This window comes from Panthera leo, chromosome B1, assembly GCF_018350215.1.
Source record: "Panthera leo isolate Ple1 chromosome B1, P.leo_Ple1_pat1.1, whole genome shotgun sequence".
Taxonomy (NCBI): domain Eukaryota; kingdom Metazoa; phylum Chordata; class Mammalia; order Carnivora; family Felidae; genus Panthera; species Panthera leo.
The window spans coordinates 88,194,767-88,266,855 of NC_056682.1; the positions used below are offsets into that span (position 1 = coordinate 88,194,767).

A 72,089-nucleotide genomic window follows, 5' to 3' on the forward strand; every position below is an offset into this window, starting at 1 on the left:
TACTATCCTGGGAGTTGTATATAGCCCTTTGCAGAGAAGCGTTTTTAATCCTTTCACACCTGCGAAGTACCATTAGAATTTTAAGTCCACTTTGTATTCAGAGTTCTAATTGGTGATGATGAGATTCACAGGGAACACCGACACTGTTTGCACTTTATTGTCTTACTTTCCTATTCTTTTAGTTCCCATTGCCTACAATCAGAAGTTAGTAATGGCTCAAAGCCTCCTTTGAAACCCTGAAACAGTGTGCAAAATGTCGCCTGAACGGGCACGTGCATGTGAGAAGCAAAAGTTTGCAGAGGCTCTGTAAAGGAGTTTGCAACCGATATTAAGCACATGCCTTTTAACTGGACGTTTATTTAGAAGGTTTTAAGACCTTCCATATTTTCTCTTTGGCCTGAATTGCCAATTTTATCTTCCATGAAAGGCACCTTCCCTGAAAGGTGTCCCCCATCTGAATATTCCTGGGCTCATGCTGATTCCCTTCTGTTCCATCTTCAACTACACATAGTCGGCACAATCCTCCTGGCCCAGTTTGGGTACCATCACATCCATTCATCGGTGACATTTCATGGAAAAATTAAACCTCTATGCTCCTATAGCCTCACTTCCCAACTATGGCCCACTTCAGCATTTATGGTTTGTGTTTCTCTCTTATGCACGTCTCATCCCAGTTTGCTATACCAAATGCTTATGGAGCCTCGTTTATATGTATCTTCAAAAGTCTGGTCCTGAGCCTTGCACAGAGTGAGTCACACATATTGAGAAAAATCAAGTTGTGTTCCCAGTGTATTTCAAACCATCTACTTTCCATGCATTCCATGATGAAAAGGAGGAAAGGAATAAAATAATCATTTAACCAGGACAATCCTTGTTTACCACACTTTCTTGGGGTTTGGTTTTTGTTATTTGTTTGTTTTCTTCATCCAGGAGTTCCTTTTTTTTTTTTTTTTTTTCCTTCTCCCACTTTCTTCTTTTGATGATGGTATTGGAGAACAAATTTTGTTGAATTCCACTACTTTCTCCTATCTTCTAGTATCTTGTATGGAACAACACAATATTTTTTTTCATAGAAACAGCATTTGGCAATATTTTTTTATTCCTTGAATTCAAATATATAACTACAATAGCATACCATAGCATAGCTTTGTTGATTTTATTTCAGAATCTCAGTAGATGTGAGCATGCAAAAAAAAAAAAAAGTACAGAGGTTCTCACCCGTGTGTTACTTTCCTGTCACTTTCATGACCACTGCTGACCACTGCTGGAAGTTGTGCTCTCTGTGACCCTCTTTATTCTAGCCCTTTCCCATATCACAGGGAAATATTTCATTGGATGATCCCTGAATTTTGGCATAACTAATACTGACTTTTTCCTTAAAATTGTTGATTCTTTTATAAATACCTTAAGTCAAGAATCATAATTTTCCTGTCAGAGGTAACATTTGATTAGGAGGTTATCTCAATATTCTCTCAGATCCTACTGAGATTTACCACTAATGTCCCTCTTTTGATTTTTTAAATTGTTTTTTTATTTATTTGAGGCAGGGGAAGAGGAGGAGGAGGAGGACGAGGAAGAAAGAGAGAGAGAGAGAGAGAGAGAGAGAGAGAGAGAGAGAGAGAGAGAGAGAATCCCAAGCAGGGTCCATGCTGTCAGTGCAGAATCCTATGAGGGGCTCAATCCCACAAACTATGAGATCATGACCTGAGCCGAAATCAAGAGTCAGACACTTAATTGAGCCACCCAGGCGCCCCCATCTCCCTCTTTTGAGAAACTCTTCTTTGAAGTTTACTTCATTTGATTATATTACAAATTATATTCTTGTCTCTCTTCTTTGTTTCTATCTACACATACTCCAATCACTGCCTATCATTCACTGAAAGCTTTGGTACACTGTACTTTGGATTCTTTTGTAACAAAACTCTTTCTACTACTACATTTCAAAATTTTTGTCTATATGGAGTTCCTCTCAGTACCAACTTCAAAGTTCCTTGACTTTCATTAATAACTATTGCATTAATAACCAGACCCCTATAATTCTAAGATAGTTATAATTCTTAGAACCCGACAAGCTATCATAAAATATCAGTAAAATCTTGGCCATTTTGCTAAGGCTTAGCATTTATTAAATGGGAATATGGATACTTGCTCTTCCCAACTTTTAGTACTTTAGGGATAAGGAGAACACATAACATGTGGACATACCTTGTACGCATGAAATCTTCATGATTATAAAGTAATATGACTTCGAAAACTATCCTTTATTCCAATATTCACCATCGGGGAACTACATGATTTTAGGTGGTCTGTGGGGAACTGTCATTTTTATATCAATGATTATGTGATTTGTGTGTTGAATATACAACCTAGACCCTTTATGTCAAAATTAGACGTCTGATCTGAAAATAATGGTGCATTACTAGTACTGAAAGGGCTGGCATTGCCTGGGAGAATTTGGCAGACTTGAGAACTCTGAAAATCAAAATACTGAATAATACAATCATCTTGATTATCCTTGTCTTCCCTGAGAAAGCAAACAAGCCTTTCTCTGGAGAAAATATTGCAATATCTCAAAAGCCATATCTAATTGTCATTTGCCTGGTTATCAAATCCAAACTCAATATGGTTAGGAGTGAGGAAAACAACAGAGTAAGAGAAGTAAAGGGAGTAGTTATTTTAAAATATATAAATTATATTTTACAAGTTGTGTTAAATATATGTATATATACAATTTTGTTTCTTTATGTTTTTAAAAATATGATAGAAATGCATTTATTTAATACATAAAAAAATACACGTATTTATTTAATACATGTGGGCTGGGCATGATACCACTTGCTAGAGACAAAATGGAATGCAAAGCCATTCGTAATCACAGACCTCTTAAAATTTAGAAGGTAATGGGAGAGAGATTAGTCAAATAGTCATAAAAACAAATAAAAAAATCACTACTTTGACAAGAACTAAAATAGAATGAGAATCTGTAATAGGGTAATTTGACTTGATCAGAGAGGTCAGAAATGACTTTGAAAGAGCAAGGCTCCAACTAAAGTATAAAGAACAAATCATCATTAACTAGATATAGAGAAGAGGAGAGGATATCCAGGTAGAGGTAATGATAAATGCAAAGGCCCTGTGATGAGAAATCATAATATGACTACAACAGATTGAATGACATTTAGTGTCCTTCAAAAGCAAGTGAAGGAAAGCAATCATATGAGAAGCTGGAAGGGTGACTAAGGTATGAAACTATACAAGGCCTTATAAAAGTCCACAATGAAGGGACATTGATTTAATCATCTTTTATTTTGGATTATTGGGGCACTTGTGTGGCTCAGTGGTTAAGCGTCTGACTTTGGCTCAGCTCATGATCTCACGGTTCAGGTTCACGCATCAGTATCTGTGCTGACAGCTCAGAGCCCGGAACCTGCTTTGGATTCTGTGTCTCCCTCTCTCTCTCTGCTCGATTCTGCTGTGCTCTCTCGCTCTCTCTCTCTCTCGCTCTCAAAAAATGAATAAACAATAAAATAAAATAAAATAAAATAAAATAAAATAAGATAATGAAATATTTTCATTGGTTATACTTTTTTTCATGTGGCAAATAATTGGGTTTTCCATTTCTTTCTTCCACCACTGTTTTTAGTAATAATATAAAATTTCCTTTTTAAAATTGTTAAGTGGAAGTATTAAGTCAGTTTGAACAAAACGCTATTTTGTAAAAATAATACAGGTAGTGCTCATATGATAAAATGTATAGGTATTGCAAGACTACAATTTATGAAACATTGCTGTAGTCTAAATAAAACATGTTTTGTTTTGTTTTTTTTAAGGAAAGATTAAGCTTTTCAGAGACTGTTTATCATCATGCTTGGTATTTTCATTATGATGAATCAAATTTGTTGAAAGAAACTAAAACAAATAATGACAGGGGCACCTGGGTGGCTCAGTCTTTTAAGCGACCTACTTCAGCTCAGGTCATAATCTTGTGGTTTGTGAGTTCGAGCCCTGCATCAGGCTCTGTGCTGACAGCTCAGAGCTTGGAGCCCGTTTCGGATTCTGTGTCTCTCTCTTCCTCTTCCCGCTCATGCTCTGTCTCTCTTTCCTTCAAAAGTAAATAAACATTAAAACAAATAATGACAATAACGCTGACACTGTTTTAAAATATTTTTAAATCATTTGTAAACAGAATGTTTATAGTTCCAGAAATTGTGTATATCTTATGACATATGAAATATAGGACCAGGTATTGATCTTTGTGTTCTCAGATGCACTTTGTTGCATAGCAGGTATATTCCTATAGAAATATTTGAGGGAGTTCTAATCTGAGGGTCCTGGTTTATGACAAACCTAGAGTAAATTTCATTATGAAGTACTACTGTTAGTTGGGGGTGGGGAGCGTGCTCACAGATTTCTAGACTCTTTTTTCAGGACTAGTGGTTTGAAAGAGAATTTTCCAGGCTCAATAAAGATAATCTAAGCAGAGAAAGTAACAATATTGAGAAGAATCTCTTCTGAACTTAACCCTCTCCTTCATGCATTTAGTCTCTTTCTATATTGTGATCCCTAATAATTTATTTAAAATATTTTTAATGTTTATTTATTTTTGAGACAGAGAGAGACAGAGCATGAGTGGGGGAGGGGTAGAGAGAGAGGGAGACACAGAATCCTAATCAGGCTCCAGGCTCTGAGATGTCAGCACAGAGCCTGACGCGGGGCTCAAACTCATGAGCAGCGAAATTGTGACCTGAGCCAAAGTTGGACGCCTATTTGACTGAGCCACCCAGGTGCCCCCATTTATTAAAAAAAAAATTGGGATGTAAATAACTCATCCTAATTTACCTAGTTCATCACTTGCTGAGTGCCAACTAGGTGCCAGGAACTGTGCTAAATTCTATAAATTCATAATCTTACTTAATCCTTACTGTAAAAGTATGAGGTTGGGATTTTAGTACCCCTTTCTTAAGATAGATCACTGAGAATCAGTGAATATCAGTAAATGGCCTAGTCTACATGACTAATTGAGTGCCAAAGCCAGAACTGGGATTGAAACCCGGGAAAATCTAAGAGTATTTGTCTTCCTTACCATTGTGAGATGTCTCTCCTCTCTCTCTGTCACACACACACACACACACACACACACACACACACACACGTCTTCAAACCCATGTACACACATATATATTTAAATATGTGTAAATATATTTGTTTAGGCATTCATAAAAATGTAAATATCTGGAAATAACAGAAACAGATGTCTTATAAACTCATTACCTTGGGTGATCAGATGAAAGACATAGAGGAGCTTAATTGATAATGAATATGCTTCAGCTATCATTTACCATTCTACTCTCATGTATTATGGTTTCTCTGGGATCTACTTCCCACCTTTTAACTACACAATATCTAAGCTTTCACTTCTACCGACCAAAACACGAATATGGGTACCAACAGCCAAAAAAAAATTGGTTGTTGGCATATAAGTCAATAAGAGATTATAAATTCCTAGTACTTTCAGATTGTGTGTCAGCTTCAGGAAGGACAGTTGCCAGAAAACCACACTGCTTGGAACAAATTCTGAATTACTGGCACTGCATATTGCCATATTGATTTATTGATTAAAACAACAACAATAATCTACAAGCTTAAGTGGCATCTGAAAGAAGCAAACGAATTTTTTGTGCTCCTCATTGTGCAAGTAGGTAGTTTTTTTTGTAACTATTACCAGATACTTAATTAACTTTGTAGAAATTATCTTTTAGGGTGCTTATCAAAAAAGACTCTAAGGGTTGAAGTGATGCTTTTTTACTGAATTGATTTTGTGTCCATGTGAGGATTCTTAATCAAACCTAGCCATAATACTACCATCACATATTAAACAAATAATTCCTTAATATGATAAAAATTTCCCAACAGTTTTTTTTTCTTTTTTTAAAAGTTTACTCTGTTTCTCTGAAATGTGAATAAAAAGAAGGGCCATGTTTTATGGTTAATTGAAATATCTTTTAATATGAAGTTCACCACTTCCTCTCAATAATTTTACCAAAAGTTTTCATGGAGGATCCAGGTTATCTTTCCCCCAGTTTCTCACATGCTGGGATTTGTTGATTGTATCCCAACAGTGTCTTCAGGAGTGCCATTCCCTCTATTTCCTGTATTTTGGTAATCCAGAGAATGATCAGATTCCTTTTAGGTGGTTTTGGCAAGTCTACTTTTTTTTTTTTTTAATTTTTTTTTTTAACGTTTATTTATTTTTGAGACAGAGAGAGACAGAGCATGAACGGGGGAGGGTCAGAGAGAGGGAGACACAGAACCTGAAACAGGCTGCAGGCTCTGAGCTGTCAGCACAGAGCCCCACGCGGGGCTTGAACTCACGGACCGCGAGATCATGACCTGAGCCAAAGTCAGCCGCTTAACCGACTGAGCCACCCAGGCGCCCCGGCAAGTCTACTTTCTAAGCAGTGGTGGTTAGTCCCATCAGGAGGCATATAATGTCTCTGGTTGTCTTTTTGTACATTGTGTCAGTCATTGATGATGATTACGTACATCCCTTATTTCATTATGGATGAAATGACGATATTCTAATTTTAACATATATCTTCTTTTATCAGATAGAATACCTCCTTAAAACAGTCTCCATATCAACTCTGATGAACAAGAATCAGAGGTTATTTAGAAAAAGCGGGACAAATCTCAATTGTTTCCCTTTTGGTACAAGACATTTGGTTCTTTAGCATGTTTAAAGGTGATCAATAAAGTTTTTTTATTGTCATTATGAATTTATGGATTTAAATATTTTTAACGTATTTCAAAACATCAAATGTATTATTCCTAGCAATGCTCCAATGATTCCAGTTTTGGCTACTGAGGGTCTATTCAAGTTTGCTCCTGAGTTGTAAAGACATTATCCCTCAAGGCTTTGCTGACACTTTTTCTTTCCATTATGACAATATGGTCCAGGGTCATCTTACACACTTCCTACCTCAGACCTAGAAGTAACCATCTGTCCAAGGAACCCTAGGTTGTTTCAATAGAAAACACTATTGAAAGACCACAATTAGGGCATCAAAGGAATTCATCCTTATTGGGTTGATCATTGATTCTAGGTCTTTTCAGTAACCCAAATAGGAAATATATGTATAAATGAGTGTGTGTGATTTCAAAAATTTTATATACATATTTATGTCATTTGTTTCATGTTATTTGTATTTTAAAATATTTTAAAATTGTACTTCTGTTTAATAATGATAAAGTATATTTACATGATTTCAAAGTTGAACATATGCATAGGATGAAGGCAAAGAAATTCAGCTTATATCCTTCTCACTCACCTTCACCCTATTCTCTTCTCCATCAATAAGCTTTCTGAAACTTTGTGGATTATACCTCACAAATGACCTGCAGTGTAGTCTATCTAATTTTCTCCATATCCTGATGGTCACTTCGTGGAATGACTACTCATCCAGCTATGTAGTCTTACACAGGATGGGTTTTTTTTCCCCCCGCAGTTTACTCAAACAGTACACAATTGGCAAGTATTTGTGGTTTTTTTCTACTTTACATTGAGTGTGTGTGTGTGTGTGTGTGTGTGTGTGTGATTATAATAGTGCTGCAATAAGTGGCCTTTTCGAAATAATTTATTTTGTATTATTGTCATTTAGTGACTTGCTTTTTATAAAAATCATTTTAAGGTAGGTAATTACTTCATTCGATAAAGAGAACTATTGGCTAGAAAATGAAGTGCTAAGAATATAATTTTAATTGACCAACTTATAGACTCATTGGTCTAGTCAAATAATTGTAATGCAAACCGGTGAAAGAAATTAGGGCAGAAAGAGAGTAACATCTCTTTACATGTGAACATCTCTTCACATTTAATTGGTCTGAAGCTCAAATCTCAAACCAGTGGCAAAGCCTGTGGTGACTCAGACCACCCCTCAGCATGGCGTCTACCGAAAGTCTTCCCTCAGACTCTTATCTCTAGTTTTCTCATATCATGCCTCTACTTTCATTGTGTTCCTCTATTTTTTTTTCTTTCTTTTTAACACTCACCTTTTCTCTTTTCTGTCAATCGTTGTCCATAATACATCATTTAAGAGGAAAATGAATGTTTAATAATTTTAGTCCTTGAGCTATAGAGTGAAGTATCAATTTCACATTACTCAAGTAACTTGGCACACATCAAAGGTATTAAAGAGTCTTTCAGGCGCTCCCCCATAGTGATAGGAAAAAAGAAATTTCTTTAACCCTTTAAAACTCTACCCTCTGCCACCCCTGTTCACCTGGCCTGGTTAGATATTTCATCTCCCTCACACAGACTGCGTAATTCAGTTTCCTCAGAAAAGAACTGCACTTAAATACATATTTTTGATAGGGACATGTGGCTTCCCATTTTGTCTCAGAGAATCTTTACTTGTCCCCACTTCGTAACATTTTAAATTATTTAAAGCATAACATTTGTATTGTAACACATCTATCACTGTTTCTCTTCAGGATTGTCTCTGAATTGGAAGTTCCTTTTTCAGGAAGAGTGAAGGTGACTTTTAAGCCAGATTCACTGGTCTGATTTTCATACTGCTAGAACGCTTGCATGGAAATGTGTCACATCAGTTATGAACCTGTGAGTCCTGACTTCTTGGTCAAAAAGCTACTCATTTTTAGAGAATCACTAAAGCCAGGGTCTTTTTCCAATTTTTTTTTTTTTTTTTTTTTTTAAGACAGGCCAGGAAATACCTATCATTTAATGCTGGCATTTTGTTGTTTTTCTCCTTCCAATATACCATCATTTATACATAATTTGTACTCTTATGTGAATCATAAGAAGACAGTGGATTGTAAAGTAGAAAAAGGTTGAGAGAAAGTCACCTCCCCATATCTTTGTCTCCCCTGCATTACATACCTGCTCACTCTCTCTTCTAGCTCCTGAAGATGCTCACACCCCTTCCCCTTCTATTTCCAAATTAGGCCCAGCATCCCTTGTGTGGTTCCTCCATGGCTATCCTCGAATCTGCAGGCAGACAAGTAACACAAATTTTGCCACCAAATCAGAAATCAGTTTAATTGCTTCAATATTTCATGCAAGATACAGAAATAATCTTTAGAGTCAAATTCTTGTTATTAGAAAAAGTCAAATAATTCTCAACTTTCACTGCATATTACAGCTACCTGGGGAATTTTTCAAAATAGCCAGGAAACAAGGCAAATCAATTAAGTCAGAATCTCTGAGGGTGAAATCTAGGCACCAGTAGTTTCAGATGATTCTAATGTCTAACCAAGGAGAGAATGCCTGACCAAGTACCTCTCCAAAGCTCATACACTCTCAGATGAGACGCCAAGGTAATAAGGTAGGTTGTCATGACCCTGAGCAGAAGAAGGGTTTTTGAATCAATGTCATTCATTCTATAAAACAATCTTTCATCAAAAACCTCATTGACCTGGGGCGCCTGGGTGGCTCAGTCGGTTAAGCGGCCAACTTCGGCTCAGGTCATGATCTCACAGTTTGCGGGTTCGAGCCCCGCGTCGGTCTCTGTGCTGACGGCTCAGAGCCTGGAGCCTGCTTCGGATTCTGTGTCTCCCTCTCCCTCTGCCCCTCCCCTGCTCATGCTCTGTCTCTCTCTGTCTCAAAAATAAATAAAACATTAAAAAAAAAACCTCATTGACCAATCTTCTCTTTATAATTTAAAAAATAGCTAAGTTAAAACACTATTTTGAAGAATGAAATGCAAAATGTCTCCATCTTGTGATTTTTTTTTTTAAATCAGTTAAATGCTACTATTTAAATTAAAAAGTGCTACTGTTTACTCTGTACATCTTCAAGATACAGAATAAAAACTTTAGGAATGATAGTCAACTTCCTTAAGGGATTTGACTGGTGCAGCATTTATAATAGTTATCCTCCAAATCCATTTATACCCCAGTATCCCATTTCATAGAGTTTTACTTTTATCCACATACAAACTTCTTTGATGGAAATTGCCCATATGCCATACAATGCATGGTTGACTTATTTTACATTTGCTTAACAGCGTTATTCCATGATTTAAGGGGACTTTTGTAAGGGCAAAACAGTCAAACAATATCTTAATAAAGTGATGGTTTTAAAAGGGCACTCAAAGGCAAAATGTGAATATAGCATTTTAATATTGATTAGTAACACAAGTATATTGTAGATATTCCACGTACAAACTATATTTAGCACATCAATTTTGTTAGAGACATCCACAGATTTTTCCTAGGTAAATGTTTATGTTTTATTTTTTATAAGGAAAGTGATATTTTTCACACATAAAGAATAAAGTAACATTTGTTTATATCTGTATGTATGGTAGAGTTTGAAAATTTGGTTACTTCCAAATCTCATCATGAAAATATTAAAATTTGTATATTTTTAATTTCTGAGAGGTGATACCAGCTGCTTCTTTATGCATTGTATCTGCTCAGAGATTTAACTCATGCGCCCGGGAGCATATGCTTTTTAGAAAACACTTGAGTAAACATTTGGATGTTGTCAAACATAACTCTGGAGAGAAAGTGCACTCTATTATTTTAATTATATTTTAGTATGTGGCTGTATGTCATTAGATTTCCTTTAAGAGTTAAATTGATAGATGACTATTACATAATTTATAAAAATATGTATGTAAACACACATATCTATGTGTGTATGTTTACACTCATATTAAAATCCTTAGAGAAAATATAGTATTTTTGCCATAACAAAGACAACCAATTCTTACTTTTTTGGCATAATTATTTAACCAATTACTGAAATTGACTTGATATACTCTTGCTTGTTTTACTTTAGTTACAATAAAACATGACACCTGAAATTCAGGAACATGATTCACAAAGATAAGACATAATGTATTACTTTTGAAAATCTAAATATGAATTGATAACATAGGTGCCTGTGTTCTATTATTTTTAACAATATTCCACACCAGAGACTTCTGCAATACCTAAACTAGAATATAAGTAGTTGGCGTGTGTCCAGTTTCTATAAAGTTCACCTTTTCTGAGGGGCGCCTGGGTGGCTCAGTCGGTTAGGCAGCCGACTTCGGCTCAGGTCATGATCTCGCGGTCCGTGAGTTCTAGCCCCACGTCGGGCTCTGTGCTAACAGCTCAGAGCCTGGAGCCTGCTTCATATTCTGTGTCTCCCTCTCTCTGACCCTCCCCCGTTCATGCTCTGTCTCTCCCTGTCTCAAAAATAAATAAACGTTAAAAAAATTTAAAAAAAAAGTTCACCTTTTCTGTAGTGCATTAGCAAACAGAAATATGACTACAATCTCATTTATGTTATGGACATAGGCAAGCATGATAAATAAGGCTTGGTTAACCACACAGCGCAAGAACATGAGGGGAGAGAATCTATAAACAAAGCGTCTTACTGGAGCGGAGCAAATTCTAGAAGGCTCATCTAGAACACAGAAGGGAAGATCCAGTGTAGTGGACAGAACACCAGTGGGTCTGGCAGCAGACCACGATCCGCCATCGGATGAGTTCTTGGCAGCATAACATGAGATCGTTAGTACTTTCATGGGTAGGTAGGTGGTGCAAACAATGAGGATTCCAGGGAATATTCCCAAAGGAATGTCAGCCTCACAGAATTTCACCAGCTGATAAAAAGGCAAAAACCAAAAAAGTCTGGAGCAGGATTGAGTAATTTGGATTTGGAACGGCAGGAGAATAAAACTAGCAAAACGAAGGAGGCTCCAAAGGTCAACTTTAGAATTGGGACAGTAAGTGCAGAGGACACATCAGGTATAAGAAAGAAGTTCAGTTAGAACCAAGGACCATGCTTAGGGTCAGAGGCAAGAGAGTATCAGTTAGCGGTAGGCACCAATATTCATACATCCCTCCTGATGCAGGACAAGACTGGCTCCAGATACACTGGGGCAGAACTCTAGAGGGTGCAAGGGCAAGATTCTAAGGTCTGGGATGGGGAAGACGAGGGATACAAAAGTTCCAAACCAAACAGCCTTTCATATGGGCACCAGCATTCAAGAAGTAAATAACATCAATTTTATTCTCATAAATGCAAGTTTTAATAGAGTCTGCAACCATGAATCTACAGAATAAAGAGTCAGGATTGGAGTCCACAGCTTACTGTGAGAGCCAATGTGGACTCTGTAAGCACCGGAGATTTATACTGGACTCTAGTGTACAGAAGGAACTCCAAGCGTTTTGTTCTAAGCTGGGAAGAAATTCTAGGTGTGTAAGGTTTCTTAGTAGAGTGTTATCACTTCTATCAAGACAGGATATGAAGAATTCAGATACTCACTTTTATTTTGTCAAGGCAGCCTGGAACAATGCTTTTTTCTGCAGATTCAACTACATATTACCTATCTTCCAAACATGAATTGAATTCTAACAAACCATAAGCGTTAGAGTACCTAATGTGAGGGTTTTGTTTTTCTCCATTCACGTGAGGGTGAGTTTGAATTATATCACATCCTAAACTTCTATTTTACTTTCTCTTGTGTTATACTTGAGAAAATGTGCATTTTGGAGGCAATATAAAATAGTATATAAAGTTAGGTAACTTAAATTTACAGTAATGAATTTACGATCTTAAAGAAAATGTCTTTATTCCTAATGCCAAATTAAATATATAATATAAATATGTATTACATATATAATATAAATATGTATTAAATATGTAATATAAGTTTATATATATATATGTATTTAAGGAGGGAGAGAGGGAGTGAGACTGTGAGGGAGGGAGGGAGAGAGGGAGATGAAATTATACGTTTTGCCTTGTGGAACTCCAAGGAGAAGCAGTATAATTAAGATCAGTAAGGTGGTTTCCCCTTACTAAGACAATAAAAAGCTCAATAAATAAAAAAAAATGTTTGATAGTGATATCACGAATATTATAATCTTCCCAATTGTCATCATTGGAATAAAGTTTTACTTATTGCAGAGAGATAGCTTTGTAAACTTTCCCTTTGGCGAGCTGATTTTTCCATAAAAGTACAAATAGGCCTCCATGGCGTTCACCACACAACACAGCTTTCCTGGCTTTTAACAGCCTAATCATTCCTTTGTTGTTTCAAACAAAGCAGCCTTACTCCATTTGAGCCAGACTGGTTTAATGCTTCTTCTTCAAAATTAAGTTTTATCTTTAAGAGAAGGTGCGGTTTTTATATCGCTTAGTAACAAGGAAGGAGGTTTTCTTTTAACCTCTTTGTAGTCTACATGTCAATAGATGACAGATTTGTGCTATTTAAGCTAGAAAAAGTCATACATTATCACCTCGATCTGGCCCAACATAAACTTGTTAATAACTGCAGTTTATGAATATTTATCATGAGACAAGTGGTTAAAGAGACAGTACATTTTTCATTTTCAGGTAGCATTCCTGATAATTATGCAATTTAACACTGATTAATCAGACTGAGTGAGGCTTTACAAATATGGGCATGCCTGATTTTGTCTTATCTTTTGTGAATCTTTCCTTCCTTGCATTTCAAAACACTCTGTATGATCTCTACTGGAAAATGCCTCAAGACCCTTTTGGAGACAGAGTTTTAGTCTTGACCAAAGCTTCTCCAGGATACAAAATTGGAGCTGGGATCAATGAGAATAGTTGAAACAACTGTTGTTAACTAATCATAGTTCCTTAACGGAAAATATTAGGAGACCAAACCTAGGCCTTTGAAATAGGATACAGTCTTGAAAGATGTGACACGCCATTATGAAGTGAACTAAAATTCCACATTCCAGAACCTCAGTTCCTCCCAGGTGTCAGTTTAGGTCCTCAGCCATTTTTCTGCTCCTTGCTCTCCATTCCTAAGGCTTTCCTGTGTGTGATCTATTTTCCTGAGAAAACTTTCCTGTGAGCTGAAAGCCTGAGAACTCTTAAGTTCAGATGAATGATAATGAGCATTGTCAAAGAGGCAGTAAAATTGAGTCCTTGGTTCTGGCTGCCGAGCCAAGAGCCACAGGAGTTAATTGTGTGAATGGTAATGAGACCAGGGAGGCAGCAGATGCTTGCGCGTGCCTTTACAATCCAAATCCCACCAACAAATTCCTCCCACAGAAACTTTGAGGGACATCTTGGCACCCTGGAGATGGAGAGAGACCCAGCCATCGCCACATGCCACCTGCTAGACCCATTGTTAAAAAAAAAAAAAAAGCCCATTACAATAACAAAGTTGTTTGCTGTCTTTTCCAATGACTTTATGGCACCGGTTTTACCATGTTTGAGGAATGGAAGGAGAAAGAACATCTGATTCTTCTTTATAGAGAAACATTTGCACCCAAACAGTTAACGACTTACGTAGAAAGACTGATGCTCAATATATGATGCATATTCTTCTGATACGCCATGACCTACCTTCTCCTCTTGTAACTCCCCACCTAGGCTGTTTATTCTAGGGCAGATTTACAAGGCCACATACTTTTGGATGACATTAAGGAAAGGAGACATTTTTGTCCCTACAGAAAAACCAAAAGAAAAAAAAAAAAAGTTAGGATGTAGAATTGTTATAAATATTCATTTCTTAATAAAAACAAAAACTCTTGATCTTTTTGAATAGCCTTAGCCAAAATGTTCTGTTTTTGTTGACTGAGTGAGAGTTGTCACTCATCAATCATTTAGTAATTTTAATTTGTTAGATATCTAGGAATAGGGAGGCCAGCGTGCCCTGGCTTAGGGAAATAAATGACCAGAATGGAGGCAAGCAAAATTGGAAGTGATTCTCACATCCTGGGCATTTTAGGGTTGTTTGGCAGTATTTTACACGTGGCAGTTTAGAATTTTCCATGAGAACAGCAGAACAGCATGAAACATTAAGAAACTCTATTATATATTAGTTACTTTCACTGTTGAGGATGTATATACCTGCTTTGAGAAAACACTGGTCTGCTATTCCTTGTAGGAAAAGCCCATTACAATAACAAAGTTGTTGGCTGTCTTTTGCAATGACTTTATGGCACTGGTTTTACCATGATAGAGGAATGGAAGGTGATTTTCAGTCGTGGGATATAGAACTTCCTTCAATGGTGGCTGCAGATGGGGTAAGATTTGTCACGTTTACACTACCGGAAGAGAGAGGCTCAATGTCTCCGTGGAGATTTAACAAAAGCTGCTTAGGTTCTCACTCTCTGCTCACTGGTTGACCCTCACTATTATAAGAGTAGTTAGTTAGGCTGGAATTTCTGAATTCACTGTGGACAACATTTGATGATCTTGCATTAACAATACAGATTTTTAGGTTGAAATATTTACATGCTCTGTGCGTTCACATCATTATTATCGGTTCCAGTTTTGGCTGTATAAACTCTATGGTGCCGGATTGTTCTGTTTGTCAAAACCCAAGATTCTATAGTAAATAAAAAAAAAAAAAACTGTGTTCTTTTCATAATAATAAAATATGTGCTTCTGACTTACCGAGAAGTCAGATATGGAAGCATGTGGGAGCAATATGTAAATGCCAAGCAAGCTGTTTATACTGGGATATGCTCCTGCATAATAATCATAATCCAATTCTAGCAGAAACCTTTTGAATTTAAAACATTGTAGAGTTACAGCAAAACAGAAAGAACCGCAGCAAATGTTGTAGTTGCTGATTATTTGTGAAAAAGCTCAAATATGTTTACTTTTTTTTTGCACATCAGGGGTTTCTAGAAGTTTAACACTGTCCAGAAAAATCACTTTCAAACAATTTCATTGTGCTTTGGTAAACTACACTGAATAAATATGGGAAGAGGTGAGATTTGCTTTTCCATATTCCTATTACTAGAAGAATCCATTAAAACAGAAATGCACAGCCATTTTGTCTATGAAAGTTTGTATGAAGAAAGTGCATATTATTTTATTATTTCCTTAAGTTAATGTTGGGAATTCAGACATTTGATGTGCAGACTTGATGTGCAGACTGTATTTGCCTCTTAAAATGTAAAGACAGATTTTTTTTATTGCTATTTATTTGGATGGTTAAATTCAGTACTTTTGGCAAAGCAACATACAGCACATTTGCTTGCCTTAAATTATGTTATTTGCTTTGCCAGGAATGTTAGTGTCTTTCATTTACCCTCACAACAGAAAGCAGAGTTTCTAGAAAAGTTTGTCAAAATAAATAATATACTCTTGAGTACTTGAGGTAAGCAGGATATCCAGGTGCACTTTTTATGCCTTCCTCCCAAATTTAGGATTCATTACTTTATACAAAAAAAATATATTTGTGGAGAGTGACTTAACACTGGGAAGGCTGAGACGTTATGAACAATGATGAAACATCAAAGAGCTGATGAGTGGGAAGTGGGTTTCTTTGATCTCAGGTCAGTATCTCTTGTACAGCATTGTGTCTGTCCCCCATTAGCTTTTGCTCAAATACTGGAATGTTCCTGATTATAACATACGTAGGAATCTGAATGTCTACTCTCCTTTTCTCAGTGTCCCAGACTTTTTATTTGCACCTTTAAATGTACAGATAATTCACTTGTGTTTCCTTCTAGATGAGCCTGATCTTAGAGGAATACCACATGGTGGATGAAGATGTCCTAAGGGATTTGAGATTTTTAGAATCGGGAAAATATCACCTCCACCTTTGCCTCCTCTGTTTTCTCCAGTCCTGCCTAAGAATCACTTCAACGAATCTTGTAGTATTGATAATCGTCAAGGATACTATCCAAAGGACAAAGCAGTGATAATATATTTTCATTGCACGGGTTGCAATACTTTTCCATTCACAATTTCCCTTGATGTGTACTGATATCTTTTCCCATAGCTTCATAGTTTTGAAAACATTAAGACATTTAAAATGGGACAGGCTTTTTTCAATTAATACTTAAAACCAATAAAAAATTATGACTATATGGGAAAATTTTGGAGGCAGTTACAGATATCAACAATTCAATATCAATTAGATATTAGCTGTGCGAAAGTTTACTTAAACCTGTGAGCCTTAGTTTCTATACCATAAAATTGTTGTAGGATTAATGTGGCAGAAAATACGTGCTTTGCTCTCCACTCAATATCCACTGTCCACTGTACTTTGTTAACCAAATCTTGGTATTTTAGCACTTTGTATGACGTGAAGGAGTTACTCCTCTAACCCAGACCTAAAACCTTATTAATCTAGACCAATCACAGCAATTCCACTCTCCTTGCTAGAGACTAAAGAAGGCTCATGTGACACAAATCTGACCAATGAGCTTTAAGTGGAAGGCTCCTAGAATATATTTGTTTTCTTATTTTTTTTTTAATTTGAGTATCGTTGACACATAATGTTACAGTAGTTTCAAGTGTATAATTTAATGATTTGACAAATTGATATGTTATGCCATGTTCGCCACAAGTGTAGCTATCATGGCTATTACAACATCATTGACTTTACTCCTTACACTGTGCCTTTATAATAAGTATTCCCATGACTTATTCATTCCATAACTGGAAGCTTGTATCTCCCTCTCCCTTTCACTCATTCCCCCCCCCCCCATCTCCCTCCCCTCTGGCAGCCATCAGTTTATTTTCTGTATTTTTGGGTCTGATTCTGCTTTTTGTTTGTTTATTCTTTTTTTTTTTTTTTAATTTCACTTATGAGTGGAATCCTATGGTATTTGCTTCTCAGTCTCACATCTCATTTAACATAATACCTTCTAGATCTATACTCTCCTCTGGGTGAAAGAAGATCCATAAAAGAAATACTGCCTTTTTGTGATTCAGTTCAGTGGAGAGATATTTCCTGGAAATATAATGACCATCTTGGGAAGGTAAAGGAACCCACACAGGAAGGCTAAGAAGGAGAAGGCAGCATACTGAAGATGAGAGAGCAGAAGTTAGGGAGAAACCTATTTTCATGAGGGCATCACTGGGCTGCTTAAATATTCCACATCAGAAATGCCCCATCTCTGTGTATTTTGTGTTTTGAGATAATAAACTCCTTATTGACACTTTGGGTTCTGTTACTGTATTGCATACATTTCTAGCAATTATAAACATTTCATTATTCAGGTTATAGTAAAAATTAAATAAGGAAATACAAACAAAGCACATGGCACATAATGGTGTTCAGCAACTATTGCCTTACTGTTAACTGTGTTCCAAGATGCTAACGCTTAATTGCTATGTGAAATGCAACTTTTTTCAATGGCATATTTTATGAGTAACTCAATCTAAATGTAAACTCTTAAATTTGCCCTCTTAATTACATTTTTGAGTAGATATTTTCTAAAATGTTTTGCTGCTTTGGGGACAGTGTTTTCTAAAATGCTTTCTTGTTTAAGTGAGAATCTTCTTAGGAAATTAAATTCCTGTAAATAGAGAATATCGATTAGTTTATTATAAATAAACTCCTCTGGATTCAAAATAGATATTAGATGATAATAAAGAGGCACCATATTGTCACAAATGGATAGTCCGCTATATGCCTTATAGGAAATTGGTATTCTTTTTTTTTTTTTAATTTTTTTAACGTTTATTTATTTTTGAGACAGAGAGAGACAGAGCATCAATGGGGGAGGGTCAGAGAGAGGGAGACACAGAATCTGAAACAGGCTCCAGGCTCTGAGCTGTCAGCACAGAGCCCGACGTGGGGCTCGAACTCACGGACCTGAGCCGTCATGACCTGAGCCGAAGTCGGCCGCTTAACCGACTGAGCCACCCAGGCGCCCCGGAAATTGGTATTGTTTTCAAAGAAGCCTTCACAACTCTCCCCAGTTTTATTCCAATTGAGACATTTTCTGTAGTATAATTAATACACATTCAGACATTTATCATGGAAAAACTGTGTGCAAACTGTTCATTTTCTTCCTAGGTTGGTAAAGGGTAGGAAGTATAGACATTTCAGAGGCCAGCCAGATAGCTAGATATGTGTCCCAAATCTATAAATCATGTGTTTCCTTGATCTTGTAAAATCTGAATTATTCTTGATAAAAGTTGCTATTTGAGAGAGTACCTTGAACCTTTTCTTTTCCTTGTAAAGGGAAGCAGCCCACAATGGGATAACATTGCTCTCTCTTACTGCATCACAAATCCTCCTCACTGAGTGTCTCACCTGGTGGATAGTAACCGTGGACTAAATAATTTCCCACAACTTCTAAGTAAATAAGTAATTGGATGATGAAGTCACAATTAACCTAGCTGAATTTACTAGTAGTACATTTTTGTGCATAACTGATGCTAATAATTCAACAGACATTTATTTAAGCTTATTATGCTATATTAAAGCCTCCTTTCAAAGGGTTGTAATCGAATCTATATGTCCAAAATAGCATTCATTTGACTTACAGCACTTAAGTGGATGCTCATCGGTCTAAGTCATATTAGTTACCCTTTATACTTCCAGAAGTGATATCTTAAGAGTAGACATCAGTCTGTATATAGTGGGATGCTCCTAGGTTGAAAAAAAGAAGTTGGATATATTAGATATTTATTGGAGACATCCAGAAGTATTGTACATGAAATGGAAGCATCGAAAAGAAACTTTTTGCCACGCTTCAATTTCTTTTCTTAATCCTTAGCTAGAAATACTTAAGGATAAATAAGCAGTATACCAAGATTTACTTTCCCACACCACTGAATGTTGAAGAAATACTGGCATGGAGAACATAAGGTAAACTGATAATTTATATATACTTGGTAGATGCAAAAACACACAACCAGGGATTCCTATGTACATACGTGTATACAAATGCACATGTATGTGGTGACATTGGAAATATTTTCGCCTTCAGGAATAACTCTTCACAAAGAATTGCATCTTTTTTTCCAAGTATTTCTCTCTCTAATGCAAAGGGTACTGCCTCAATGGTGGAGGACAGGATGATAAGTGGTATAAAACATGGGATCCAGAAGAAACTTTTATTTCCTTCTCTATGAATTTAGCCAAATCAACAAGTTTTCTTCCTTGACCTCTGTGTATATTCTTGAATAAATGGTATCCAACCTCTGGCCCTTTCTGTGGTAATCTTTACCATATGCCACCTGTTTAAATTCCCCGGAGCAGCCAAATCTCACAGCACATAGGATGTGAGTGCCATCTTGTACTTCAGGATTCCTACCACTTCAGACAATGGAGTACTCTCTGGAACAATGTGTCTCGAACTTTAATGTGCATAGGGATCGGCGGAGAATCTTATTAAGATGCAGAATCTGTGTGAGTAGGTCTGGGGTGCTGTCTGAGATTCTGCGTCTCTAACAAATGTCCAGATAATGCCCATGCTGCTGCTCTCTGGACCCTATACTTGTGTGGCAATGCTTTAAACTAAGAAGTGAGACCCAGCTCAGTTAAGGGCTTACCCCACTTCCCTGCAAAGTCCCTCACATCCCCCAAGCAGCAGATTTTGGGGAAAAAAAATTAAATACAGGCTTAGTATTCTGCCTCAGTTTTCTGCCCTGAAGAGAAGGCATTTAAGGGACTATCGGTCACACGATTAATTCTAAAATCAACGTTGCTGCCTTCTGGTTTAACTTTGTGAGCTGGTCTAGAATTTTGACTTGGCTCCCAGTATGTGGCCATCCTCAGAATACTGGCTCTTAGGTGGCTGTCTTATTCTTTCATTTTAATCTCTAATCATAACCTGTCTGGCTGGGGAGGCATGAAGTCCTAAAATAATCAGGAGCTCACCTACATGGGTCACATCCAGGCTCAGCTGATTACCTGGTGCCAGACCCTAAGTCACTTGGTAGAACTTGGCATGCTACCTTTGGCAGGACCTCCCAAGTACTGATTGCCCACTCAGACAAAACTGACCCAGCATCTGTCACTGCATTTCATGGGCTCCAACTCTTCCCGATCCTCTGTCGATGGCTCGCTCTTGGCACTTGCATAGGTCTGCCTCCAGGTGTGTGGCCCTCCTGTGGGCATTTAATCTATTCAGTTTTGGTCGGAATCTACGAAGTCCATTTCTATTCTACAAGTCTAATCTGAGTTTAGGGCCCATTTTTATTTACCAACCTTGGATCTTATGGTGATAACTTTGTTCCAATAAAGAGTTTATATTGTTCAGTGATTTTTATTATTATATTATTGAATAGATTAGTAAATGGAATACAGGGAATGACATAAAGAGATGTAATATGATTGATAGAAAGTCTAATAGTGCTTTCTAAATGAAAATCTTATTTGACAAGTTTTATCTTTCCTTGTCATTGCCAAGATATCATATCAAATTATATCCTTTTGCTTTCCCAGTATAGTGTGACATGATTCTTTTTTAAACTGTTCATTTCAAACTGTTTGAGAACAGGCAAATACTAGATGTGTGTCTTACCAAATAAAAGAGACAATTAAGCACCTGATAGACCTCTTTTAACTGTTTTATTAGATATATTTCTATAGTCAGGGTCTGAAGGCATACTTAGATATATGTGATAGAGCTTTTGGAATTTTCATCAGTGAGCCAGCAAGTTTTCAAAAACATCATAGATCAGTACTATTAGTTTTGTCGATTATGTTTCAAAGGTGACAGTCATAAATCAAAAATGGAGAGCTTCCTCTTTCCAGCATAAAATTATATAAACATCTAAACCAAAAGTTTGAAAAGCAACAAGGATGGCAAATATAATCAACTTTTTTTTTTCCTCCAATACATGTTAGGAAGAAAACAGACCCAGAATCTAAGAAAAAGAAACTAATCTTGCTTGTGTATTTACTCTTGGCCAACCTCTGTGGGAAGCTCTGATTGTTTAATTCTTCCAAGAACTCTTGATGGTGTATTATTATTACTACCAGAGGATTAGACAGACTCAGGGAAGTTAAATAATTTGTTCGGGGTCACACAGCTAACAACTGGTCTTAAACAGTTCCAAGGTATTAGAATACTTTAACTCTACCAACTTTTTTTCTGGTAAAACTTTAGCTCTTATCTAATTTCCCAAGGTACACAGTAGAGTAATTACTTAGGCTTGTTATGGACATGTGGTGTCAAGCAGGACCAGGAACTCCTCCTACAAAACATCTCAAGACAAATGCTAGGAGGAATGAGAGTAATGTTATCTTAATCTACAAAAAGATTGTGAGATTTGTATTATTCTTTTGACGATGAGGAAGATATGACATGCTCAGATGGAAGTGAATATTTATTTCTCTACCTATTCTTTTGCATTTTACATGCTCTAATAAAATGCAAATAACCAAGAATTTAAAAAACAAAAACAAAAACAAAAACAACTCCACATCTGCAGGGCACCTGGGTGGCTCAGTCTGTTAAGCATCCGACTCTTGATTTCAGCTCACGATCTCAGTTTGTGAGCCTGAGCCCTGCGGCTATGCTGACAGAACAGAGCTTGCTTGAGATTCTCTCTCTTTCTCTCTCTCTCTCTCTGTGCCACTGCCCCCTCTCAAAATAAATAAATAAAACATTTAAAAAAACCCTCCACATCGGATTATAAGAAATTTTAGGACTTTAATTTTGTGTTTCAGTACCAAAAAAGACGCTATTCATGCAATGGAGAGACGTTTGAGCTTTGTAGTTGAGTCTTACATTCCCCTGCCTCTTAGTAACAAGGGAAACATTACATATTTGAAATTGTAAAGCTTCATTTTCTTTAAAACAAAAGAAATCAAAATAAATGGCATAATAAAACTCCTATTAGAAATGACAGGATGTATTGCAAATGCCAGCTGGTATCTTTTCTCTGGTTTAGCAATTTTCAGCCAACTTGGGCTGAAGTGGTGAAAGGAACATTGGGGGCAGAACATACACAACAGGATGGAAATAACCAAGATTCTCCTCCGGGAGTTAGGAGCCCTTTGCCCTCATGCCTAACATCACTCAGAATTCCTCCAGAAGCAGAGCCATCTCTTCCCTTTGTCAACAAAGGCTACCATTTAGAAGGTGGATGGACTTCAAGGAACATTCAATGCTTCTTCTCTGGGTATCTGAGATGTCATTTTAGAGGCTCTAAACTTCTTCATGACTACTTATTCATGACCTTGTAAAATTCTAGAAGACAGAGAAAGTTCAATCAAATCATCATTAGATGACAACTAACAGACGTTTATCATTTTTCTCCCCTAATACAAACTGTTTGACAAATAGCAAATGACAGGAGAGCAGTGTCTTTTTGTTTTGTTTTGTTTTGTTTTGTTTTGTTTGTACATTCTTTTCAGGGCTACCAAATAAGGACATTTTGAACTGCTGAAGCTAATCAAAAGTGCAAGATTTCTTTCCTATTTTGTACTTTTTGCAAATGAGTTTGGAAACACAGGAGTATATCCTAAGGAGAAATCAAAAGCCCAGGGCTATCAAGTAGGTATATATAACTTCTCAGGAATGGATTGGTAAGCTGAAAATGAAATGGTGCTTGATGAGAGTGATATCACAAGTGAAAAAAAGCCATCCTCCATGAAAGAATTCCAAGACCTGATCATAGAAACACACTCTTTATGAGTACAATATATATTAATTTACAACCTATTCTAAATACTTCAGTGCGGTAATCTGAAGCTGGTTTGACAAGGATTAACTCGGTTCAAACACATTGTCAGAAAGAAAAGATAGATTTTTAAATTTATTTTTCCTTGTTAAGTGTTCGGGACAAGTATCCTCTACGTTAAGGTAATCAAGTCCATGGCCCTTAGAGATTTTGGGGATAGACTTATCAAATCCACAAAGAAAACTCTCCTAGAACTAATGGAATGAGATTACCTTTGAATTCTCACCCCAACTTTGAATAGCCACTAATTCCTTTCTTTGCTCTTTTGGTGTTTGCAAAGGGGTTCGCTAAAGCCTGCATTGATATAATTATTGGCTCAGCTTGTTAGAGATCCAGGCCAGATGGCTATGGGTTTCTAAAGTCCTAGTTGCTTGTGGTAGTCTTCCTAGTTTGCCTATAGGGTTTGGGGATCAGCAATTTGAAAGGGCTACAACCTTGTAAAACAGTATTATTCATGGGGGCAGAATGTTCATCAGCGTGACCCAGTGCTAAATACATTCATTATAGGCATTCCTATTCTGCACAATTTGCCACACAGCGCTGGTTTCTGGAGGGGGAAAAAAGACAATGGCTTATAAAATGCTTTTGAATGCCTAAAAAGAAGGAGAGTTCACGCTGGGAGTCCTCTGCTTTCTTTCTTGGAAGGAACCTTCTTAGTGACTTTAGCTGAGCTCTGCTGAGAGTAAGCAAAGTGGAAAAATCAGAAAATTACCTTTTTTATATGTTTCTGGGGGGCAAAATAGAGAGTGGGAGAAAATAAATGGAAAAAAGTGACAGTGAGATTATGCGAAACAGCAAATATGCAAGTGGATGAAGACAGCTGAGGAATAATGCAAGAGGCACACACACACACACACACACACACACACACACACAAAGAAGAAGAAGAAAGAAAGAAAAAAAGCAGCAATAGAGCCGTGATGATAAACTTAAAAGAAATTGTGGAGCAGAAAGAATATCATAAATAATCATATTTTCAAATAAGAATACCCTATCAGTTTCTGTGACCTGGATAAAGCACAAGCCTCCCATGACATTTCCCAGCATTCTGATGCACACACAATGCAATTTTCAGCTCAGGCATTTTATTCTTCAGTGTAAACAAGCTTTGGGTTCTTAAAATACATATCCGAAAAGTGCTTTCATAAATAATGCATATATTATAAAAATTTGACTTGTAAACTACAGGGTCCAGGTCCCTCCCAGTCTACATTGTGAAGGCTCACCATGTATAGAGAAAATCTTTTGGTAGAAACTGGCATGCTAAAGCATGAAATGTCTTTTACTGAAGGCAAATAGGATTTTTTGAAGTACAAGACAAAGAAATATCATAGCCAATTTTGCCCCAACTCAAAGAAAAAAGTGATAGATGGTAGAACTATATCGGTAATTAGTTTCAAATCCTAAGGTGTTCCTTTAAATCTTGCTAATTAAGAGAATTCAAGAGTGGAAAATAGCCCTTTTCTTATCTTCAAAGAATAAAGATGAAAGAAAACCAGAAAATGAAACCTCCTTACTTGTTCTGTTCTTTAAAACAGAGCCCCAAGAAAATCTGCCTGTGCTCACAGGAGAAAGACCCAAGCATTTACAGAGGGGGAGGGGAAGGGGGCGGGCTGAGAAGCATAATTAGAAGCAAGTTTTCAAATTTTATTAAATTCCTTCACCAACAAAATGCACTTAGAGGTATTTCAAGTTAAACCAGTACTTAAAGACTATGAAAAGCAAGATGATTACATGTTTGCGGAAGAAGAAAGGGCAATTAAGAAAACCAGAACAATTTAAGATGCCAACTAAATAAAGGCGACCAGAAGTTGATTTAAAGTTTTTCTTCTGTAATTTGCTCCCCTTTGTCGTGGCACGCTCAGAGAAAGTGAATGCAGTAGACTGGGAGGAGGAGGGGGGCGTGGGGAGGAGGAAGGGAGGAGCGGAGCGAAGGAGCGGCTCCCATCCTCCTCCCGCAGCCCCCAACCGGCCCTCCTCCCGGCTCTCCCAGCCGCGCCCCCCCACCCCCCGCCCGCCCCAAGCCCCTGCCTTCCTCCTCGCCGCTCGCTCTCCCTCTCCACCCTCCACTCTCGGCGACCGCCCTCGCTTTGGGGACACCATCAGCTTTTGATTTGGAAGCACGCTGATTGGCTGGAAGCGATTCAACACACGCCGGGCAAGAGAGCTTTGTCTGAGTTGGAGTGAAGTTGTACAGATTTTAGACTGGAGTCAGCAATCACGGGTGTTTAGTCTGCAGCCGCGCGGAGAAAGGGAGAGAGCATCGCTGGAGAAAGATTCACTGCAGCCTCTGCCGGCACCCTGCAATCGATGGATTTCGACAACACAAGGAGGGAAGCGCGGAGGTGACCCTCTTCTGCCTGCGGAGAGGACAAATGCAAGGCTCGGACTCCGCGCCGACAAGAGCTGCGAGTCGTGACACGGTGTGTATAAACCAAAAGTTTGCGAGCTGTTAATTGCTGTGCTGTGTTATTAAGAGACGCTTTCAAGTGGCAAGTACCAAACGTAGCTTAGCTTTAAGTTGCCAAAGGAAGTTGAGGGGAATTGCTTTGCTGTTTTAACTTGGTCTGTGTGAGGAGTCTCCCAAACTGACCGAGGTGCCAAATGAATGCTAAAATGCACTTTAGATTTGTTTTTGCACTCCTGACGGTGTCTTTCAACTGCGATGTGCTGGGCAAGAATTTGAAATACAGGATTTATGAGGAGCAGAGGGTTGGATCAGTGATTGCAAGACTATCAGAGGATGTGGCTGATGTTTTAGTTAAGCTACCTAATCCTTCCACCGTTCGTTTCCGAGCCATGCAAAGGGGGAATTCTCCTCTCCTTGTAGTAAATGAGGATAACGGAGAAATCAGCATAGGGGCTAAAATCGACCGCGAACAACTGTGCCAGAAAAACTTGAACTGCTCCATAGAGTTTGATGTGATCACTCTACCCACCGAGCATCTGCAGCTTTTCCATATTGAAGTCGAAGTGCTGGATATCAATGACAATGCTCCCCAGTTCTCAAGATCTGTCATACCTATTGAGATATCCGAGAGCGCGGCCGTGGGGACGCGCATCCCCCTGGACAGTGCATTTGATCCAGATGTTGGGGAAAATTCCCTCCACACCTACTCTCTCTCTGCCAATGATTTTTTTAGTATTGAGGTTCGCACCAGGACCGATGGAGCCAAGTATGCAGAACTCATAGTGGTCAGAGAGCTGGATCGCGAGCTGAAGTCAAGCTATGAGCTTCAGCTCACTGCCTCAGACATGGGGGTGCCTCAGAGGTCTGGCTCATCCATACTAAAAATAAGCATTTCCGACTCCAACGACAACAGCCCTGCTTTTGAGCAGCAGTCTTATGTAATACAACTCTTAGAAAACTCCCCCGTTGGCACTTTGCTCCTTGACCTGAATGCCACAGATCCAGATGAGGGCGCTAATGGGAAAATTGTATATTCCTTCAGCAGTCATGTGTCTCCCAAAATTATAGAGACTTTTAAAATTGACTCAGAAAAAGGACATTTGACTCTTTTCAAGCAAGTGGATTATGAAATCACCAAATCCTATGAGATTGATGTTCAGGCTCAAGATTTGGGCCCAAATTCAATCCCAGCTCACTGCAAAATTATAATCAAGGTTGTGGATGTTAATGACAATAAACCTGAAATCAACATAAACCTCATGTCCCCTGGAAAAGAAGAAATATCTTATATTTTTGAGGGGGATCCCATTGACACATTTGTTGCTTTGGTCAGGGTTCAGGACAAGGATTCTGGGCTGAATGGAGAAATAGTTTGTAAGCTTCACGGACATGGTCACTTTAAACTTCAGAAGACTTATGAAAACAATTATTTAATCTTGACAAATGCCACACTGGATAGAGAAAAGAGATCTGAATACAGTTTGACTGTAATCGCTGAGGACAAGGGGACACCCAGTCTTTCTTCAGTAAAACATTTTACTGTTCAGATCAATGATATAAATGACAATCCACCCCACTTCCAGAGAAGTCGATATGAATTTGCAATCTCAGAGAATAACTCGCCAGGGGCATATATCACCACCGTTACGGCCACAGATCCTGATCTTGGAGAAAATGGGCAAGTTACATATACCATTTTGGAGAGTTTTATCCTGGGCAGTTCCATAACTACCTATGTCACCATTGACCCATCTAATGGAGCCATCTATGCCCTCAGAATCTTTGATCATGAGGAAGTGAGTCAGATCACTTTCGTGGTTGAAGCAAGAGACGGAGGAAGTCCAAAGCAACTAGTAAGCAATACCACAGTTGTGCTCACCATCATTGATGAAAATGACAACGTCCCTGTGGTTATTGGGCCTGCTCTGCGCAATAATACTGCAGAAATCTCCATACCCAAAGGGGCTGAAAGTGGCTTTCATGTCACAAGAATAAGGGCAATTGACAGAGACTCTGGTGTGAATGCTGAACTCAGCTGCTCCATAATAGCAGGCAATGAGGAGAATATCTTTTTAATCGATCCACGATCATGTGACATCCATACCAACGTAAGCATGGAATCTGTTTCCTACACCGAGTGGGAGCTCTCAGTCATCATCCAGGACAAAGGCAATCCCCAGCTGCATACCAAAGTCCTTCTGAAGTGTACGATCTTTGAATATGCAGAGTCAGTGACAAGTACAGCAATGACCTCAGTCAGCCAGGCATCTTTGGATGTCTCCATGGTTATAATTATTTCCTTAGGAGCAATTTGTGCAGTGTTGTTGGTTATCATGGTGCTGTTTGCAACGAGGTGTAACCGAGAAAAGAAAGACACTAGATCCTACAACTGCAGGGTAGCAGAATCCACTTACCAGCACCACCCAAAAAGGCCATCCAGGCAGATTCACAAAGGGGACATCACATTGGTGCCTACGATGAATGGCACTCTGCCCATCAGATCTCATCACAGATCGTCTCCATCGTCATCCCCCACCTTGGAAAGAGGGCAGATGGGCAGCCGGCAGAGTCACCACAGTCACCAGTCCCTCAACAGTTTGGTGACAATCTCATCCAACCACGTGCCAGAGAATTTCTCACTAGAACTCACCCATGCCACTCCTGCCGTTGAGGTAAGATCGCACTCTGTACCAACTCACTGACACGGTCAGCTGCTAGTGTGCAGAGGTTGTGTATGTGCTAGTTCTTAAGTGTCTCCTTTAAGCAGTAAACAATACTAACAATATCCGAATTAAATGGGATACAAGGTACATCACCTGTATGTAGCAAGTATGCATAGTTTAGCATGCTGTTCTGTTTTTCTTAAAGAATGGGCTTGCATGTATGATGCATAGTATTGAAAAATAAATGTGAATCTCCCAAATGACTATCTAATTAGAATACCCTTCCTTCCCAGATTAAGATACTGGAAGCCACAAATAAAGGGACTTGTTTCATTCTCACAGTTGTGGCTTCTACTCAGAAAAAAAAAAAAAAAAAAAAAAAAAAAAAAAGCCAAAAGATAACAACAACAGCACCAGCAAAAACCCAAGGCCTCCAGAATCCCATCTGAATGCATGTTGTATTTGTTCAACTTTTGAATTTTTTCAGACCTTATTTTAACTGCATGTGCTAGATTGTTGCATCTTACAATATTTTCCATGTATTTTTATAATGGACCTCTTTAACCTGAACTAAAACATAAAGGAACTCAGTCTATTATTTATAAAGGAGTTCTCTTTCAAAAAAAAAAAAAAGCAGTGTATGAGATCATTCAAGCCTCTCCGGGATGTATTCAGTTGTGTGTGGTGCCTGGCTGCATCGTCTGCCACATTCCAGCATGTGTAAATCTTTAAAACAGAGATAACATGTTCAATTCATCAGGATGAAAAGCAGTGAGCAACTGTTTTTCCTTGCTTAAGCTCGTGAGTATTAGGGGGTTTGTTTCCAGAAATCAGTTCTGTGTGTTTGGTTTCCAGCAGGTCTCCCAGCTTCTTTCAATGCTTCACCAGGGGCAATATCAACCAAGGCCAAGTTTTCGAGGAAACAAATATTCCAGGAGTTATAGGTATGAATTATCCCCCTGTTACCTATTGAGTCTCTAATGGCGTGAATGCTAAAGAGTAAAAACCATACTTTCCCTGATTTATCTTTCTAGATATGCCCTCCAAGACATGGACAAATTTAGCTTGAAAGACAGTGGCCGTGGTGACAGTGAAGCAGGAGACAGTGATTATGATTTGGGGCGAGATTCACCAATAGACAGGCTGCTGGGTGAAGGATTCAGTGACCTGTTCCTTACAGATGGAAGAATTCCAGCAGGTAAGAGGGTGGTGATAGACGGTAAATTCTTACTTTCAGATCTGTTACACCCATGGAGTGCACAGTTTCTCCCATGCTTACATTTTTCTTTGTCCTTTGCACTGAAGTATCTGTCATCTGTACACTATTAGCATTGAACATGACCTGGAGCCCCTCAGAATTATTTTCTTAAACTTCAGACACGGCAGTTGGTGGAGGAGGGGTAAGCACGAGAGCGGAGCAGGACAAGAAGGAAGGAGTGGGGAGAGGGGGATAGAGAGCCACACTATTTCTTTCCTCTCCCTGCCCCCATCCAGTGCTGCCACAGGATACTCTTGAGCAACTCTATGAAATTACTGGGTGGTTGTTGTTATTCAAACGGCCTGTTTTGGTGCATGGTGGTGAACTGGGCTATAATTTGGAAGACACAAATTTCCTGTGATGGGAACCCACTCACAGAATCAGAGATTAAAATACACTAGGGAATGGTACATTTCAATCACCAAAAATAGGACAAAGAATGCAGCTTTGTAGGTGGGAAGCACAGAATATTTTTGCCACCGTTCATTTCCTATCCGCACGGTAGTTGAAGAGGCACACGCGTTTACAAGGGAAATGTTAAGTCTGTAGCCAGATGGAGGAGACCCTGGGAAGTTAAAAGCCACGTTTTCCATAGAGTCCCCCCTCTCTGACTGTGCAGTAGAACCTGTCTGAACCAACTGGGTAAACACTGACTACATCACTGCAGCAACCCCGTTACCAGAGACTGTAATATTCAATCGACTCTTAGGAACACATAAAAACGTCGCCCTGGCTACTTACATTCCTAAACTCCACTGAATTTGATCAGCTGAGTGTTAATCAAGTGCCTGCCATTTGATAAATTAAAGAAAGGCAGAGCAAAACTAATTGCCGTCTGAGTTCCATCCAAAAATGTATCCCAAATCAGGCAGTTTGTACATGGTAGAGGTGAGATTTGAACCAATCCCATACTCTTAAATACCAACCTATTAAGAGTAATGAAGCAACAGGTTTTTAAAAAATAAGTTTAGTAATGGATTTATTCCTATATTCTGAAGTCTAACTATCCTCTACGAAGTGATTAAATGCTGCCTATTTCATTATGTTATTACAGTCATAGATATCGTATCTGTGGCAGGATGAGTGTGTGGAAAGGACTTCTGCTGGCATTAGGGCTACAATGTACATAAGAACCAATATTTGCACAGTGGTGTCTTTGTTTCTTTGTTTCATTCAGAGACTCCCTATTTCAAGGAAGAAAATGAATCTCTGAAAATCCAGTGGGATACATACAGCCTCAGAAAACTTGCTCAAAGAGAATCAGTTTTATTATTTTTACCAATGAAAGGAAAGGGCTGGCTGGCTAAATTTCTATGGTTCCATGATGTTGATGGAACCCTAATTTTGAATATTGGTCCTCAATGTTGAATAATGTGATTTCTCAAATGAAAAGTAGTACAGTGGGCATAACATCAGTATTTCATTATGTAAGTTCTTTTTAAATTGTGTGAAACCTATTCATTTAAATTAAAAAAAATTAACTATTTATTAGAGAGAGAGAGAGACAGAGAGACAGAGAGACAGAGTGTGAGTGGGGGAGGGGCAGAGAGAGAGGGAGACACAGAATCTGAAGCAGTCTCTAGGCCCAATGTGGGGCTCGAACCCACAAACTGTGGGATAATGACCTGAGCCGAAGTCAGAAACTTACCCAACAGACCTCCCCCCCACCAGGCGCCCCTGAAATTATAATTTATTGATATAGCTAAGAGGAAAATAACTTTCCCTATTGAGATAACTTTTCTATTTGTGGGCCTAAATGATATCTAAAGTCCTTTTGAATTCTGAAATTGTATAATTATATTAGCTGACCTGTTTTAGAAAAAGGCAGGACTTCTCTTTCATTCTTTCAAAGTTACCAACACCAGACATGTTCATGGCAGGAGAATTATCTAATGCTTGCATTAAAAAATAAAATAAAAATCATGTTAATAAAGACATTGAGGAAACAATGGGTAGATATACAGTCTAGGTAACAGTGAGTCTTATTTAGTGAGTGGCTTTAGGCTCCTTCTAAGTTAACATTTCGTTCAAAGTTAGGAGTTTGGCTTTTATATTATCAACAATGATACCGCTCAATATACAGACAACCCTTTCAAAACATTCCATATTTGCACAGTCATACTTACTCTGGGCGTGTGGTGGGAGAGTTATATTGCTGGTGTATGATGTTGTTTCACTGTAGATACATTTCTTTCTTACTATCTACCTGCCTCCATGTGGGGAAAGCATTCAGGTGGCATAGAGCACCAGGATATTCCCAGTGACTTATAAAATATTTTAAGCTTTCTTCATGTCTGGCTGGTGTAGAAAGTTACATGTATACTGAGTATCTGTGCAGAGCTACTTTAATTATGACCATCCTTCTGATGATACTTCACCCATTTTCTGGTTTATTATTCTTTCTGGCAGCTCATGCTTTGTAAACTTATATTCCCAGGAAACAGGCCAAGTAGGAAAAAAAAAAAAATGTAAGTCCACATCTGAATGCCATTAACAGAAATCAGTGCAGTTTTTGAAAGCATGTGTATTTTTAGGACTTAAGTGTCTTATTCCAACTGGTTTTCTGCATTAAACTGTGATCAAATATAGATTATGTTATGTTGCATTGCCTGCCAACAAGGTCATTTCTGGTCATTCATTCTATTAATTCCCACAGAAATATCCTGCATTCTGAGCAGTAAAATCAGCAAGCATTCTTGTCCGTTAGCTCATGTTTGTCAACATGCTTTCTTCCTTACTCATTCAACTTTGCGCTACAGTGCAAAATCTTGAACTACTTGCAGAATCTCCATTTTTCCAATGTCTTAGCGGCACCAGTGTGATTTATAAAGGCCTTTTGATTTTGTTTCTTGTGAAACTCCTTTGCCAAGCTCATTCCACTTTTCATTAATCTGCCATTGGTGATTACTTTACTCCGACATTTCTCTCTAATTCCAAGTTCTGTCCATCGTCATGGCTGGTATCCGGGTCCTGGCTATTCTTCCAGGGCCCGTTTACTGGCCCAGCGTACAAGCTGAGGTTCACTCTCTAGCACCTCCTCCCTTTGTCAAATATTTCTCTTATGCAGCTTGAACAACTTTTTCAGAACATTTTAATTTAAAGTTTTTTTGGTTTAAAATCAGTTATTGACTTTTGTTGCCCAGCAACACCTAATAAAACTACTTCCCTTGGCATTCCAAGGCCAATAAAATCCACTCCTGACTTATTAACTCTCATTTTGGGCTGTTTCGTATCTTTTGCAATAGTCAGAACCATCTTTCCACGTCCATCCTTTGTTCATGTTGCCTTTCTATCTGAAAAAAACAAAAACAAAAACAAAAAACAAACTGGCTTCTCTTCACTGTGTCTATCTGAATCCTGTTCATCTCTCACAGTTTGTGTCTTTAACTACTTTAGTCTCCGCTTTGCCTCTTTTTTTTCCTTTTCTTGACATGCCTTTAGCATCATATAGGCTGGCACTTAAACTGGGCATCTGGAGCCTCATTTGTTACACTAGACTCAGAACTAGATCTGAAACCATTTGAGGACAAGAATCTATCATGGCACTCCACATATGGCAGGCTCTGACTAGATAACTGATTGGTTATTCAGTAACTCATGACTTGATGGAAGTTCGGCACCTACTTTTCGTTTCTTCTTCTTACGTCGAGTCCTACCTAAAAAGTATAGTAAGTCACAAAATTGGAAGACATATAGTGGGAAAGAAGAGTTGTCTGCTCCCTCAAGCCTTCCCCTTCCCAGGGGAAATGTAACCACCTGGCAGGTTTCAAGGAGAGACAGAAAGATTAGCCATATGCACCACTTGCCAGTAAGTTCTGACTTACTGGTTGTGGTATGAGACCTCTGTGGCTCTGAATTATATGTACACTGAGAATGTTTTTAAATAGTTGGGTCTCCAGGGAAAAGGTTGAGCATATCACTGAAACAGAAATGATCTATTCTGTGCCACTACCTTCTTATCTCTATTTTTGCCAATATTCTCTCTATTAGCCTGTCTTCTTCAATTTTTCCTATTTTCTGAATTTAAAAAAATTATGTTAATGTATTATTTAATACTCAGGGTTCCATTTATTTATTGTTTCATTAAAATGGCATTCCCTGTTTTAAAAAATTCCTGTAAACAAAATTACCTGTGGACATATACCATCATTTGAATCATCCAGATTGTATTTTTGGTTGCATGTTCATTATATTCGGGTCTCTAGAAAGTTGATCATACTCGGGATTCTTAGAAGCCTATGTAATTTTTCCGTTTTCCCCCACTGTCATTAAATATTAAAAGAAAACAAAGACAATCAAATAATCAAAAAATTAAGTCCTTCCCACAGGGTCAAAGGCCAGAAAACAAATGAAAGGTATCATCAGACCTGTTTCTGGTCCTTCCAACAGGATGTGTGTAAGACAAGAGAGACGGGTCTCCTTTCCATTTTCAGAGACCCAGGGAATTAGGGAAAAAACTTCATTACCACTTTGATAGCTATTTCACTGCTGAGAAAACCTCAGTGCTATTAAGGCATTCCAGTTACTTTCAACTCCTTTTGGTTTTGTCCACATAAATGATGAACAATAGTAATTATTTCTCAGCAGTAAAAATGCATGCCATGCCGTCAGTAAATCTAAACATGCTTTTCTTCTTAAATCATCCATCTTTATTTAAATTTAAATAGGAAATGATATGCTGAAAGAGTATGCTTTCTTCATGGCAAAATCACACAAGGATTCTGGGTGTTTGCCCTTCCTTTTACCCATAGTTAGTTCTGCTGTTTCTGCATTTTTTCTACTTTCTATGTATTTCTAGTTTTCCTACCAATCAGACCTTTTTCTCCTTCAGAACACTTGTTCTCGATTTTGTTCCACAGATTATCCCTTCTCTGTTAAGGAATGAGGTCCAGAATTGATGAGGTATAAAACCAAATTATCTCGAAGGTTTAGTGGTGAAGGGGAGGGACTTCCACCCCTTTTAACAAAGTCCTTTATTTCTCTTTTTTTCTGAGAGGAAACATTTACTCTTCGCCTTTCTTTTTCTGCATATCAATCTTTTTTAAAATTTTATTTTACTGCATCAGAACACTTAACATGAGATGTACCCTCTTAAAAATATTTAATTGTAGAATACAGCATTCTTAACTATAGGTACAATGTTGTATAGCAGATCTCTAGAACTTTTTCATTATGGTCAACCAAAACTTTATGCCCATTGTTTGGCAGTTCCCCATTTTCTCACCCCCCTGCACATGTACCTTTTAGCAAACACCATTTCACTCTTGGATTCTATATATTTGTTCATTTTAGACACCTTATATACATGGAATCATGCCATATTTGTCCTATGGCTAGTTTATTTCACTAAGTAGAATGTCCTCAGGGTTCATCCATGTTGTCACATATTGCAGAATTTCCTTCTTTTTTTAAGGCTCAATAATATTCCACTGTATGCAAATACTGTGTTTTCTTTATCCATTCATCTGCTGGTAGGCATTCGGGTTGTCTTCCCACAGTGGCTATTGTGAATAGTGCTGCGGTGAACAAGGGAGTGTTAATAGCTCTTTGAGATCCTGAATTCAATTCTTTTGGATAAGTATTCAGAAGTGGGTCTGCTGGATAATATGATAGTTATCCTTGTGATTTTTTGAAGAACTTCCATATTGTTTTCCATAGTGACTGCACCATTTTGTGTTCTTAGCAATAGTGGACAAGTATTCGAATTTCTCCACATCCTTGCCGACACTTGTTATTATTTTTTTTGTAGTAGTTATCCTGACAGATTTGAAGTGATATCTCATTGTGGTTTGGATTTGCATTTCCCTGATGATTAGAAAATACATAGTGCATTCTTATTCCATGCAGACATTTTACCTGGTGCTAGGGATACAACAATAAACACAAGACACTACTTGCTTCTCCTGATAAGGGTTTGGACATCGTTCAAGTGTCATCCTTTTTAGCAATAATTTGGGAAGAAAAGAAACCTTGCTTAAATAGCCAGATCTAAAGAATAAGCTCTGACTAGATAGCTAAGGTTGATTATCAATCCAGTTTCGTTCAAATGTAAGATAATTACTTTGCATTTTCTGCATTGTCACTTGCTCTAAAGCAAAATCATGATGCCGAAGAGACATAATTGTCACTGAAAGAGATAAGTGATTTGTGAAGTATGTTTTACATTTCTGCATCCTTCATCGTTCCTTTTATTGTAGTTTAGTTATTGCACTTGTCAATTTAGAAATTTTTCTCCTCTTTATTTTCTGCTTTTCTAATAGCATTTATTATTTGCATTCCTTCATTATTATTATTGTAGTTTAGTTATTGCCTTTGTCAAATTTAGAAATTTTTCTCCTCTTTATTTTCTGCTTTTCTAATATCATCTATTATTTTCTATGAGCATGGCCACTCAAATTCCAATCAGACATTAAAACAACTGGAAGAACTAACCAATGGATTTTTTATATTCTTTTTTACATTTTGATGACTTTTCCATCTATTTGAATTCCAAACCTTTAAAAGAAGACTTCTGAATAGAGTAACTATAGGTGTCCAGTAGTTGAGGACAGTTTGCACTGCTATTTTAAGTAACAAATCAATAAATAATCCAAAATACCTTTGAGAGAATTTACTAAGTATAATGACCTGATAGCTTGTTATATTCCCAATGCCTCCATTAAAAGTAAAGTTGGTCAGATAGACCCCAATATCCAGAAGGCTACTCATAGGCGTTGCTCAAAAATTAATCTGGTGGCATTCCAAAATCACAGATTTCACCGTACAGCTCTGAGGATTTTAGAATTTATATCCAGCAAATATCCCACCACCCATACCTTCGCTCCTTTTCAGTCATCCTCATGTGTAAGTTATAAATCCATTTTCTCATTACTTGAGTAGCAGAAATAATAATCCTGAGAAGTATGTGAGTCATAATCTTCCTTTTGTTCTTTGATAAACGGGGGGAAAAAAGAGGTCCATTTAACTGATACTCAGATTAAAGCCGTAACTGTAGTCCATTTAATGTGTAAAATAACGGGTATCATCACGGTAGTAGTTTAAAACGGTGTCCTGTTTTTTTTTAAGACTAAACTTGCATTCTTTTCTACCATTTTGAGATATGCTAAGCATGACGATGAATCCCTGTTGTCTTCCTTGGGTGTAGCTATGAGGCTTTGCACGGAGGAGTGCAGGGTCCTGGGACACTCTGACCAGTGCTGGATGCCGCCTCTGCCCTCGCCGTCCTCTGACTACAGGAGTAACATGTTCATCCCGGGGGAAGAATTCCCAGCACAACCCCAGCAGCAGCAGCACCCCCATCAGAGTCTTGAGGACGACGCCCAGCCTGCAGATTCTGGTGAGAAGAAGAAGAGTTTCTCCACCTTTGGGAAGGACTCCCCAAACGAGGAGGACTCCGGGGACACCAGCACGTCCTCTCTGCTCTCGGAAATGAGCAGCGTGTTCCAGCGCCTCCTACCCCCTTCCCTGGACACCTGCTCCGAGTGTCCCGAGGTGGATCGCTCCAACTCTCTGGAACGGCGGAAGGCGCCTTTGCCAGCCAAGACTGCGGGTTACCCGCAAGGCGTGGCAGCCTGGGCAGCTAGTACACATTTTCAGAATCCCGCCAACAACTCGGGGCCCCCACTTGGAACTCACTCCAGTGTGCAGCCTTCTTCCAAGTGGCTGCCGGCCATGGAGGAGATCCCCGAAAACTATGAAGAAGATGATTTTGATAATGTGCTCAACCATCTCAACGACGGGAAACACGAACTCATGGATGCCAGCGAGCTGGTGGCGGAGATTAACAAACTGCTTCAAGACGTTCGCCAGAGCTAGGAGATGCTAGCGAAGCATTCTTGTTTCCGTGTGTATGGAAATCGGGGACAGAGAAAACCCTGAGAGAACTGGCATTGCCAAATAGTTGCATTTATCATAAATGTGTCTGTGTATATTGAATATTGAATACTGTATTTTCGTATGTACACGATGCAAGTGTGATTATTTTAATCTGTATTTTAAAAATACATTTGTACCTTATATTTATGTGTAATTTAACAGACAAATTTTATTTTTTTACTCCCATGACAAACATGTCTTTCCTAATCATGTAGAAAGTAGCCACTGTTCAAATATGATATAGTCTTCGACCACAAAGTGTAAAGGCACTGTGTAGATGAGTTCTGTTGGGGGAAGAATTTGCTGTTGCTGTATGAACAACCCCACTGAAGCATTATGCAATTCTTAGTTTCGTTAAGTGATCCAGTTTCTTTTTTCGATACTTTTTAAAAAAAGAAGCATCAATGACAACGTCAGCCACTTAATTATTATTTTTACTGCTCTCTGCTAGTTCTGATGGTTCAATTTCAGCAAAATTGAGACATGGGGTGAAATTTCATTTCAGGACTATGAAGTATGTTTCACAGACCATGATGAAAAAAATAGGGCTAGAGTCAATGCTTCCCAACCCTCCCCCACGCCCCAGGCCCCTACTGTTCCAAGGCATCACACTGGCCTATACTCGAGAATATTTCTCCTGAAGTATTAGTGTCTATTTGTAACCAAGGGAAACAATGAATTTCATTCCATCCTTGTAACAGTAGACACGCTCCAAGAAAATGGAATCTGTCCTTTAAATGGGTAACGGTATGTATTCTAACAGCCTAAAGTATTTGTGGACAAAGACCATGGTGTCAGTGTCCCTCCTAGGGTAGTAAATGGAATTGATTTATTCTGAAACTGTTTTGTTTGAATCTTCCCCTGTCCTCTCATGATACTTGAACATTTTTATGTTTTGCAATGTTTTTGCTATAACTATTCACTTTTAGCTTTTGTCTCCAGTGCATGATCTCATATTTTTGCTTTTATTTTTAGTATAAGAACGTTTTTTAAAATTATGATTTTGTTATTGCAATTCTTTTGTATCTGTTGTGTGACGAACGACAAATTCTTTAATTATTGTGCTGTTATCTCTCTGTGTGGAATGCCTTGGTGAAGGAGATCGTTATTATGACTGTTCTCATTTATGACCAAGCTTCTGTTAATGTTATTTCTATGAATACACTATCTTGATTGTACTCTCCAGAAAATTTTGCTGTCAATGAAAATAAAAGGAAAATTAAAGTAAAGCTTAAGAACTGTCCATAAATCAGAACCCTGTTCCTACATATACGTTCAAAAGTTTTGCATGAGGCGTGTCCTTCATGAGAAGGTAATTCAGTGTTGAGTTTTGAATGATAAAGAGGGAACATTCAGCTTGGTGAACAAGGGAAATGCAATGGAAAAGGAATAATTTGAGACCTGTGATGGGAATGAAAGTCGTCTACCATTTTCCCAGATTAAAATATTTAAATGCATTTGAAGCATAAAGAAAAAAGAATAATCAAATAGTAACTACATGAACATTTTTCAAATGAAAAAAAAATTTCTCAGAACATTTTGTATTAAGTTGAATCCAAAAAAAAAAAAAAAAATGTACCTTACAATGTTTCCAAGAGGTGAAAATATTATCCTCCTTGGTTTACTAGCAGGGAATTGAAATACGAAGAAAGTTAAATAGCCTAAAAGAGGCTACACTCAGATATTTTAAATCTCAAATGGGTACCACATCAAATACATGTATTATGTCTTTGAAAGGCACATTTTCCTTTATAGGAGGGATTGCAGTTACAAGGGAAATTTCAGTTTATTTTTCAGTAGATTACATACACAAATGCTAACCACATTTAAAAACATTTTTTTTTTTCAAATTCACTTCCTTTCAGTATGTATTATCCTTAAGACTTCCATAACTTCAGTGTTCTTAATTTAAAGCAGCAATAGTCATTTAGGAAGCAGAGGTGGAAATCAATGTTTAAATAATGTGAAGTAAATAAAATGCAATATTATATTAAACACAAAACCTTTGTATATTGTCTGTATAGTAAGCATTCCGTGTTTCAGACTCCTTGTTTCTCCAGTCTTCTCCACTTACTATGGCTTTCCAGATCCACAGGCTATTAGTGCAAGATTGTCACTTTTCACTCCTGTTCCTGTTACAGGTAATGTAATCTCAGTGAAAGCACGATTGTCTGGTGCTATCATAACAATTTAACCTCTCAAGTTTGTATTTCCTCCTCTTTGGTACCATGCCTCTCTTCAGACTGAAGCAACCAAAAGCACTTAAACCAAGGAGGTTCTTTTATCCAATCATGAGTGTTTAATCCCTTTGGCCCCATTTGATTCCTTTAAATGTTCTTCAGTGATAAACTTCTATTAGTGGAATCATCTTCCAAAATTCTCTTTCAACACTAAATCTGTTGCTTAATAAATCTTCCTTTTAAACACTTGTTTATAGGATGATTAGAACTGGCTCTCTCCAAATTCTTACAGGTTATTCACGTTGTTACTCATTTATCATTTACTTTTTTCTTGGTATGTAGCAGAGGAGATTTATAACTGTTTTGGTCATTCAAATTATTTCTCTTCCTGTCACACATGTATCAAATTTGCCACTTACCAGTAGATAAATATTCAGGCAAAAGAGATGGTTAAGTTATTCTTATTGGAGTGACTGAAGAAGTCTCATTTGTGAAAGTCAGCTTAGCATCCTTGTTTCTTTCTTTTGGTACCTACTAAAACGTCAGAACATACTCAAAGCTGAGTTTGGGTATTGACACATTAAAAGTCAAACTGTTGGGAGTCTATTTAAAAATTAGTTGTGTGTGTACGTTCCAATCGTACGTGAACTCATAGAACTGGTCCACCACATTTCAGGCAATTTGCCAAACCATCAGAAAGGTTTTGATGTTCCCGTTGGAATTTAATATGTCTTGAATGTATCATCACAGTATCAAAGATTGGGGATGTGCTCAACTCTGAGAGGCAATAGATATTGCTGTGTAAAATTAAATTCCAACCATATGAAAGTCTTAAAGATTTATGTTGAGTTTTAAAAAGAATAAAGACTGTATAGGCATTTTTAAAGACCCAGAGTATTAACTTCCTTAATTGCAGCTTAGATTCCTAGAACAAAGCTATCTTATATTTAAGAAGCTGTCTTATATATTGTGAAAATATTAGCTGCCTTACTGATTGTAATCATTTTTAATGTATTAGGATGTCTCTAACTGTGAATGATGGAAACAACTGAATGTGGTTATATAAAGTTTTAATTTGAGAAATTAAGCTATATGAGCCATTCATCTCATTCAGTTTTGTTCCCAGTACAAATAATAAGTCACTTTTTAAAAATAAGTACATGATATCTAAAGTTCTACATTGCAACTGAAACTGCCCAAGTCGAGGTTCAGTGCTCACCTGTGTAAGTGGAGTCACAGTCAAGTATGAACATCCTGTATACACAATCTGTACACGACATGAAGTATATACAATCTGTATACCAGAAATAATAGGGCCTTTAATACACTCCAAACCAAAACAAAAATACTGACTAGGAAGATACTGTATGACAGATCTGAAAGTGATTGTATATGCTTCTCATTAATTTATATTTTTGTTATATGCTAACCTATAGAACTTGTGGAACTGTTAAAAGAATTTTATGAGGAGCTGGCATTGCAAACTTGCTGCCAAAATTTACATACTTCTTGACTTTTAAAATTGCAATAACATCCGACTCTGGCACTTTAAAATAATAGTTTTCTATTTCCTTTTATGACTTCTGCAAGTTGCTCCTAATTCTTGTTTGCTTTTTAAGATTTTATCTTTTCAATTTATTTATTTTATGGTACTCTTCCTTGATAATTCATCCTACTGTCCACATTTTATAGCAACCCTCTCCAAATTTTTGCATGTATATAGTTTTTTATATAATCACTTAGATTTTATCATTTTTCCACATATTTTCTTTGTTGTTAATACAATCGGGATCATATTTTTGAGATATGAAACTAATACCTTTTCATTCTCAATAAACCTCGCTCCTTTGATTCACTGGTTTAATGGAAGGGTAAATGTATACAATTAAGAACAAAGGGTCATTTCTGTTGTTCTTTTTTAAATTAATGTTTTTGAGTGTCTAGGGAGACATAGTGTAGAAAACAATTTATTGAGGGAGGGACTTTTTTTTCCTAAAAATAAAACACTTCTCTCTGTATTAAGGATTGGGCTAGGAAAGATAAGCTTGGAATTTTAGTATAAGTCAAAGTTAAGTGCAAGGAAATACATGTTAAAGTAAACAAGGTCGATTACCACAGAAGAGAAAGATAACTTAGGCAATTGTTGACAGCATAGACTCTAAAGGTGAATAAATTCAGAAGGGTAAAATCTCAAATGTTAGTATCTTCTTTATTCTCACCTCCCATGATCTTTAGAAGAAACTGTAGTACAAAAACACTACTTTTGGAGAAGATGTTTCTCCTTTCCCCGACTTTCCCTGCATAAGCGAAGAGACATGGAAAATCTAGTGCCAAGGTGTGTGTGCCTCTGGCATAGCATCTCTCCTCCTCACTGCCTGTGGATGGCCCATAGAAGATGCAGATTTTCTTTCTTGTCCAAATGGGGGAGGGGCTGATAGTATAAACTACTATGTTACAAAGTGCTTTTATCTAAATGATGGAAAGCTTTCTAAAAAGCCCAGGTACATTCTTGTTTTATTAACAGGTACCATCTGTAGCTTAAAATAACTAACCACAAAATATTCTAGACAGAAGAAGCATAGACTTCTTTGGACGTACATCTTTGGGTTAGCCAGTTTTAGGTTCCAAACAATCTACACAACTTCCAGTAAATCTTGTTACATGAGATACAGCATCCAAAAAAATGCAATGAAGAATATTTTGTGAATTCTAACCAGAAAAATATTTTGCCATTCCCTGACTTGTGATTTGGATCTCTTCTGCAAACTCATGCCTGGAGGCTGTCTGTGTGGATTGCATGAACTCCCTCTACAGAATTTTGTTAATTGCTGAGTGTAGGGTGGCAAATATGCAAGACCACCTGACAACAAGGGTCATTGTAGGAAAAGTCTACAAAGGATCAACCACGACAACTGACTTCGATCTTCACTGCATTTTCTTTCTCTTTTTCCTCCTCACTTTTTCCTTGGATGGCAACTGAGTAGAGGGTCAGCATACAAATCATTCCTTTAATCAGCAAGTATTCATTGTGTACTTATGATGGATCAGACACTGTTTTAGGTGTTTGAAATATGATCATGAATAAAACAGAGAAAGAGAGAGAGAGAGATGGAAACTGCTGTACATCTATTAGGGTGGCCAAAATCCAGAATATTGACAATACAAACTGCTGGCAAGGATGTGGAGCTACAGGAGCTCTTTATACACCACTGATGAGAATGCAAAATGGTGCAGCCACTTTGGAAGAGAGTTTGGAGATTTGAAAAGAAACAAAACAAAACAAAACAAACAAAAAAACATATTTGTACCTTATGATCCAGCAATCATGCTTCTTGGTTTTTACCCAAGGGATTTAAAAAACAGGTCCACACAAAAACCTGCACAAAGATGTTTATAATAGCTTTAGGGGCACCTGGCTGGCTCGGTCAGTTAAACCTCTGACTTCAGAGTCATGAAGATCATGTCATGATCTCGCAGTCCATGAGTTTGCGCCCCTCATCAGGCTCTGTGCTGACAGCTCAGAGCCTGGAGCCTGCTTCAGATCCTGTGTCTCCTTCTCTCTCTCCCCCTCCCCTGCTCATGCTCTCCCTCTCTCTTTCTCAAAAATAAACATTAATTTTTTTTAATGTTAAATGGCTACAGCCATTTATTTTAAAAAATGGCTTTATTCATAGTGGACAATAGTTAAAAACAACTAAAGTGTCTTTCAGTCAGTGAATGAATAAACATACACCGTGCACCATCTAGACAGTGGGATATTATTTAGCACTAAAAGAAAGGTGCTATCAAGCCCCAGAAGGACATGGAGGAATCTTAAATGCATATAATTAAGTGAAAGAAGCCAGTCTGGAAAGGCTACAGACTGTATGATTCCAGCTGTAGGACATTCTGGAAATGGCAAAATAATGACGAAAATAAAAAGATCAGTAGTTGTCAGAGATCGGGCGGGGTGGAGAGAGGGATGAACAGGCAGAGCACAGAGAATTTTTAGGGCAGTGAAAATCCTACTCTGCGTGATACCTAATGATGCACATAGGTCATTACACATTTGTCCAGATCCTTAGAATGTAAACCACAGAGAGCGAGCAATAATGTAAACAATAGGCTGTGGGTAATTATGATGTGTCAGTCTGGGTTCATCAACTGCAACAAATGTACCACTCTGGTGAAGGATATTGCTAATGGGGGAGGTTTTGCATGTATGAGTTCAGGGTGTACATGGGAAATCTCTGTTCTTTCCTCTCATTGTTGCTGTCAATCTAAAATTGCTCTAAAATAATCAAGTCTTGAAGAGAGGGAGGGAGAGAGAGGGGGAGATATATGAGGAGCAGAGCTGATACTTCACATCCAGCCAATAAGCAAGAGGACAGGAAATGACCAGAGGGTCAGCTTTGTTTACCTGTATATCTCTAGTGCCTAAAACAGGGCCTGGCCCAATACAGATGCTCCATAAATATGCTCTGAACGCATGGTTGATTGTATGTTTCTTCTGAACCCAAATGCTGCCCAGAGAGAAGGACTGAAAAAATATTGCATTAGATTACCCCCAAATACTTAAGCATTAAGCCTCAAAGAACTTAGCATCAAATAAAATAAAATCTGGTGTTTCCTGCCAGCAGCAGAAACTGGAAATCAAGAAAAATTGACACCACATATGACTGTCTATGCTCAGTTTGCACTTTTCTTAAGCACCACTTAGACACTTTGGAATATTTTGCCCTTTTCCTTGGGCATTTTTTTCTAGATCAGGCGGTACAGTCAAAAGCCCAAAGCTGATGTTCCAGAACTACATCTTTCTGGCAGAATGACTTAGAGTAAGTAACATAACAAGTGAACAATTGTTTCTTCATCCTCGTACTACAATGTTAATAATAATAACAACATTATTCACCTCAACTGAAATGAATAATGAACTTTAGCTGAGAAAAACACACAAGAATTTAAAACAGGAACAGCTGGTCAGCTCAGGGGCAGATATGGAGAATTAAATAAGTTTCTTCCCTATTGATAATTTTACTGGATGGATTGAAAGGAAAAATAATTTCATGTAAGAAAGAGAAACTATAGTTTACATTGTAACTTTCTGTTGGGGAAGGCTAACAGTTACAAAAGTAAACTCAAAATGAATAACTTCTCAAGAATAATAGAAGTTTCTTTCTTATAAAACAGTCTAAAGTGAAGTTCAGTTGAGGACCAGTCTCATGGAGACTCTACTATCATTAACCCATTATTTCCAGGGTTACTTTGGGAAGGATCTCCTTTCCAGCCAGAAACAAAGGAAATAGCCATGGAATAGTACAATAAGGAGGTCATTAGGGACCAACCCTGAAAGCGTCACATGTCACTTCCACTGATAGACCCTTGGCTAGAAACAGTCAGATGGCCACAGAGTAAGGCTACTAAATGATGCCTGCTATATTTGCTGAGCAGCGAAGTCCCTACCACACAATCTTTAGGAATCCCTGCACTCTCAAAATGTCACTGCTAGTCTTCATATAATTTTTACTGTAATTTTCAGTTTATTTCTCTAATTCCTGCACTAGAATATTGACACCTTGAGAGAGGGAGTGTAGATGTTTGTTTTTTAAATGATTTTGTGTTTCCAGAGACTAGTATAATTATCACCTATCAAAGGTCTAAGAATCAGTCTAAGAATCAGTAATATAAAATAATAAAATAAAATAAAATAGCATTTAAATATGGGGTAGGGTTAGTGGATATAGTTATTATCAGAATCAGCCTCCAAAATGATTTATTCAGAATAAGTAGAAACTATTTCTCAAGTTTTGATAGATATCAAAAAACGACTTCCCAGGTTGTGGGGGTAGGGAGCAGAGTGGGTGGAGATTGCCTACAAAGCAAAGTGAGGGAAATCTTTATAGTAATGAAAATATTCTCTATCTTGAATGGGGGTGGTGGATTACATTTGTCAAAACTCATCTAAATGTATATTTAACATCTGTGCATTTTATTGTTTTCAAATTATGCCTCCATAAAACTGAAAAAAATTACAATTAAAAATATGGCTAAGAAGCAAAAATTAAGAAGAATGAATCCAATCCAATCTTCTCTAATTCATTAAGTCAGTTTGGAGAAAGTCTGCAGCTGGAAACTCTATATGGTATTGCATTGGCAGTGACTCAGTTCCGTGACCTAGCTGCTTGTGTTTTGTTATAACCTAAGGCTTCTTAGGGTAGAGAGGATCTACTTAGAGCTAATCACCTTAATCTCTATCCTATCAGCCATGACAAGAGAGCAGTGCTGAAGAAACAATCTTTTATTTCCAATATATGAAATTTATTGTCAAATTGGTTTCCATACAACACCCAGTGCTCATCCCAAAAGGTGCCCTCCTCAATACCCATCACCCACCCTCCCCTCCCTCCCACCCCCGATCTACCCTCAGTTTGTTCTCAGTTTTTAAGAGTCTCTTATGCTTTGGCTCTCTTCCACGCTAACCTCTTTTTTTATTTTTTTCCTTCCCCTCCCCAATGGGTTTCTGTTAAGTTTCTCAGGATCCACATGAGAGTGAAACCCTATGGTATCTGTCTTTCTCTGTATGGCTTATTTCACTTAGCATCACACTCTCCAGTTCCATCCACGTTGCTACAAAGGGCCATATTTCATTCTTTTTCATTGCCACGTAGTACTCCATTGTGTATATAAACCACAATTTCTTTATCCATTCATCAGTTGATAGACATTTAGGCTCCTTCCAAAATTTGGCTATTGTTGAGAGTGCTGCTATAAACATTGGGGTACAAGTGCCCCTATGCACCAGTACTCTTGTATCCTTTGGGTAAATTCCTAGTAGTGCTACTGCTGGGTCATAGGGTAGGTCTATTTTTAATTTTTTTTGAGGAACCTCCACACTGTTTTCCAGAGCTGCTGCACCAGTTTTCATTCCCACCAACAGTGCAAGAGGGTTCCCATTTCTCCACATCCTCTCCAGCATCTATAGTCTCCTGATTTGTTCATTTTGGCCACTCTGACTGGCGTGAGGTGATATCTGAGTGTGGTTTTGGTTTGTATTTCCCTGATGAGGAGCGACGTTGAGCATCTTTTCATGTGCCTGTTGGCCATCCGGATGTCTTCTTTAGAGAAGTGTCTATTCATGTTTTCTGCCCATTTCTTCACTGGATTATTTGTTTTTTGGGTGTGGAGTTTGGTGAGCTCTTTATAGATTTTGGATACTAGCCCTTTGTCTGATATGTCATTTGCAAATATCTTTTCCCATTCCGTTGGTTGCCTTTTAGTTTTGTTGGTTGTTTCCTTTGCTGTGCAGAAGCTTTTTATCTTCATAAGGTCCCAGTAGTTCATTTTTGCTTTTAATTCCCTTGCCTTTGGAGATGTGTCAAGTAAGAAATTGCTACGACTGAGGTCAGAGAGGTCTTTTCCTGCTTTCTCCTCTAGGGTTTTGATGGTTTCCTGTCTCACATTCAGGTTCTTTATCCATTTTGAGTTTATTTTTGTAAATGGTGTGAGAAAGTGGTGTAGTTTCAATCTTCTGCATGTTGCTATCCATTTCTCCCAGCACCATTTGTTAAAGAGACTGTCTTTTTTCCATTCGATGTTCTTTCCTGCTTTGTAAAAGATTAGTTGGCCATACGTTTGTGGATCTAGTTCTGGGGCTTCTATTCTGTTCCATTGGTCTATGTGTCTGTTTTTGTGCCAATACCATGCTGTCTTGATGATGACAGCTTTGTAGTAGAGGCTGAAGTCTGGGATTGTGATGCCTCCTGCTTTGGTCTTCTTCTTCAAAATTACTTTGGCTATTCGGGGCCTTTTGTGGTTCCATATGAATTTTAGGATTGCTTGTTCTAGCTTCGAGAAGAATGCTGGTGCAATTTTGATTGGGATTGCATTGAATGTGTAGATAGCTTTGGGTAGTATTGACATTTTGACATTATTTATTCTTCCAATCCATGAGCATGGAATGCTTTTGCATTTCTTTATATCTTCTTCAATTTCCTTCATAAGCTTTCTATATTTTTCAGCATACATATCTTGTACATCTTTGGTTAGATTTATTCCTAGGTATTTTATGCTTCTTGGTGCAATTGTGAATGGGATCAGTTTCTTGATTTGTCTTTCTGTTGCTTCGTTATTAGTGTATAAGAATGCAACTGATTTCTGTACATTGATTTTGTATCCTGCAACGTATAATATCATGTCATCTGTAAAAAGTGAAAGTTTAACTTCATCTTTGCCAATTTTGGTGCCTTTGATTTCCTTTTGTTGCCTGATTGCTGATGCTAGAACTCCCAACACTATGTTAAACAACAGTGGTGAGAGTGGACATCCCTGTCATGTTCCTGATCTCAGGGAAAAAGCTCTCAGTTTTTCCCCATTGAGGATGATGTTAGCTGTGGGCTTTTCATAAATGGCTTTTGTGATGTTTAAGTATGTTCCTTCTATCCCGACTTTCTCAAGGGTTTTTATTAAGAAAAGATGCTGAATTTTTTCAAATGCCTTTTCTGCTTTGATTGACAGGATCCTATAGTTCTTATCTTTTCTTTTATTAATGTGATGTATCACGTTGATTGATTTGCAAATGTTGAACCACTCCTGCATCCCAGGAATGAATCCCACTTGATCATGGTGAATAATTCTTTTTATATGCTGTTGAATTCGATTTGCTAGTATCTTATTGAGAATTTTTGCATCCATATTCATCAGGGATATTGGCCTGTAGTTCTCTTTTTTTACTGGGTCTCTGTCTGGTTTAGGAATCAAAGTAATACTGGCTTCATAGAATGAGTCTGGAAGTTTTCCTTCCCTTTTTATTTTTTGGAATAGCTTGAGAAGGATAGGTATTATCTCTGCTTTAAACGTCTGGTAGAACTCTCCTGGGAAGCCATCTGGTCCTGGGCTCTTCTTCGTTGGGAGATTTTTGATAACTGATTCAATTTCTTCACTGGTTATGGGTCTGTTCAAACTTTCTATTTCCTCCTGATTGAGTTTTGGAAGTGTGTGGGTGTTTAGGAATTTGTCCATTTCTTGCAGGTTGTCCAGTTTGTTGGCATATAATTTTTCATAGTATTCCCTGATAATTGCTTGTATCTCTGAGGGATTGGTTGTAATCATTCCATTTTCATTCATGATTTTATCTATTTGGGTCATCTCCCTTTTCTTTTTGAGAAGCCTGGCTAGAGGTTTATCAATTTTGTTTATTTTTTCAAAAAACCAACTCTTGGTTTCATTGATATGCTCTACAGTTTTTTTAGATTCTATATTGTTTATTTCTGCTCTGATCTTTATTATTTCTCTTCTGCTGGGTTTAGGCTGCCTTTGCTGTTCTGCTTCTATTTCCTTTAGGTGTGCTGTTAGATTTTGTATTTGGGATTTTTCTTGTTTCTTGAGATAGGCCTGGATTGCAATGTATTTTCCTCTCAGGACTGCCTTCGATGCATCCCAAAGCGTTTGGATTGTTGTATTTTCATTTTCGTTTGTTTCCATATATTTTTATTTTTTTTTTTTTAAATTTTTTTTTTTTTTTAACCTTTATTTATTTTTGAGACAGAGAGAGACAGAGCATGAACGGGGGAGGGTCAGAGAGAGGGAGACATAGAATCGGAAACAGGCTCCAGGCTCCGAGCTGTCAGCACAGAGCCCGACGCGGGGCTCGAACTCACGGACCGTGAGATCACGACCTGAGCCGAAGTCGGCCGCTTAACCGACTGAGCCACCCAGGTGCCCCTGTTTCCATATATTTTTAAATTTCTTCTCTAATTGCCTGGTTGACCCACTCATTCTTTAGTAGGGTGTTCTTTAACCTCCATGCTTTTGGAGGTTTTCCAGACTTCTTCCTGTGGTTGATTTCAAGCTACATAGCATTGTGGTCTGAAAGTATGCATGGTATGATCTCAATTCTTTTATACTTTATTTAGGGTTGTTTTGTGACCCATTATGTGATCTATCTTGGAGAATGTTCCATGTGCACTCGAGAAGAAAGTATATTCTGTTGCTTTGGGATGCAGAGTTCTAAATATATCTGTCAAGTCCATCTGATCCAATGTATCATTCAGGGCCCTTGTTTCTTCATTGACTGTGTGTCTAGATGATCTATCCATTTCTGTAAGTGGGGTGTTAAAGTCCCCTGCAATGACCACATTCTTATCAATAAGGTTGCTTATGTTTATGAGTAGTTGTTTTATATATCTGGGGGCTCCCGTATTCGGCGCATAGACATTTATAATTGTTAGCTCTTCCTGATGGGTAGACCCTGTGATTATTATATAATGCCCTTCTTCATCTCTTGTTACAGCCTTTAATTTAAAGTCTAGTTTGTCTGATATAGGTATGGCTACTCCAGCTTTCTTTGACTTCCAATGGCATGATAAACAGTTTTTCATCTCCTCGCTCTCAATCTGAAGGTGTCCTCAGGTCTAAAATGAGTCTCTTGTAGACAGCAAATAGATGGGTCTTGTTTTTTTATCCATTCTGATACCCTATGTCTTTTGGTTGGTGCATTTAGTCCATTTACATTCAGTGTTATTATAGAAAGATATGGGTTTAGAGTCATTGTTATGTCCGTAGGTTTCATGCTTGTAGCGATGTCTCTGGTACTTTGTCTCAAAGGATCCCCCTTAGGATCTCTTGTAGGGCTGGTTTAGTGGTGACAAATTCCTTCAGTTTTTGTTTGTTTGGGAAGACCTTTATCTCTCCTTCTATTCTAAATGACAGACTTGCTGGATAAAGGATTCTCAGCTGCATATATTTTCTGTTCATCACATGGAAGATCTCCTGCCATTCCTTTCTTGCCTGCCAAGTTTCAGTAGAGAGATCTGTCACAAGTCTTATTGGTCTCCCTTTGTATGTTAGAGCACATTTATCCCTAGCTGCTTTCAGAATTTTCTCTTTATCCTTGTATTTTGCCAGTTTCACTATGATATGTCGTGCGGAAGATCGATTCAAGTTACGTCTGAAGGGAGTTCTCTGTGCCTCTTGGATTTCAATGCCTTTTTCCTTCCCCAGATCAGGGAAGTTCTCAGCTATTATTTCTTCAAGTACCCCTTCAGCACCTTTCCCTCTCTCTTCCTCCTCTGGAAGAATTATGCGTAGATTATTTCTCTTTAGTGCATCACTTAGTTCTCTAATTTTCCCCTCATACTCCTGGATTTTTTTATCTCTCTTTTCCTTGGCTTCCTCTTTTTCCATAATTTTATCTTCTAGTTCACCTATTCTCTCCTCTGCCTCTTCAATCCAAGCCATGGTGGTCTCCATTTTATTTTGCAGTTCATTTATAGCATTTTTTAGCTCCTCCTGACTGTTCCTTAGTCCCTTCATCTCTGTAGCAAGAGATTCTCTGCTGTCCTCTATACTGTTTTCAAGCCCAGTGATTAATTTTATGATTATTGTTCTAAATTCACTTTCTGTTATACTGTTTAAATCCTTTTTGATCAGTTCGTTAGCTGTTGTTATTTCCTGGATGTTTTTCTGAGGGGAATTCTTCCGTTTCGTCATTTTGGATAGTCTCTGGAGTGGTGTGGGACTGCGGGGCACTTCCCCTGTGCTGTCTTGAATAACTTGCGTTGGTGGGCGGGGCCGCAGTCAGACCTGATGTCTGTCTGCAGCCCACCGCTGGGGCCACAGTCTGACTGGTGTGTATTTTCTCTTCCCCTCTCCTAGGGGCAGGATTCACTGTGGGGTGGGGTGGCCCATCTGGGCTACTTGCACACTGCCAGGCTTGTGGTGCTGAGGATCTGGCGTATTAGTTGGGGTGGATCGGCAAGGTGCACAGGGGCGGGGGGGGGGGGGGGGGGGGGGGGCGGGCAGGGTTGGCTCACTTATCCTTCAGTGATCCGCTTTGGGAGGGGCCCTGCAGCATCTGGAGGGAGTCAGACCGGCTGCCGGAGGGGTGGCTCCGCAGAAGCACAGTGTTGGGTGTTTGCTCAGAGCAAGCAAGTTCCCTGGCAGGGACTGGTTCCCTTTGGGATTTTGGCTGGGGGATGGGTGAGGGAGATGGCGCTGGCGAGTGCCTTTGTTCCCCGCCAAACTGAGCTCTGTCATCCCGGGGCTCAGCAACTCTCCCTCCCGTTGTCCTCCAGCCTTCCCGCTCTCCGAGGAGAGCTGTTAACTTATGACCTCCCAGATGCTAAGTCCCGCTTGCTGTCGGAACACACTCCAACTGGCCCCTCTGCTTTTGCAAGCCTGACTCCGGGACTCTGCTTGGCCGGCGGGCCACCCCTCCACCTGGGCTCCCTCCCGCCAGTCCGTGGAGCTCGCACCGCCTCTCCGCCCTTCCTACCTTCTTCCGTGGGCCTCTCGTCTGCGCTTGGCTCCGGAGACCTGTTCTGCTAATCCTCTGGTGGTTTTCTGGGTTATTTAGGCAGGTGTAGGTGGAATCTAAGTGATTGTCAGGACGCGCGGTGAGCCCAGCGTCCTCCTACGCCGCCATCTTCCCTCCGAGTTCAATAAACTTTATTTCTTAAAGCAGTTACAAGTATACAGAAAAGTGAACAGATGCATAGAGTTTCTGTGTGTTCTCTTTCCCCCAACCCATGAAAAGTTTTCCCTACTGTTAACATTTGCACTGGTATACTACATTTGTTACAAGTTATAATTCAATATTGATACAATATCTTTTTAATTTTTTTTAATGTTTATTTATTTTTGAGGGACAGAGACAGAGTAGGAGCAGGGGAGGGGCAGAGAGGGAGGGAGACACAGAATCTGAAGCAGGCTCCAGGCTCTGAGCTGTCAGCACAGAGCCTGACATGGGGCTCAAATTCACGAACTGTGAGATCATGACCTGAGCTGAAGTTGGACACTTACTTAACTGACTGAGCCACCCAGGCGCCCCAATATTATATTATTAACCAAAGTCCATAGTTTACATTAGGGTTCATTTTTTGTGTTGTATAGCTTTCATGTCCTGTATTTACCATTAACTATCATGCAGAATAATTTGATTATTATACCCTAGCTTGACCTATTTGTCCATATGTTCTTTACTCCACCCTCAGCACCATCCCCCACTCCCCATGGGCAACTACTATCTTTTTACTAGAAATGTTACATTTTCTAGAATGTTGTATAGTTGGAATCATATGGTATGAAGCCTTTTCAGACTGAAGTTTTGCTTAGCAATACTCATTAAAGTCCCTTCCCCTCTCCGTGTCTTTCCAGGGATTGAAAGCTCATTTATTTTTTCACTGAATAATACTCCGTTCAATGGATATATGATTTATTTATTCATTCGCCTATTGAAAGACATCTTAGATACTTGGTAGCTTAGATACTTGGGTTATTTAGGCAGGTGTAGGTGGAATCTAAGTGATCAGCAGGAAGCGCGGTGAGCCCAGAGTCCTCCTACGCCGCCATCTTCCCAGGGTCGAGCCTGAAGATACAGTGATTAACACTGAACATCAAACTTCATCTCAGGGCCCCTCCCATATTTAGGAAAAAAACTTAATAATTCTGTTTTGTTTTGAGTGAAACCCAAATTGTCACACAAGAAGACTCTATGTGCATCACGAGGGTAGCATATTGAGGAAAAGGAGGTATATTCTCCCCCAAAGTATATTGCGTATATGTGTGTATAATACAATATGCCCAAGTTATTTAACAATAGAATTCTTACCAAGTTCTCTGAAAGTACATCTGGAACATTTCGTGTCAGCAATAATATAAGAGAAACCTGAGACTTACCCAGAACTATCACATGAAGATTGTGAGCAGCAAGAAACAAAATTGTTGCTCTGAAATTGTAACAATGAAACAGCCAGAAAAACTGTCAGAATGAGCAGTAGACCCAGCCTGTCAGTTGAGAGCTTACACCATGCATAAGGCATCCAACCAGCCCACATCATATTCAGGGATACACATGAAATTAATGATGATGCCACTCACCACAGAACAGTATTTGCAGAATCCTTCCTCTCCTATTGAGCAAGTCACTGTTGAAGGGTTGTGATTCCCAGCATTAGCTCTTTTATGACAACAAACAAGCAAATTACAAATGGCAAAACAAAACGAAAGCACAATCTCTTCCATATTTCTCATTTTTATTATAATGCATGCATTCTGATAAAAAGCAAAGACATGCCATACATTAAACTAATGTCTGGGATGAAGGAATGTATACTGTGACAGATTTACAGAGCGTCTGGCCTTCCATAGAAAGAATCTCTCAACTACATAATTTCTTTTAATGTGGAGGAATGCTTTCTACTCATTTAACATAAAAAGTCTCCGCTGATATTTCACTCTCTGAATCTCAGCGAAAATATCCAAATTCACTAATTGCACATATTTCTGACGGTGGTTTTGAGTATAACTCAGAATAATCCAGTTTAGTCCATGATAGAACAACTTTTCCTAAATTAATTTTTATTCTGAGTGCTTTTCAATTTTCCTTTTCTGCTGACATGCCTTCAGAAAGTTAACCACTGTTCAGGATGTCATATCCTGAATATCAACCCCTTCTACGAAAAGAAAATTTGATTTAATCACATCTCTCCTTGACTCTTCACACTTTCCTCATTTTATTTGGTTCTAGTTCAGGCAAAAAGCTACTGCTGATAAATATTCTCCTTCAATTTGTATAATATATATTTTTTTTCTCAAGCTCTCAACTATGGTTTTCATTTAAACAATCTTTTGACTAAAAACTCATAGAAAATGAATCATATGGTGAGCAATTGATTAGTTTCAGAATAAAAAATACAATAACATAAAAATATCAATGCTTGTAGTGGTTAACAATATAGAAATTGCCTTTCTATTCAGTATCATGCTGTTTTAATTATTGTGAATTTAAAGTGATACAGCTAGAGCAACATAATCTCTGTTTCTTTCTCTTTCTGTCTATTTTTAGGACATTTATTCCTATTTTAACTTTGGAATCAATTTGTCTCGTTTCTAAAAATATGCTGTTGGTATTGTTACTAGGAGAGCATTAAATTCATAGATTAATTTCAGAAGAACTGATGTTTTGGGGATGGCATATATTCTTTTCCGAGAATGTGTCTTTCCTTGTGCTAAAGCCTTCGTTTGTGTTTCTCGGTGGCATGGATGGTTTTCTTCAAACAAGATTTTTTAAAAATGTTTTTAATGTTTATTTTTGAGAGAGAGAGAGAGAGCGCGCGCACGCCAGTGGAGGAGGGGCAGAGAGAGAGAGAGAGAGGGAGACACAGAATCCAAAGCAGGCTCCAGGCTCTGAGCTGTCAGCACAGAGCTCGACACAGGGCTTGAACACACAAGCTGTGAGATCATGACCTGAGCCAAAGTCGGACACTCAACCGACTGAGCCACTCAGGAGCCCTGTTGAAACAAGATTTTATATATTTCTTTTTATGTTTCATATTTTATCTTTTGGTATTTTACTCTTATACCTAGTTATTGTCCATGAGAAACCCATTTATTCCTATGTATCAATTTTGTACTGAGCCCTGTAACTACTTTGCCTTATTATTTGTAATAATATAAGACAATTATTAAATATATTAGTGTTCCAATTGATCCTTTTAGATTTTCCAAGGAAAAAATATATTATTCTCAAGTAATTATCATTTGAAACTCTCCTTCCAATTTTGTTTCTAAATTCATCCCCCCAATGCATTCTTCAATATCATTGGCTAATACCTCCAGAAAATATTATAATCAAAATATTGATTACAAATTTTGTTGCTTTATTATTGATTTTAAAGAGAATGTTTCTAACGTTTCCTCAATTAGCATATATATTGCTATTTTTGCACATACATATAACAGCATCATAAAGAAATTACCCTATATTATTGTGATTTTTAAAATCAATAATAAATGTTGGATTTTACTAAAAAAATTTTACATCTATGAGATTCATATGACTCTTTTGACTTAATAAATATGTTGATTTATATTTATAGCTCTCCTAATATTTAATCACAAGAACATTCCAGGAATAAACTGAATTTGCTTTACTATTTAAGAAACAAACAGCTGAATTTTGCTCCTTATTTTTAAAATGTTTTTATTGTAATATGTTTGAATGTACTGTGGTTTTCTTTTGTGTATCTTTAATGAGATTTTGGTATCAATGTGATGCACACATTCTAAAAGAAATTTTCTTTTTTTTCCCTATGTTCAGAACAATTGAAGTTTACCTGCAATTATTTATTACTTGAGGTTTCAAAGAATTGCCTTGTGAAACCATCTGGGTAATGGCGATTAGGCAACTGCATTTCTTGAATGGTAAATCATGTAAGTTTTTGTCCAGAGCCGCCTTCTCTGGTCAGTTTTGCTAGGTTATATTTTCCAAGAAAAGCATTCATTTCATTCATGTTGTTGAACAAATGTGAAGAGATTTGAGAATATTAGTTGTTTAGAATTCTACTAATTTCTACAATGTCTGTTGTTATCTCTTTATTGTCATTGATAAGTAAGGTTAGAAAACTGCCCTTTTTATTCATGTTACCAATTTTATTCATGAGAAAGAGCAATAAGCTATATGTACTGGTTCTAACATTTAACTGCTTAAAATTAATTAATTTTTGCTTTTATTTTTATTATTCACTTCTTTAAAAAAAAAAAAAAATTTTGATGTTTATTTTTGACCGAGAGACAGAACACGAGAGGGGGAGGGGCAGAGAGAGAGGGAGACACAGAACCAGAAGCAGACTCCAGGCTTGGAGCTGTCAGCACAGAGCCTGAGGCAGGGCTCGAACCCATCAGCAGTGAGATCATGACCTGAGGGGAAGTGGGACACTCAACAGACTATGCCACCCAGGTGCCACTTTATTATTCACTTCTTTCCTTACCTTTGTTTTGTCGTTTTTCAAACATTCCAAATTGATTGTATGCTACTTTTGATATTATATGTTTCCTCTGTGCACTATTTTACCTATGTCTTTCATAGGTTTATAAATATTTATTTTAGAGGCACTTGAGTGGTTCTGTCGGTTAAACATCCAACTTCAGCTCAGGTCATGCTCTCACAGTTCCTGAGTTTGAGCCCCGCCAGGAGCTCTGTGCTGACAGCTGGGAGCCTGGAGTCAGCTTCAGATTCTGTGTCTCCCTCTCTCTCCGCCCCTCCCCCACTCACCCTCTGTCTCTTGCTCTGTCTCTCTCTCTAAAATAAATAAACATTAAAAAAAATTAGAAATAGCAGATTTTAATTGAACTAATTTTCTAAATCATTTCCTTTTTTTAAAAAAATTTAATGTTTATTGATTTTTGAAAGAGAGAGACAGAGCAGCAGTGGGAGAGGAGCAGACAGGAAGACACAGAACTGGAAGCAGGCTCCGGGCTCTGAGCGGTCAGCACAGAGCCTGATGCGGGGCTCAAATTCACAAACTGTGAGATCATGACCAGAGCTAAAGTCAGGTGCTTAACCGAGTGAGCCACCCAGGTGCCCCTACATCATTTCCAATTTTAGTTTGATTCCCCATTTTATATTAGAAATGTGTAAGAAAAATTTTCTGTTATTTCCTATTTTATAGCATTGTGGTTATGTTATTCTTACTCTTTGGAATTTATTAAGGGGGACAATAAATGATAAACTTGTGAACATTATTTAAGAATTTGGAAAGAATATGTATCCTCATCTTTTGGAAATATGCACACATGCACAGACATATTTACACATAATTTAGTAAAGATATAATAACGTTTCTAATACGGAGATATGACTTTTTTTTTAACTTTTTTTAACGTTTATTTATTTTTGAGACAGAGAGAGACACAGCATGAACGGGGGAAGAGCAGAGAGAGAGGGAGACACAGAATCGGAAGCAGGCTCCAGGCTCTGAGCCATCAGCCCAGAGCCCGACACGGGGCTCAAACTCGTGGACCGCGAGATCGTGACCTGAGCTGAAGTCCGACGCTTAACTGACTGAGCCACCCAGGCGCCCCGAGATATGACTCTTAAGGTTTACTACTACTGGGGCACCTGGGCGGCTCAGTAGGTTAAACATCCTACTTCAGCCCGTGATCTCAGGGTTCATGGGCTCCAGGTCTGTATTAAGCTCGTGTTGACAGCATGGAGCCTGTTTGGGATTCTCTCTCTTCCCCTCTCCTACTCTCTCTCTCTCTCTCTCTCTCAAAAAAAAAAAAAAAAAAAAAAAAAAAAAAAAAGGTTTACAACTACTATGTGTTTCTATCTCTTTCTTATTGTCTTTCTCTGTAAAGTTTGTTCCATTAGTGTTGAATCTATTTTTTTTGTTGTTGGTTGTGGTTTTTGTTTGGTTTTGGTTTTGGTTTTGGTTTTGGTTTTGGTGCATAGGTAATTGGCTAGTATGCCTTTACCTATTCATTACTTTTTAGTCAATATAAATGTTGTTGTGTGAAGAATGTTTATTACAGCATATTGTGCTTTGTAGGCCAACATAAAAATGTTATTCTTTTTTTAAGCTTATTTATTTATTTTGAGAGAGAGAGAGAGAGAGCATGGAGGGGCAGAGAGAGAGAGAGAGAGAGAATCCCAAACAGCCTCCACACTGTCAGCACAGAGCCTGATATGGGGCTCGAACTCACGAACTGTGAGATCATGACCAGAGCCAAAACCCAGAGTCTGATGCTCAACTGATTGAGCCATCCAGGAGCCCCTAAAAATATTACTCTTTTAATAAGTGTAGCCTTCCTTTTGTGATTTTGATATTAATGAAATCCACTTTTTTTTTTATTGCTTTGTGTTTTTTTTTTTTTTTTTAAATTAATCTCCTTTTTAGAAAATGTGTATTAACTTCTTACTATGGGCAATGACATTCAATATTTCTATTGCATTTACTCTTTTTATTCCATGTCTTTTCCTATCGTGTTATTGATCTTTATACCTTAAAATACACACACAACTTTATTTATACCATTAAATGGTTTCATTTAACTTGCATTTATGAAAGATGAAACATTCATGCGATTCACCATAGTTCTCATTGTTTTCCTTCTACTATAATTTTAGCCATCCCATTCCTACATTTTCAGGGCATGTAATGTTTTCATTTTATGCATAATCATATTCTCTGCAATTGTTTTTATTCTACTTGTTCAGGTAAATTAATTTATTGCCCATCAGTTCTTTTGCCATAGTGCACTTGATGCTTAAATAAATTGACATAGAATATTTACATTATCCATTCCTACTCTGAAAGCTGTGTCCACACTGCTCTGATTCCAGTGTTAGATGATGCAGCAAGGAATCAGAGCACAGAATAACTCTGTTTCCCTTCTAGCTGACTTGATCCTTTTTGCATGGATCCCTAGAAGGTTTGTTTTTTCTGTTTATTCAACGTTCAGTAAATTTTTTAGGATTTATATCATGATTGTTCTGTGCCAGTTTTTCTTGTGATAAGTGTGTTTTCTTAGTCTATATATTCACATCTTTGATTTTTGGAAAGTTTATATTATTTTTATTTTATTTTGGAAGGTTTTGCTTTATTTTATCTTAGGATAGTTTTACTGCTTCCTTGTCGAATAATTATTTCATATTCTTTTCGGACACCAATTTTGAAAATGAAATACCATTTGCCTTTCTTTCTTATCATTCATTGTTGTCTGTTTTTTAAAACTTTCATCTTAATTGTATCATTCATCTACATTTTTTTGTTCCAGTCTTGTCCTCCATGTCAGTTATTGTGTTTTCAGCAGTGTCTGATTCATTAGTTGCTACATCCAATGGGGATTCGTTTCCTTGATGGTTTTGTATGCTTGTGGACCTATGTTCTTAGGTTTCCTTACTGTACTTTTCCTGTTCACATTTTATTTCCTTCTGAATTCTCACCGTAAGTCCTTGAACTTTCTGGACTATACTTTCTGGTTTTCTTTTTTATGAGTTTATTTAAGTTTGAGATTGCTTCTTTGCAAATATGGCTTGTCTGTGGCTCTTTTTTTCAGGCCTGTCCTGCTTGAATCCCAAGGTCTTATGCCCAGAACAGTTCCTCTAAAGTTTAGCTGTTGAACCAGGTTTCTAAACTATTGTTTGATTGGTAAGTTGTTTACAGAGCAGGCCACTCTTTGGAGAACATGCTTTGGCTCTTTTCCTGAATTCTAAAATTGAGATAATCTGTATTGGTTTCTTGAGGCTGCCATGACAAATTTCCACAAACTGGTTGACTTAAAGCAACCAAAATGTATTATCTCACAGCACTGTGGGTGAGAAGTGTGAAATCAAGGCATCAGCAGGGCCATTCTTCCTCTTATAGCCTTTGAGGAGAACCTTTTTTGCCTCTTCCAGCTCCGGTGGGTCCTAAGAAGCGAGGGAACTTCTCCTTCTTGTCTTTTCCCCTTCATTGGATTTAGATCTCATCTTGAGATCCTTAATGTAATTACATCTTCAAAGATTTTTCCAAATAAGGTCAAATTCATGGGTTCTGAGTGAACATATTGTTTTGAGGCCCACTATTCAATCAACCATAGAATCTTAGTGTATTTCTACCTACCTTTCTGACTTTGGCAAAAGTGGTCATTCTCTTTTCATAATTTATGGTTTGAGGTTATAAATATCCCTATGTTTTATCAGAACATGAGTTTTATTTTTACTTTTTTCAAGTTTTACTGAGATACAATTGACATGTAACAATATATAAGTTTAAGGTATATGAGGTGTTGATTTGCTTTAAGTATATATTGCAAAATGATTACCACCATAACAAAAACTAACACCTCCATTCCATTATATAATTACCATTTCTTTTTTGAGGTGTGAACACTTAAGATTTATTCTCAGCAACATTCAGGTATACATTATAGTATGGTTATCTATCATCACTATTCTGTACATTAGACCACCAATTAAAATAATTATTGATAGGTAGGGGTTTATTAATATCATATTTTTATTGTTTTCCAGCTGTTCTATAGTTCCTTTGTTCTTTTTTTTTTCTTGCTATCTTTCTTTGTGATTTGATGATTTTCCGTAATGAAATGCTTAGATTTTTTTTTATCATTTGTGTATCTACTGTAGATTTTGTGTGTGTGCAAGTATGTGGTTACCATGAAGCTTACATAAAACATCTTATAGAAATACAGTTTACTTGAAGCTGATTGCAACCTAAATTTATTGCATATAAAAGCTGTACCCTTTTATTCCCTCCCCTCCACATTTTATGCTTTTGGTATCACAATTTGCCTCCTTTTATATTGTATATCCATTAACATTACTGTATCTATAGCTATATCTAATACCTTTGTCCTTTAACTTTTATATTAGCGTTAGCTGATTAACACACAGTATTGAGATAGTCTGATTTTGATACATACTTATCTCTACCATATATTTTCATGTTACTAATTAGCCTCCTTTCATGTCACCTTGAAGAACTCCTTTCAGCATTTCTTGTAAGGCCTGTGCAGTGGTGATGAACACCCTCAGTTTTGGTTTCTCTGGGAAAGTCTTTATCTCTTCATTTCTGAAGGACAAATCCGTCAGGGGAAGTATTCACGGCTGGCAGTTATTTTCTTTCAGCACTTTGAATACATCAACCTAGGCTTTCCTGATCAGCAAGATTTTTGCTGAAAAAAACCAATGACAGCCTTATAGGGGTTCCCTTATAAATGACCAACTTCTTTTATCTTTCTGCTCTCAAGATTTTCATTTTATCTTTGATATTTTACAGTTTTAGTATTATATGTGTTGAGGGAAATCTCTTTGCACTGAATCTGTTTGGGGGACACAGGACCTTCATGAACTTGGCTGCGAGTGCCATGGATGTACTCAGGGCTGCCTCAGGTTCAAGGTTAGGAGCCAGAGCTGACAGCGGTGGTGGCTGGGGCTGATGGAATTACACCCTCTGTTGTGCGGACTGGCTGCAGATGCCAGTGTGGTGGTGGCCAGGCCGCTGCAGGCACAACAGCAGCGGTAAGGGCTGGGGGCCTGCAGCAGGGACAGGGACCAGCTGGGGTATGAGAGCAACTGTGGGAGCCCTAGAGGTCAGCGTGAATTTGCATGACTACAGGAGCTGACTACAGGTGCAGATATGGTAGTGGGGGCCAGGGATAGGAGTCAGGCAAGCAGCGTGCACGTTGTGTGTAGCCGCAGGGACTAGCTGCGAGTGCATGTGCTGGTGCAGGCTAGTGACAGGAATTGGGAACAATCTCCAAGTACCAAGCAACCGTGTGGGCTTAGGTTGTTGACACGTGCTTCTACAGCAGCGGGTATTAGCCATGGGTGTGCACATGGCCGTGGGGGCCAGTGACAGGAGGCAGGGCCAGATCCACGCCCACAGCAGCCACGGGGGCCTTGGCCATAGAGATACAATCACGCAAGTGTAAGTGCTAGCCATGGGCACACGCGGGGCAAAGGGGGTCAGTTGTTAGGGGCTCGGGCTGGCGTCTTGCATGCCCAGTCACAGAGGCTGGGGCTGGCTGCTGGTGCTTCCAGACTCCGTTGTGAGGGCGGCAGAGGGAACGGGAAGGGACAAAGGTGGGGGGGTGTTTGCAAACAAAAGAAAACTTCTGGGGCAAAAATCTCAGTGGTGAAATCTGAAGGGGTCTGGGGTGGCCTCGGTAACCACTGTTTCCTCAGTGGCAAAAGCTGCTGGGGTCCTCTATGGACCAGTCTGCTATGGTCCACAGCAAGATCCTCAGTGATGAAAGGGGAGGGGGGGTGTGCAACATTGGCAAAGGGGGTTGACGTCCTTTGAAGGGTAGGCTGTCGGGGTCTCCTGCTGAGCAGGCCAGTGGGAACCACTGTGTCTCCTGCTCCTGGACTGATACGGGTAGTCCCTGCCCTTCTTCCTTGTTCCTAGCTGTGAGGGCTCAGCTTTGCCCTCTTCTGGGTGGGGTGAAAATGAACCGGGATTGAGTGCAGTGCCCTGAAAGTCTGGAAGGGCTGATTGCTCACCAGATTCTCCTACTCCCAGCCAGGGCAAGTCTCTGGTGCCAGAACTCTTTCCATCTTGCTTCTTAGCAGTGCCGGCTTAGGGGATGGGATAATGCAGGCACCTTGAAACTGTTTTTCTGGACTTTCTGTCCCAGCTCTTCTTGGGTTTTTTTGCTCTGCTGTGTTGCTGAAGCTTCTGAAATGGACTCCTGAGCTCTCTCATAGCTGTTTTCATTTGTGGATCGTTGTCTAATTGTTCTCTGTGGGACAGGGGAGGCTAGGGTCTCCCACCCCACCATCTTGGTGACACTACTATTTTGCCCATTGCTTTTTGTTGCTTTTGAAGTGATAGAAAAGGGAGAGACTTCTGTCGCTTAGCCACTGTTTTAAGAATCCTAGTCTCTTTTTTTTTTTTAAACATGTAGCTCAACTTTACAGAGGTAATATCAATCAGATAGACATACTTGAACTTTTTGCATGCAAATCTATCTCTAGCTGCAACCATCATCTATATTCCCTTTATATTAAGAATGAGTAAATGTAAATAGATGGGTCACCACCACGTTTCTACAACATTCCCTTCCCAGGTATATTGCCAAATTTTTCCCCTGGTATTTTCAGACCCTTAATTTTCGTCTCCACATGTCAAACCCTACCTTAATAGTATATTCTTTTGTGTGTTTCATCTTATTTTTTTCGATGTTTATTTATTTTTGACAGAGAGAAAAAGAGAGAGAGACAGAGTGTGAGTTGGGGAGGAGCAGAAAGAGAAGGAGACACAGAATCCGAAATAGGCTCCAGGCTCTGAGCTGTCAGCACAGAGCCTGACTCAGGGATCAAACCCACGAACCACTTGATCATGACCTGAGCTGTCGTTGGATGCTTAACCAACTGAGCCACCCAGTTACCGCTGTGTATTTTATCTTAACCTCCTCTGGAACACAGGAACTACTCCAGTTACCACACTTTCTCCCCCCTATATTCTGTAACGAAATTTCTTAAATACACTTTTCCAACTCACTAATCACAGTTTCTAACTCATAGTTCTAGATAGACTTCTGCCTTCCATTCCCAGTTTTTCATCAAACAGCCCCTACCTAAGCTATGAATAGCCTCCAACCTCATAAAGCCAGGGGATGCTTTTTGATCCTCCTTTTATATGACCTTATACTGCATTTGGCATTGTCTGCATACCATCTCTCTTTAAATCTTATTATTCCCTCGGTTTTTATGTTAATTATATATTATATGTAACAACTTACATCAAAACTTAGTGACTTAGAGCTACAAACATTTATCACCTCACAGTTTCTGTGGGTTAGGAATTTGGGAGCGGCACAGGTGGTCATTCTGGCTCAGCATCATTCATAAAGTTGCAGTTAGGATGTTAGCAAGGGTTACAGTCATCTGAAAGCCTAATTAGGGCTAGATGATTTGCTTCCAAGATGGCTTACTTGCATGGTTATTGGATGGAGGCCACAATTCCTTACTCTGTGAACATCTTCTTATAATGTGGCAGCGGGCTGCCTTCAGAGTGAGTGGCCCAGGAAAGTGCCTTTTATGATCTAGTTTTTCAAATCACACCGTGTAACTTCAGCTTTATTCTCGTCTTTAGAAGTAAACTATTAATTCCAGCCACACTGAAAGAGGAGGGGAATTAGGTTCTACCTCTTGAATCAAAGAATTTTTGGAATTATTTTAAGATCACTGCAGTCATCTCATCATAAGGTTCTAAGAACTCTTAACGGATTCTCTGGGTGCTCCTTTTCCGCATGTACATTTTTCTCACTTCTTTTCTACACACTAGTGGATAGGTTGATGTACCTCAGAGCTTTGCTCCAGGTTTTCTTTGACTGTCCATTCCACAGAATCCATCCAGGTGTCACGATATATAGATATCTAAATGGAAGAAAATGCAAATTATCACCGTGGTTTAGATGTGTCTACCTAAAATGAGAAATCTAGCCGAATAGTATTGTCATAGTAACACCCGTCCTGGGCATCAGATTGGAATGGACAGGGAGACTTGGAGGAATACAATCTGTCTTTGATTTAACAAAAAGACACATATAGGTATAAGCTTCCTCCCACCATTCATTTCCTTTGTTTGTTTGTTGTCACAGTATTTATTCTAATTAGAAATCTCAAAGCATTATAAGAGATGACTAGGTTTTCTTTCTAATTTCTTTTGTCTGTTTTTCAAAGTGAGACATGGACTAGAACAGTTTGAAAAGCACACACTTAAAGAATGTTGCTTGCTAAGGCTAATTGCTTTTTGAAAATACTACACATTATGTAAGCAGCAATATTTGGAAGGAAATAATAACAAAATATTATGCATATCCCTATTTTTTGCCTGAAGAAAATGGATAGACCTTAATGAATTTACCCTTTAGAATGGGCCAGGAAATGTCTGAAGAATACAAATTGTCTAACAGTAGAGAAAAGGGTAGTTAGCAATTATTGTTAAAACCTTTGCCTCCCTGCTCTCATACTTTAATGCTAAGGCATCTGGGAAATTTAACCTTTTCCCCTCAGGCAATATTTTGTCTTGATATTCTAGATCCCTGAAACTTTGTGAAAAGATCACTATCCATTTATCTCTTTTTGATGCATTTTCAAAGGACACAAGCCTCAAATATATACTCCAAACCAGCCCTGGGTCATCGATTCTCTGGGTTTTGCACTTCTAAGCTGCTACACTTCATCACTCAAACCAAAGCTTCTGCATTACCTACCCGAATATTTCTTTGTTTTCTAAGTGGGTTTATTTATTATTTTTTTTTCCTGGCACATACCAAGGCAAACATGTTGACTTTGTGCACTGATGGTTATTTTTAACTTTCTCCAGTTGAAAGAAATAGTCTAGATATATGCCAAAGTAACTCTAGCAAAAAAAAAAAAAAAAACAAAAAAAAAAAACCCACAAACTTTCCTTTAGTCGGCTTAGTAATATATGTTTAATGCATTTTCTTTCCATTTGCAAGATCCACCATGGGAATTCTTTTATTTTCTTCCAGGTACAGAGTAAAAATGGCAAGAGGTTATTTCAGGGCAAATTTTTGGAGAATAATTTGAATTAACATGAAGTTAACATTTCCTAAATGGTTATTTCAGAAACTAGACCATTAACCTTTAGAAAAGACAAAAAAGAAATATATTGTAACTTTGTTCTAGTATTATTGGCTTCAGACAGAACTTGGAACAAGAAGCATATCTCTTGGACCAACTAAAAACAGTGTTATTCATCAGAAATTAATACAACTTCATAATAAAACACTCCTACTTATAAGGTAACCCCATTCAATAGAATCCCTTAAAAAGTGTTTTCTAAAGTTATGAAATAAAATGGCATGAAAGAGTAAAGATACGTATCTTTCAAGTCAAATTAGAACATTTCTTTTAGAAGAAATTGAGAAGTCTGACAGAAGGGATAGAATGTAAAGGAAAAGTATGATATTGGGGTGATTAACAATTTTATAGAAGGATGATAAAAACTTCTAAAATTAAAATATTCTTCTGTAAAAAATAGAAGAATATAGATCACATGGAACCTTCCACACATGAACCAAATAACCTGTTGTTGTTTTTTTTTTTTTTAATTGAACTCAGACTCCAGTGTATCAGTGAGAATACCACAACACTTGAGTGTTAACTAATATGGGTTGAAGTGGTCAGCGTTGCAGATAAGGTAGGAAACACAGAGGCCATCCTTTGGAAGCTGGAGTGTTGACTAAATGTTAAGAATTAACTTGTCCAAGGGGGAATTTGCCTCCTGCAGAATATCTGGGCACTGAAATCTATTCCAATAGGTAGCTGGAGCCAGCTGTAGATTTAAGTGCTAAAAGAATACATTCTAACAAAGTGCTGAGGTGATCAATTAGGGCTGGAAACCACTGGTATAGCCATTCACACAGCTGCAAGTTCGAGGCTTGGATATGTTCCTGAGCAAGCTGGTAGAAGTGTTTGTGCTTCCTCAATCTGCAGCCACAGAAGGCCTCAGTCCAGAGGACTGGGTCTGCCCTCCAGAGTCTGAATTCTTGTCCTACTGTTTCACCAAGTGCAGACTTGGAGTGTGATCATCGACAGGGTACAATATGCTTGCTGTTTCTGTCCCTTTTTTCCCCCAGTAATATTGTTTCAGGTCTCATGTGTTTATTTGCTAGCCAATCAGCCTTCTTTGCTTAATAGTCCTTTTGAATAAGTAAGGTGATATGCTTGTACTGTTCACTTCTTCAAAAAATTATACTTATTAGTCATACCCCAAGAATGAAATGAGGCTGTGCCAATATGAGATACAATTACTAAGAAGTTGCAATACTTACTACTGATTGTCATATTTTCTTTTTTTTCAATTTTTTTTAACGTTTATTTTTGAGACAGAGAGAGACAGAGCATGAATGGGGGAGGGTCAGAGAGAGAGGGAGACACAGAATCCGAAACAGGCTCCAGGCTCTGAGCTGTCAGCCCAGAGCTAGACGCAGGGCTCGAACTCACAAACCGTGAGATCATGACCTGAGCCGAAGTCGGACACTTAACCGACTGAGCCACCCAGGCGCCCCTGATTGTCATATTTTCATTACTAGATTTTGAACTCTTAGCACAATGAAATCATTCATTTTTACATTGTGTCTTCACATACACTATTAGAGTGGACAGATTCTAAAGTGGTCCCCAGTGATTCCTGCTTTATGTTGTTCTTGCTTTTGTATACTCCTCTCTCCTTGAACATGGGTAAGATCTGTGATCTGTCACTAAGCAATAGAATATGATAAAGATCTGGGGAGCCTGGGTGGCTCAGTTGGTTAAACGTCCGACTTCGGCTCGGGTCATGATCTCGTGATCATGGGTTCAAGCGCTGTGTCAGGTTCTGTGCTGACAGCTCAGAGCCTGGAGCCTGCTTTGGGTTCTGTGTCTATCTCTCGCTTTCTCTGCCCCTCCCCTGCTTGCGCTCTGTCTCTCTCTAAAAAATAAATAAACATTTTTAAAAATTTTTAAAAAGAAAAAGTTCATGATGACGTATTCTTCTAATGCTATGTAAAAAATTACTCCAAAACCTAGTAGTATAAATAATTATTTTTATTACCTCTCATGATTCCGTGGCTCAGCAGCTTAGAACACAGTAGGAATTGCTTGTCTGTGTGGGGCTTCAGTGAGAAAATGCAAAGACTTGGGGCTGGTATTATCTAAAATTCACACACTAACATGTCTGACAGTTGATGGAGGCTGTTAGCTAGGGACTTGGCAGGGGCCGTCAACCTGAACGACCACACATAGTCCCTACGTGTGGTTGGGGCTTGCTCAAATATAGTGTGTGTATCCCAAGGGAAAATATCTCAAGAGAGGTAACAGAAAGAGAGAGTGAGAGACTGCCAGTGGAAGCTATATTGGCTTTTAGGACTTAGCCTCGAAAACCAGACAGCATCACTTCAGCCACATTGGTTGAGACAGGTGCAAGTTCCACTTAGGTTCAGGGAACGTAACATAGACATCACCCTTGATGGGAAATATTAATGTCACATTGTACATTTAAAAGTATGGAATGAGATACATATTGGTGCACCAATCTCTGGGGCAAAAATGACCTGCCACATTCCCTCTAACAATAAAAAGTAATTTTACGTATTTTTTTCTTTAGCAAATACAGGGAGAAAGAATACTGGCTTGTAGGTCAGGCAAGAGATTGACTCCCTTTTCTCATATTCCTAATTTACTCTGTAAAGTTAATTAACTTAGGGTGCTCCTTTTGTAAAATTTTCTTTCTCTACCTGTGATAAAATGACCCCTGGAGTTCTGAATTCTAATATTTTTCATATCAGTGGTTGAAATATACTAGTTAATTCTCAAGGTAGTTAAATAAAGGTATTGTAGCCTCAAACATTTTATAGCTTTTGGAAATATGAGTATAGAAAGTTTCTTAAAGAGGGATAGATTTTTCTTCTGGATAATCCTCAAATTATATTACATGAAAGGCTACAAAATATAGATGTTAACTTATAAGTAAGGCTTCTGAAGTCAACTTGCTTGGATTCAAACCCCAGTTTCTTCACTTCTGGAAATTGGAGAAATCACTTTGCATTCTTTTTTTTTTTTTAATGTTTATTTATTTAGTTTTAGAGAGAGATAGAGCATGAATAGGGGGAACAGCAGAGGGAGAGAAAGATATATATATATATATATATATAGAGAGAGAGAGAGAGAGAGAGAGAGAGAGAAAGAAAGAAAGAAAGAATCTCAAGGAGGCTCCATGCTCAGCATGGAGTCCGTTGCAGACTTGATCTCATGACCATGATATCATGACCTGAGCTGATATCAAGAGTCAGACGTTTAAATGACTGAGCCACCCAGGTGCCCCTCTCTTTGCATTTCTATATTTTTGTTTCCTGTTCTGTAAAATTGTCATAATGATACTTTATGAAGCTGATGTGAGGAGTAAATAGGTTAAAAAGCAATGTCTTGCACATAATGAAATTCAATATGTGTTAACTATCATAGTTACTATTGGTATCATTAAATAGTTTAGTTTGTTGCCTACCACTGTATTGGAGAAGACAGGTAGGTAGCCATTACAAAGGAAAATATAACATGACCATTAAATTAATAAATAGCATAATATAGCAGCATAACAGGTGATAGATGCATTGGGTTGAATTTTGTCTCCCCCAAAATTATGGCCATGTGAATGTTACCTTATTAAATTGTCTTTGCCAGCGTAATTAAGGATTTTGTTATGAGATCATCTTGGATTGTTTAGGTGGGTCCTAAATCCAATGACAAGTGTCCTTATAAGACAGAAGAAAAGAAGATGCATAGAAGAGCAGAAAGCCATGTGAAGACAGAGCCAGAGACTGGATCTCTGCATCTAAAAGCTAGTGAATATCTGGAGTCCCCAGAACCTGGAAGATGCAGGAAGAATTTTCCCCTGAAGCTTTTGGAGGGAGGACAGTCTTTTGGACACCTTGATTCTGGACTTCTTGTCTCCAAAACTATAAGAGAATACATTTGTGTGGATTTAAGCCATTAAGTTTGTCACCGTTGCCCTAAGAAACTAATATACTTGCAGATCTGACAGTTCCTCCTTTTAGTACACAGGTATGTTTCTTTTTGTTCTCTGTTTTCTTGGTGGCAGGCTACAGCTAACATTCAATTTCACAGACTAGTAGATGTATCTGCTAAATGTTTTTGATTAAACTGTCATATATGGCTATCATTGGCCCCAATTTAAAAACCAGAACTTGGGATGTCTGTTCAGCCCACAAGACAACCTCTAAGTTGTTCTTGGTTTAGTAAGTCAACCATAACTGGCAATGAGGTGGCCATATGTTAGTGAGGGATGCAGGTCGCTATGAATGTGATCTATTTAAGACATTTTAATACCTCTGAGAGAAATTCAGCTTTTGTAAAAAGATTTTTATTTTCCCATAAGAAAGCCAAACATTTGTAAATATATGTCTAAACTGTCTTTGTTCGTGCTTTCCTTCCCAAAATAAATTCTTCTGCTAAGAATATATGACATCTTTGGTTTGAAATTGGCTATTAATGTTGCTAGAAAATGTGTTTCAGGAGTCCAACTGAATGGATGTTATGGATTAGATTTTTTTAACTCATCATCATTCATACTAATGCCTTAATTCATATATATGTATATATATATATATATATATATATATATATATATACACATATGTATATATATATCTGAATGTTCAAATCAGAAGAAAAATTGATATATATCTCTTCTCTTCTACACTCATACAAGTTGTAGTTGAATTTACATAGATGCATTATTTTTGGAGGTTTTTGTAGAGTTAGGAACTTTGTTTCCTACAGACCTGATCAATTTGCCTTTACATAAAAATAAAGGTATAAAGTCAACATGACTGCAGAAAGACTATCTGTAAAAATGGATGCTAAGGCATTATGGTAGTTCCCTACGCTACGTTATATCTTAAAAGCTACTTTCTGGAACAGACTTCAGAAGAGAAATTTTCCAACTCTTGTCTCTGACTGACCAACTTTACTGGAGAAAGTGTCTACATGTAATCCTGTGAAAGCATTCTAAATCATATTTAAAAATATATATGCTGCCATAAAGTCCTTAGGGTTGCTTTCAATTCATTACCATAAATTGTAAGCTACTGCTTGATCCATTCTCTTTTATTGATATTTTGTGTGCTATATAAACAAAAAAGAGAGTGGAAATGTTTTGGTTTTTTTTGCAATAATTACAGTACAAGGACACATCATGTGTTTCAGTAAATGTTTCTTAAATAAATGTTAAAAAAAACCCAATCCATGTGTGCATAGAGTTTTAAATAATTCAACATAAGTATATAAATATTAATTGTAATCTTTGGCTTAAACTATGAGGTTACCAGAAAATTGAGATACAATTTTTATACAGGTCATAATATTTTTTAATCATAACAACATCACCTGAAAGTAAGCACACTTTTAGATGTTATGGATAAGCTATATATTTTTTTCTTTTCTTTCAACTTTTCTTCATTTTGTATATTTTCTATAATTATTTTTATTAATGAAGATTGAGGTAAAGTTAAAAATTTTTTAAAAAGTGTTCATATAGAGCCATCTCATAACACAATATCAGATGTAATTCATACACAAGAATAAATTTTTATTTGGAGAGAGAATGTACACTAAAATCAGTTAGGAAGGCACAGCCTTAACTAAAACAATAAAGTCCACTTTTTTCCAGACATAAAATTGGGAATGCAATCAACATGTTTTGGAGAAAAAGTTTTGAAAATGGATGGTGGAACAGTGTGAATGTAGTTAATGTCACTGAACTGTACACATAAAAATGATTAAAATAGTAAAATATTATGATGTTACCGCATTAAAAAAAAGCATATCTCTCTCCTTTTATTCATAAATAAGAAGAAAAATCACTATTAACAGTAGCTGCAGTTTCTTCTTAATGGACCACCATTAGATTGCCCTCATGGGTGTTATAATGTATTAACAACACAAAATGAATAGATAAGAGCAGAGTTTTACAACATTACCACATTTAGGTTTTCTTGCTTTGTTGAAACATATGTACTCTGAAAATATGATGCAATTTATAATCATATTCTCAGAAAAATGCACAGGTTCATAAACTCTTAATATTCAAATTCAATTTTCAATTTTAATTAATATATGAACTAATATGTGACTAATATATGAACACAAGAGGGCCTTTAAGACCTAGCCATGAATGTTTGTGTTAAGAATTCCTTCCAAAGGAGACAAAATATATCCAGTCCAATAAAATGTGATTTCTATATGTTTGCGTATACTACTTACAACTCTAAAACAAGGGGTCTAATCAACCTGAGATTGTAATGAAAAGTGAATCACCTAGGAAATATTAACCAAAAAAAGAAAATCAGTCTAAAGAGCCAAAAGAAAGAAAATCACCGAAAGAAATCACTCTACCTAAAAAATTCCATCTCCCTTTCAATGGTGATGTAGGTATGAGGTATTCTTAAACTGATGTCACAAAACATTTTATTGTGTAAACAACTTTACTTTTGTTCTGGAGATCTATATTTGACAAGAAAATTCCTA

At 37.9% G+C, this 72,089-nt stretch overlaps 1 protein-coding gene across 2 annotated transcripts; it reads left to right on the plus strand.

The window, feature by feature from the left end:
* Positions 1-25,828: 25,828 nt before the first annotated feature.
* Positions 25,829-39,007, plus strand: PCDH18 (protocadherin 18). 2 transcript variants are annotated; one of them, XM_042935486.1, is made up of 4 exons: positions 25,829-28,468; positions 29,315-29,403; positions 29,494-29,657; positions 36,862-39,007. In XM_042935486.1, exons 1-4 carry the CDS (start codon positions 25,991-25,993, stop codon positions 37,530-37,532), a joined length of 3,402 nt encoding a protein of 1,133 aa, XP_042791420.1. In that variant the 5' UTR covers positions 25,829-25,990; the 3' UTR covers positions 37,533-39,007. The 2 variants fall into 2 exon arrangements, with proteins under 2 accessions (XP_042791420.1, XP_042791421.1); XM_042935487.1 differs by having other exon boundaries at positions 29,318-29,403.
* Positions 39,008-72,089: the final 33,082 nt, after the last annotated feature.

Coding starts and splice junctions, on each gene's coding strand:
- PCDH18 (XM_042935486.1), top strand. CDS start 25,991: ATGAATGCTAAAATGCACTTTAGATTTGTTTTTGCACTCCTGACGGTG. Junction 28,469..29,314: donor ATGCCACTCCTGCCGTTGAG/GTAAGATCGCAC, acceptor TTTGGTTTCCAG/CAGGTCTCCCAGCTTCTTTC. Junction 29,658..36,861: donor AGATGGAAGAATTCCAGCAG/GTAAGAGGGTGG, acceptor CCTTGGGTGTAG/CTATGAGGCTTTGCACGGAG.